Source organism: Coregonus clupeaformis, chromosome 17, assembly GCF_020615455.1.
Source record: "Coregonus clupeaformis isolate EN_2021a chromosome 17, ASM2061545v1, whole genome shotgun sequence".
NCBI lineage: Eukaryota > Metazoa > Chordata > Actinopteri > Salmoniformes > Salmonidae > Coregonus > Coregonus clupeaformis.
This window is the reverse complement of record NC_059208.1, coordinates 43922033-43994121: the sequence shown is the minus strand read 5'-3', so window position 1 is coordinate 43994121 and position 72089 is coordinate 43922033. Positions and strand designations below refer to the sequence as shown.

Here is a 72089-nt window from a genome sequence, read left to right as displayed (position 1 = left end):
CAAATACTACAACACTGTGTTGAGTATTTATTTCCTAGGTGATCACTGTGCACTCGGTGAAGAACATGGAGGAGCAGTTCTTTAAAACATGAACATTCAGAAGCAAACATCTTATAGCCTATAGCTCAGGTTATTGTCTGTAGCCTAGGAGTAAGTGATAACCTAGATCTGGGTGATGATTTCGTATAACATAATACTGTATTAACAGGTTGGGTTATTGACTGGATTATTTGATTGCGTATTGTTTGTGTAAATGGAGAGTTTGTTTGTCACGCCCTGACTCAGGGGACGGTTATTTGTTGAGTCAGGGTGTGTATATTTCGTGTTGTGTTTATTTCTATGTTTAGTTTCTAGATCGTTTAGATCTATGTTGGCCAGGGTGGTTCCCAATCAGAGGCAGCTGTAGCTCGTTGTCTCTGATTGGGGACCATACTTAGGCAGCCTTTTGGCACCAGTCAGTTGTGGGATCTTGTTCCGTGTGAGGTATGTTATTTTGTCTACCTTGGACTTCACGTTTCGTTTGTTGTTTTGTCGTGTGTTCAGTACGTAAATAAATATGAATACATATCACGCTGCGCCTTGGTCCTTCTCGTTAATGAACGATCGTGACATTGTTATGTTATGGAGAAAGCACTGTACTCATGTCAATGCCAGAGAGTTATTAAATTGAAAACTTTCAGCTGAAGTAATAATTTCAACTCTTCACAATGCAAGGCAAGGAAGTCAAGTGTGTTTAGGCACAATACATTTGTGTATGTTGAATTGTTTGAATTGACTCATGAACTGACTACACATTCCAAGGGTAAGACTCATTGAGAAATGACTAGCAGATCAGAAACTTGTACTGTAAAGTGTATCAATACCATGTATTCGAAATATAGTCTATTTGGATGTGGGTGCCGAGATTACTGCAACTTTTCACAAATACAAAAATAGCTACTTTGAAGTGTAGAGAGACATTTATGTAAAAGTAGGCAAAAGTAATTGTGTCTCACATGAACAATTACATGAAAAGGATGTTTAAGCAAGAATAATCTTTATTGCAAAAAGCATTTTAGGACAGCTTTACAGATTCCATGCTATACTATTAGAAAATATAAAATATTTCATTTAAATATTATGTAATAATCCATACATTAGAAGTTAAATACACATTTTCCAAAATCCAAAAAGTGTGCCTTAAATAAATATTTCTTAAATATTTAAATCTTTCTTAAAATGCAACAAAATCACAAAACATGCACAACAGCAACATTATGTGTGTGTGTGTTTGAAGGCGTAACCATTGACTGCAACAGAGGTAGGTAGAAACATGATACATTTAAGTAAAACAATCAATGAAACAATAGGTCTAGACCAGGAGTCCCCAGTTTCATTCAGCCGTGGGCTGATTTGTTCTTGAGCGGATGGTCGGGGGGGAACATACATATAAATAATGGAATAAAGGTATACCCAAACGCGCTTCAGCCCAGTTTAAATGAAAAAGCTGGTTAGTCCCGTCAATAAATCTATCAGATTTACAACATAGTGCTCCTTTTTCTTTTATTCTTCTGGATAGTTACCAGTTGAAGTATCCTGGGGGAAGGAATGTTTTTTGGATAGTTATAAATAATTTGTACACTGCAAATTGACCACAAGAATCCCAAACAGATATAGTATTTGACAAAAACAGAATAATTTCAAACCTTGATTACATTGGGATATGATCACATATGCCTATATTTATGCATAGGAATACTTGGGAACATACACTACATGACCAAAAGTATGTGGACACCTGCTCGTTGAAGATCTCATTCCAAAATCATGGGCATTAATATGGAGTTGGTCCCCCCTTTGCTGCTATAACAGCCTCCACTCTTCTGGGAAGTCTTTCCACTAGATGTTGGAACATTGCTGCGGGGACTTGTTTCCATTCAGCCACAAGAGCATTAGTGAGGTCGGCACTGATGTTGGGCGATTATGCCTGGCTCGCAGTCGGCGTTCCAATTCATTCCAAAGGTGTTCGATGGGGTTGAGGTCAGGGCTCTGTGCAGGCCAGTCAAGTTCTTCCACACCGATCTCGACAAACCATTTCTGCATGGACCTCGCTTTGTGCACGGAGGCATTTTCATGCTGAAAAAGGAATGGGCCTTCCCCAAACTGTTACCACAATGTTGGAAGCACAGAATCGTCTAGAATGTCATTGTATGCTGTAGCGTTAAGATTTCCCTTCACTGGAACTAAGGGGCCTAGCCCGAACCATAAAAAACAGCCCCAGACCATTATTCTTCCTCCACCAAACTTTACAGTTAGCACTATTCATTTGGGCTAATTGGAACTCCTGGCATCCGCCAAAGCCAGATTTGTCCGTCGGACTGCCAGATGGTGAAGAGTGATTCATCACTCCAGAGAACACGTTTCCACTGCTCCAGAGTCCAATTGCGGCGAGCTTTACACCACTCCAGCCGACGCTTGGCATTGCGCATGGTGATCTTAGGCTTGTGTGCGGCTGCTCGGCCATGGAAACCCATTTCATGAAGCTCCCGATGAACAGTTCTTGTGCTGACGTTGCTTCCAGAGGCAGTTTGGAACTCAGAAGCGAGTGTTGCAACCAAGGACAGACAATTATTATGCGCTACGCGCTTCAGCACTCGGCGGTCCCGTTCTGTGAGCTTGTGTGGGCTACCACTTCGTGGCTGAGCCGTTGTTGCTCCTAGACGTTTCCACTTCACAATAACAGCACTTACAGTTGTCCAGGGCAGCTATAGCAGGGCAGACATTTGACGAACTGACTTGTTGGAAAGGTGGCATCCTATGACTGTGCCACGTTGAAAGTCACTGAGCTCATTCTACCGCCAATGTTTGTCTACGGAGATTGCATGGCTGTGTGCTCGATTTTATACACCTGTCAGCAACGGGTGTGGCTGAAATCCACTAATTTGAAGGGGTGTCCACATACTTTTGTTTATTTATGTCCAACGAAAATTATATAGGCCTATAAAAACACACACACACACACATACATATATACATGCATACATACATACATATATAGATTTATGATTATTATTATAATAATTGTAAAAAATATATTACTTTTTTTGCTCAGAAGACTTTGGGGGCCAAATAAAATCACGGCCGCATATTGCGGAACCCTGGTCTAGACTGTATAGCCCACATACCCTATAGTGGTCCTCTTTAGCTCAGCTGGTAGAGCACTGCGCTTGTAACGCCAAGGTAGTGGGTTCGATCCCCGGGACCATCCATACGTAAAAATGTATGCACGCATGACTGTAAGTCGCTTTGGATAAAAGCATCTGCTAAATCGCATATTATACACTGCTCAAAAAAATAAAGGGAACACTTAAACAACACAATGTAACTCCAAGTCAATCACACTTCTGTGAAATCAAAGTGTCCACTTAGGAAGCAACACTGATTGACAATAAATGTCACATGCTGTTGTGCAAATGGAATACACAACAGGTGGAAATTATAGGCAATTAGCAAGACACCCCCAATAAAGGAGTGGTTCTGCAGGTGGTGACCACAGACCACTTCTCAGTTCCTATGCTTCCTGGCTGATGTTTTGGTCACTTTTGAATGCTGGCGGTGCTTTCACTCTAGTGGTAGCATGAGACGGAGTCTACAACCCACACAAGTGGCTCAGGTAGTGCAGCTCATCCAGGATGGCACATCAATGCGAGCTGTGGCAAGAAGGTTTGCTGTGTCTGTCAACGTAGTGTCCAGAGCCCTGGGTTCCTCCTAATGCAAGACAATGCTAGACCTCACGTGGCTGGAGTGTGTCAGCAGTTCCTGCAAGAGGAAGGCATTGATGCTATGGACTGGCCCGCCCGTTCCCCAGACCTGAATCCAATTGAGCACATCTGGGACATCATGTCTCGCTCCATCACCAACGCCACGTTGCACCACAGACTGTCCAGGAGTTGGCGGATGCTTTAGTCCAGGTCTGGGAGGAGCTCCCTCAGGAGACCATCCGCCACCTCATCAGGAGCATGCCCAGGTGTTGTAGGGAGGTCATACAGGCACGTGGAGGCCACACACACTACTGAGCCTCATTTTGACTTGTTTTAAGGACATTACATCAAAGTTGGATCAGCCTGTAGTGTGGTTTTCCACTTTAATTTTGAGTGTGACTCCAAATCCAGACCTCCATGGGTTGATAAATTTGATTTCCATTGATCATTTTTGTGTGATTTTGTTGTCAGCACATTCAACTATGTAAAGAAAAAAGTATTTAATAAGATTATTTCATTCATTCAGATCTAGGATGTGTTATTTTAGTGTTCCCTTTATTTTTTTGAGCTGTGTATTATTATATTATTATATGAAACATTTAAAATGGACACCTGTTGAACTGAATTACGTTTTGCTGTCAAGATATGTTATTCAGAAGATGGGGATGAGAGGCTACTTTAACCCATTTTAGGTTACTTCAACTAACCGCTCACAGAGTTTGGATTGTTGGTCTATATATTCCAGTTTACGCTGTAGTTTGTCTCCTGCATTGCGTGCCCCTATCTTCCTCAACATCTCCGGAAGTTTCCTAACTTGGTCTTTCCCTGCACCTTGGTCCCAACTGTTCATAAAGTCGTTAAGACCCCTCCTAGAAAGCTTCATGACTGTTCCTCTGAGCATTTTCTTGCCTCCCTCTTGTGGCAGCCTCATTACTAACCGACGCATTCTATTGATGCCCATTTTCTGGTAAAGTGGAATTAAGAACGCAGGAAGGATTTCATGCAGATATTCAGCTCCATCTGAAAAAAAACAAAACATGGATGAGAAACTTAAACTCAGTTGAGGCCACAAATGATTAGTCGTTCATTATAAATATTGTTATTCAAAATATGTTTTACCACGAGTTTTGAGGTCATCGCATGAGGTGCACAGTGTATTGTGCCAGCTCTGGCCTTTAAGCACCACGCGCAGTCCACCAGCTTGGCAGTTTGAGTGGGCAACACAGGTTGCTTTTGCAGAGGAAACATCAGAATAGAATCCGGGCTGACACTGCACACATTCTGTATCTTGTTGTGGTGTACCTGAGGAAATGTTTTGATGTGTGTGCCACAATATTTATCTCAAAATTATTTTTAACAAATTCATTGAGGATCAATCCATTTAAGATTTGATTTGGATATGGGATTTGATACATGCTAAACGGGGGGGATTGATTTGCATGAGAAATTGATCAAAAATTGCTAATTGTTTGCAGTGGCTAGTTTAACAAAACCAAAGTGTGTATTGCAGTCACTACTTGTCCATAGACTGCTATCATGCTAATGAAACATATCTACATATACATGTATACAGTGCATTCGGAAAGTATTCAGACCCCTTGACCTTTTCCACATTTTGTTATGTTACAGCCTTATTCTAAAATGGATTAAATAAAACATTTTCCTCATCAATCTACACACAATACCCCATGATGACAAAGTGAAAACAGGTTTTTAGAAATGTTTGCAAATGTATTAAAAATAAACAACAGAAATATCTTATTTACATAAGTATTCAGACCCTTTGCTATGCGACTCGAAATTGAGCTAAGGTGCGTCATGTTTCTATTGATCATCTTTGAGATTTCTACAACTTAATTGGAGTCCACCTGTGGTAAATTCAATTGATTGGACATGATTTGGAAAGGCACACACCTGTCTATATAGGGTCCCATAGATCTGGGGAAGGGTACCAAAACATTTCTGCAGCATTGAAGGTCCCCAAGAACACAGTGGCCTCCATCATTCTTAAATGGAAGAAGTTTGGAACCACCAAGACCATGAGAAACAAGATTATCTGGTCTGATGAAACCAAGATTGAACTCTTTGGCCTGAATGCCAAACCTGGTACCATCCCTACGGTGAAGCGTGGTGGTGGCAGCATCATGCTGTGGGGATGTTTTTCAGTGGCAGGGACTGGGAGACTAGTCAGGGTCGAGGGAAAGATGAACGGAGCAAAGTACAGAGAGATCCTTAATGAAAACCTGCTCCAGAGCTCTCAGGACCTCAGACTGGGGCGAAGGTTCACCTTCCAACAGGACAACAACCCGAAGCAGGAGTGGCTTCGGGACAAGTCTCTGAATGTCCTTGAGTGGCCCAGCCAGAGCCCGGACTTTAACACGTTCAAACATCTCTGGAGAGACCTGAAAACAGCTGCGCAGTGACACTCCCCATCCAACCTGACAGAGCTTGAGAGGATCTGCAGAGAAGAATGGGATAAACTCCCCAAATACAGGTGTGCCAAGCTTGTAGCGTCATCCCCAAGAAGACTCGAGGCTGTAATCGCTGCCAAAGGTGCTATAACAAAGTACTGAGTAAAGGGTCTGAATACTTATGTAAATGTGATATTTCAGTTCTTTATATAAAATATATATATATATATATATATATATATATAAAAACCGGTTTTTGCTTTGTCATTATGGGGTGTTGTGTGTAGATTGATGAGGGAAAAAAACTATGTAATCAATTTTACAATAAGGCTGTAAAGTAACAAAATGTGGAAAAGGTCAAGGGATCTGAATACTTTCCGAATGCACTGTAAAATCATTGAACTATCCCTTTAATTCGCATTAATACGCTGATTTGGTATTGATGCCAAATGGCATTTTCCCCTTTAACAGTCCAAACCAAGACAAACAGTTAGGATATACTGAGACATCTGAACATTCAATGTATGCGTATGGAACTATCGACTGTAAACTATGATGATAATAAAGTGTTTTGATCATAATAGACTTAAGTGGAAATAGTCATTTCGCGTAGGCCTATTATTTTTTTCCGTGCGTATAACTGCCTCTATTTTAGCCATACCTGTAGTATTCGCTCCATACCCGTGGGGACATTCTTTATGTTTGATGCATGCGTCGTATCTCTTGTTGAAGTAGTAACCCTCCTTGCACTCGCACTCGCGGTTGTTGGATGGAGAACACTCCTGCTTGACGACCTGCTTCTCAGCGCACATGCTGCAGCGCAGGCACTTGGAGATGTGGTTCCAAAATTCGGTGTATGCCCCGTTGGGACATTTAGCACAGTCGCTCTTTCGGGTGGCACTGCAGGGCGCGCGGAGGTATGTTCCAGGTGGACAGCGATCACACACTAACGAACGACCGGAGTACGGATCATCTTTTTTGAAAGTTTGGGCGTGAAGTGCCATACTGGAATCAGCACTGACTAGCATCACCATAAAAAAGAGCTGTAGAGATAGAACAGACAGGTTGTCATTGCATTTGTTTATAAAGCATTCCGTTCACAAATGTATAAGTCATATTCAGTTAATTGCAATGAACTAAAAACACCGTTTTCATTTCAATAAAGCATATGTTTCCACATACCATCATTGTGTAGTCTAATCCACCTCTCCTTGGATTCAAATGGATGCTTTCTTTCTTTGGTCCAGAAACTACACCGGCTATTTAAGCGCGCGTCTACAAGCGTAATGAGCGTCACTGCGGTTGGTTTTAACATAGCCTATTTACTTGTCAATTAAACGTGTTGACGTGGATATGAGTAACCCATTTTAGGCTTCTATTCAATCTGTAAAGCTGAAGCATTACAGATTCCGCGAAGGAAATGTAAAGGTAATTTCCTATTGAGACGACATATACAGTGTTTACCGTGAATGCAACCTCCACTAAAGCAGGAACATTACCATTACATTTAAATCACGCTGTAAAGCTGAACTTGAATAGAGTCCCTATTCTACTAAATGAACAATAAATAGTCTATCTGGTAATTTTACATTCATTTTATGCAGAGGTCGTCTCATATTTACTTACTGTTTGAAATGCACGAGATGGTAGGTAGGCTATTCATGTAATCATGCATTAATTGCACTGATAGGAAAGACTGGTTCTGGTTCTTGGTAGTCTATTCATAGGTGGAAATCTCACTATAAGATACCAGGAACTCTTAGGAAAGGAAATATCAAAGAACATATTAACTAGCTTCCTGAACTTCTCACCATTCATGTTTGCTATTAGCCTAGAAACCGGTTTGGGAAGGTTACTTTATATATATATGCCATTTAGCAGACGCTTTTATCCAAAGCGACTTACAGTTTATAAATGTAATCCGTTAGTTACTAGTTACCTGTCCAAAACTGTCATCAGTAATGTAACTTTTGGATTACCCAAACTCAGTAACACAATCTGATTACTTTCAGTTACTTTTGGATTACTTTACCCTTAAGAAGCATTAGAAGAAGACAAAATGGATCCATCAAACGCATTTGCTGTATCATCATAGTGGTCTCTGACTTGTTCTCAGACTTGCTCAGGTGGAACAAACTAGATGTAACTGATTACATTTAATCCGTTACTTACCAAACCTGCAAGACATACATTAGAAGAAAAAAAAATTCACCCATATGCAAAACTTCTACCTTTGAATATGTCAATGTGTAAATGTCAACATGAAAGTTCCATGTGGATGTCTTCCTCAGCTGACCCTTGACAGGAAGTGTTTCACAGCTCTCTGGTCCATCTGGGTGACGTAACTGATGTTGCCCAGGCTGCTATACTTGGGCTGCATCCTCTCACAGTGGGCTACACCTGCAGACAGCAGAAAAAGGTCAACACTATGCAGCAGTTGTACATACTTATACATTGGACCCAAAGTTTTTCATGAGACTCACCTGAGCTGTGGGATTTCTTCCTTTGCAAAACTCATGGGTTGTTGGACACTGACTAGCTTACGGGTTACCATTGTAATTCAGCTCTGACAATGATCTTTACTTTAATTGGTGTTTGGGGGTCATTTTAATTAACATGTTCTGCAATGCAGAACAACAAGCTATCATTGCATTGCCTGTTTGTGCAGGGTGAGTCTTCCATTTCAAAGGCAACAGTTAAAAAGTTAGATCACACTAATCCATCAACAACACAAATATACAAAGTGTTTAATTGGGTGTTTGATTGTGACAAAGCAATACAAATACCATGGCAATGCCTCACCATTTGAAGTTCCAAACAGTACGACTGTGATAAGTGCCTTTATTGGCATTTTCCATAAAACACTTTTAAACAATCTTTTGCTAGTATTTATTTTAAAAAGTGCTGATGTAAATGGAAACAATTATTTGCTCATTAATGTGGCATGGGAGAATGAACAAATCATTCCTGAAGTATGCCCAACAGACTTTCCTGTTGCAAAAACACACTTGTGTACGCAACTATATTTGAATCCATTGGTGACTCAAGAGAAGACCACTTCAGGTACTTAACCGTTATTTGATTACACCCACATGTGCATTGCCCTAATTTAGATGACAAACTGATTAAGAAGCATGTAAAATGAGGTTTACATGAAACCTGGAAGGTGCTTGAAGGTTTATGAGGAACCTTCTTAAGCACGGCTGGTGAAAATACCATTTGTTTTATTGCAGATGTTCCCCCAGCTGATCCTCAACTTGTAAACACAGAAGAGTCCTCAAATTGTAAACATTTGTACAACATTGAGAACCCGGGTTAAGCTGTAAGTATAAAGTATGCTATACTGTAAGAGCATGCATATTACATTTACATTACATTTTAGTCATTTAGCAGACATATCTGTTACACAAGTCAGTGCAGCCATATTGGCTGTTTACCATAGTATTGTATAAGAACCAACTGTCCTGTGAAACCAGGGTCATGTTCAGTTGAGAAAAATAATTTTACAAAAAGTAGTACTTACTGAAAAATAGAACAAAGCTTTTCGCTTTCCGTTGCAAAACATTTTGTCAAGCTTTGCCCTTCTAAACACAACCCTGGTGAATGGATTCCATAGCCAATCGTCCCAGCAGCAGAGAGCGAAGGATGGCCTGATTGCACAATGAGAGATCTGCGCACAAGTCAGCAGATAAATTGAGCAAAGGTGTGTGTTCTGGGCCCCATCCAATTTGTTGCCATTTATATACACCTTCATCTCCACCTCCATAATTTCCATCAGTTGCGTCATTACGATCAGCTTCGATCATCCACTTTTAGCCTCAGGATATAAATTGAGGTATTACATACATAAATGGTTACTGCATTTGAATGACAGTGAAAAAAGGGCCTTCCAATGTCCACTCAAAATCAAAAGGATAAGTCAATTACAATACACATACCTACCATACGTTCTTTCTGTGTAATGCAGAGGTTATTGACTATGTGATGTCCCTAGGTTGATCAAACTAATCAAACTGATCAACCTACTCTTTGACTGTCCTTTTAACTTCAAAATATGACTAACATAGTCCAAGACTGAAGTCAGAAAGAGGATAGAGGAATGTTTGGTGTGGCAACTTCCACAGTGGTGTACTACTTAAGTATTTTTTGGGATATCTGTACTTTACTATTTATATTTTTGACAACTTTTACTTTTACTTCACTACATTCTTAAAGAAAATAATATACTTTTTACTCCATACATTTTCCCTGACACCCAGAAGTACTCGTTACGTTTTGAATGCTTAACAGGACAATGCTTAACAGGACAGGAAAATGGTACAATTCACTCACTTATCAAGAGAACATCCCTGGTCATCCCTACTACCTCTGATCTGGCGGACTCACTAAACACAAATGCTTTGTTTGTAAATGATGTCTGGAGTGTTGGAATGTGCCACTGGCTATCCGTAAATACATTTTAAAAAACAAGAAAATCGTGCTGCCATCTGGTTTGCTTAATATAAGGAATTTGAAATAATTTATACTTTTACTTTTGATTCTTAAGTATATTTAAAACCAATTTTTTTGGGACTTTTACTCAAGTAGTATTTTACTGGGTGACTTCCAATTTACTTCAGTCATTTTCTACTAAATTATGAATATTGGGTACTTTTTCCATCACTTTAACTTCCCCATTTTAGGTAAGCAGCATACCATAGTATTTGGTCATTGGATTTCAAGTACAGGCTGAGTCACATCCCCACAATGTATTTTCTCAAATTATTCACTTTCACTCAACTCAGTTTACCCATGTTGTAATGGTCTTGTTCATAGCTGTTGACCCAAATATGTGTCACTTGACAGCATATTTACTGAAATGTCATGAATGCCTTGAAGAGATTGTTACGATTGTGGTAGGCCTACTTCCTTTTTCTGTGTGATTTGAATAACATTCAATATAGTTACTTTAGTTGTGTATATAACACACAAAATGATACACCCAGAGGGAACAAATGACGATGCCCTGACTAACTTAGATAACCAAAAGTATACATGACTACACCTGGATAAACAACTGATTTATGTGACTATGACTTGAATCATGTATTCAATTCCATGATGTTTGAGAGTTAGGTCTGTCTGGATGATACAACCCAATTATTTTCTAATGACTTTAGTCAGGATGTTCTCCATCAGAGGAACTAAGGAAATACCTACACATGATGTTTAGAGTATGAGCTAATGTACTCTGGATAATGTTGTTACGTATTTACCTGTCTGCCACCATAGACGAGGCAGGAGGCAGTCTGAAGTGGGGCTTTTGCCCTTTCGCCTACACAGTACATTCTGGTTGGTGGTCCCGTGACGGACAGTTATCTGGCCCAATCTGGTACAATTTTGGTGGGGAAGACAGGGCTTTGCTGCTGAAGCAACACTGGAGAAATAGCGCTCTGTACACTCTTCCCACACTGTCACTTAGCGATGTTCCTGTATGTAAGAATTGCTAATTATTACAAGGAATGGTACAGAACTTTGTATACAAGCATGGCATATTTGCCTGGATATTGGGTATTGTGATTTTTTCTTGTTTTGTAAAGAGAGCACAGTCAACCTTTAGTAATAACTGCACCTCCTCCACAGGTCAGTTCACTCCTGACTTTCTATTTACGGAGTACAACTCTATCTCCACCTGCTGGTTGTGTCTATCGACATGTAATACTGTTAGCTTCTGTCCCTGAACAAATTGGATCGCCACGTGTACACTTTAGAATGATGGAGGATGACCGAAGGACTTTGCGAAATAATAAATTCAGATAATCTTTTGCTGTCAAGACACCTAATTTATGGATTTACCTGTTGCATAATCAATTGACTGACTTTGTATTTTGTCCATCACTCATCCTTGAGACATTAATTGAGAAACTCCCAAGAAATCTGTTGCAAAGTTCTCAAGAATATAAAGAAACGGTCATAAGAACTGGCGACACACAGTTGAGTGAGACGATGAGAAGCTGTGAGGGAGGGGGCGAAGAGAGTGAGGTCACATGGACAAAGGTCAGGGTCAAAGGTAACATGAGGCTCACGACACAAACATCGCCTAATCAGTGTATACATGCATGCAGACACAGGAGTTTCAGAAGCCTCACTATAACAGAACTGCATGCTATTCTTTGTCTTTTCTCTAAACAATGTTACTGTTTATAAACTGGGTTGTTCGAGCCCAGAATGCTGGTTGGCTGAAAGATGATATACAGTGGGGAGAACAAGGTTTTCCTACTTACAAAGCATGTAGAGGTCTGTAATTTGTATCATAGGTACACTTCAACTATGAGAGACGGAATCTAAAACAAATATCCAGAAAATCACATTGTATGATTTTTAAGGAATTAATTTTCATTTTATTGCATGACATAAGTATTTGATCACCTACCAACCAGTAAGAAAATAGCTTTTTGGTCTAAACTCCACTCGCCGTGTTTGGAGGAAGAAGAAGGATGAGTACAACCCCAAGAACACCATCCCAACCGGGAAGCATGGAGGTGGAAACATCATTCTTTGGGGATGCTTTTCTGCAAAGGGGACAGGACGACTACACCGTATTGAGGGGAGGATGGATGGGGCCATGTATCGCGAGATCTTGGCCAACAACCTCCTTCCCTCAGTAAGAGCATTGAAGATGGGTCGTGGTTGGGTCTTCCAGCATGACAACGACCCGAAACACACAGCCAAGGCAACTAAGGAGTGGCTCCGTAAGAAGCATCTCAAGGTCCTGGAGTGGCCTAGCCAGTCTCCAGACCTGAACCCAATAGAACATCTTTGGAGGGAGCTGAAAGTCCGTATTGCCCAGCGACAGCCCCGAAACCTGAAGGATCTGGAGAAGGTCTGTATGGAGCAGTGTGCCAAAATCCCTGCTGCAGTGTGTGCAAAATCGGTCAAGACCTACAGGAAACGTATGATCTCTGTAATTGCAAACAAAGGTTTCTGTACCAAATATTAAGTTCTGCTTTTCTGATGTATCAAATACTTATGTCATGCAATAAAATGCAAATGAATTACTTAAAAATCATACAATGTGATTTTCTGGATTTTTGTTTTAGATTCCGTCTCTCACAGTTGAAGTGTACCTATGATAAAAAATGACAGACCTCTACATGCGTAGGAAAACCTGCAAAATTGGCAGTGTATCAAATACTTGTTCTCCCCACTGTACCACGGGTATGACAATTTTTAGTTTTAGTTTTTTACTGTTCTAATTACATTGGTAACCAGTTTATAATAGCAATAAGGCACCTCAGGGGTTTGTGGCATCTGGCGAATATACCATGGCAAATGGCTGTATCCAGACACCTCCTCGGGCCTTATTGCTTAAGTATACTGAACAAAAATATAAAAGCAATATGGAAAGTGTTGGTCCCATGTTTCATAAGCTGAAATGAAAGATCCCAGAAATTGTCCATACGCACAAGTAGCTTATTTCTCTCAAATTTTGTGCACAAATTTGTTTACATCCCTGTTAGGGAGCATTTCTCCTTTGCCAAGATAATCCATCCACTTGACAGGTGTGGCATATCAAGAAGGTGATTAAACAGCATGAACATTACACAGGTGCACCTTGTGCTGTGGACAATAAAAGGCCACTCTAAAATGTGAAGTTTAGTCACACAACACAATGTCACAGATGTCTCAAGTTTTGAGGGAGCGTGCAATTGGCATGCTGACTGCAGGAATGTCCACTAGAATGTTAATTTCTCTACCACAAACTTGAGAGAATTTGGCAGTACGTCCAACCGGCCTCACAACCACAGACCACGTGTAACCACGCCAGCCCAGGACCTCCACATCTGGCTTCTTAATTTGCGGGATCGTCTGAGACCAGCCACCCGGACAGCTGATGAAACTGTGGGTTTGCACAACCGGATAATTTCTTTACAAACTGTCAGAAAACATCTCAGGGAAGCTAATCTGCGTGCTCGTCGTCCTCACCAGGGTCTTGACCTGACTGCAGTTCAGCGTCGTAACCGACTTCAGTGGGCAAATGCTCACCTTCGATGGCCACTGGCACGCTGGAGAAGTGTGCTCTTCACGGATGAATCCCGGATTCAACTGTACCGGGCAGATATATGGTGTCGTGTGACCGAGCGGTTTGCTGATGTCGACGTTGTGAACAGAGTCCCCTGTAGTAGATTGGCATATTATATAGTTAATTGACCCCACCTTGTGGTACCACTGTGTAGTGTCATTTGTAACTGGACATTTCTTATATGCAGTGAATTGGATTTTGACATTGGTAAGGGTGAACACGGTCACACGGTCGACCGAGCAGGTTGTTGGGATGTGGGTTGATCAGAGCTCCTGTATCAATCGTTGATAAACAAACAATCAAACTTTACTCAGTGTGGCGGCGGTTCGGCACAGCTGTGCTGTGACTGGGTCAGAGATGGTAGGAGATAGTGATGGAGAAGAAAGTTAAGCAAATATGGAGCATAGTGGTACAAATAAAGGGGGGAATAGGAAAGAGAAAAATAAAGTGGGAGAGAAAGGGAGGAGGAGGAGGAAAGCAGTCCCATGGTGGACGGAGGAGTGTGGGGCAATGGTGAGGAGTAGGAACAGGGCATTTAGAGTACTGAAAATAACGTATAAGCAGGACCAGGCCCTGGTGAGGAGAACTATCCGTCAGGCAGGAGGACATGTTGGCGTCGGTTCTGTGATATCATTGGAAGGGCAACACCTGTGGGACGTGGGTTGATCTGCGCTCCTGTATCAATCGTTGATAAACAAACACGGCTGTGCTGTGACTGGGTCAGAGATGGTAGGAGATAGGGATGGAGAAGAAAGTGAAGCAAGTATGGAGCATAGCGGTACAAATAAAGGGGGGAATAGGAAAGAGAAAAATTTAAGCGGGAGAGAAAGGGAGAAGGGGTTGGAGAGAAAGGGAGGAGGGTTTTGAAGGGGAGCGAGTGGTCTATGGAGGCAGAGAGGAGGCAGTAAAGGAAGTTTGAGGACAGCAACATAGTTTCCAACGCTAGTGGCAGTTCGGAGGTAGAGAGTGCCGAGGAAGTGCAAGATAAGTCGCGGTGGGAGCATGGAGGTGAGGAAGACATTAAAGTGATTCTGAAGTTTAGGGAGTTGGGGCGATGAGTCCGATAAGGTTGACGGCTGTGATAAAAGAGTTGATTGGGGAAGTTGTCATTGCTAAAGTGTTAAGAGATGGGAGCTTGTTGGTGTTCAGTAAGGACATTGCGCAGAGAGAAAAAGCTCTGAGTGAAGCAAATAGGGAAGTGTAAGGTGGCGTCGAACAGCTGGACTGATCAAGCAGGGAAGCAGTGGATTAAAGGGGTGATAACAGGAGTGCCTAAAGAAGTAAGCGACAACTTGAGAGGAGGTGTACTAGTGAATGTTCAAAGATTGCAAGCAACAAGGGGTGGAGCCTTTAAGATGTTATAACTGCCAGAGGTTTGGGATGTGGCAACAGCCTGTAAAGAGAACAAGAGGTGTGCCAGGTGTGGAGGGTAGCATGAGTATGGGAAGTGTGGGGATTGTGTACAACCAAAGTGCTGCAGCTGTGGGGGTGCTCATACTGTGGCATATGGTGGGTGTGGGGCAATGAAGCAGGCAGTGGAGGTGCAACAAGTGAGAGTGGAGAGAAGGTTGTCATATGCTGAGGCAGTGAGGGTGGTCCAGGGAGATACAGGTTCAAGGGAGAGATGGGTAGGAGCATCTAGACCGGGGATTACGGGGCAGGTGGGCGGCGATATGGCATACATAAATAAGATTAAGCTGGTGACGTTCAAAGCAGGAGCTATCAATTGCACTGCTAAAGAAGAGTCTAAAACATAGAGGATTCAGCTAATAGTGAAAGCGGCTGGGAGACATCTGAGTATGACAGGGTTGACATGGGAAGAGGTTCGAGATTACCTCAATCAGCCGAGGGTGGAGTCATGTATTACTGGATCTTAGTTATGGTGGTAGTACTACAATGGAATGCTCGAAGCCTGTTGGCTAATGGGCAGGATTTCAAGCAGTTCATTGTGGATATGCCAGCTAAGCCTCGTGATTTGTCTGCAGGAAATATGGCTCAAACCAACTGTGGAGTTTATCATACAGGGATATGTAGTGGTTCGTAGGGACAGAGATGTAGGGGGAGGGGGTGGGGGGTTGTGCCATCTTCATAAAGCAAGGACTTCCTTACAGGATGCTAGGCAAAAGTATTGAACAGGAATATGTGGAGGTGTGGCTGAGAGGAGGGGTGCTAGTGGTAGTGAACTACTTTAATTCTTACCAGATATTGGACCTGGAAGTGCTGGAGAGGGTGGAGGGCCAGGATAGAAGTAAGGTAATGTGGTATGAGGATTTTAATGGCCACAACATGCTCTGGGGGGGAAACGGATGGATGGAAATGGCCAAGTGATGGAAAATCTGATAGAAATTAAAGATCTGGTGTGCCTGAATGATGGCCGAGGGACCAGGATTGATGTAGCCACAGGGAAATAGTCTGCCTTAGACCTCACTCTGGTATCTAGTGCGATGGCAGGAATCTGTGAGTGGGAGGTATGGGAGGAGTCAACAGTAGGGAGTGATCATTACCCCATAGTATGCACAGTAGGCCGGAGGGAGGAGGAGGTATCAGTGGATGGAGTAGGCAGGTGGGGGTTTGGAAGGGCAAAGTGGGATCAGTTTCAGGAGCTGAGTGAGCAGGTGATGGCTCGGGTGGATATGAGAGGGGATGTGGATAGTATAAATAACTGGGTGAGAACAGCGTTAGGGGGGGCAGCTACTAAAGCTATACCTAAGAGTTCAGGGAGGAGGAGGAAAGCAGTCCCATGGTGGACAGAGGAGTGTGGGTCAATGATGAGGAGTAGGAACAGGGCATTTAGAGTACTGAAAAGGACGCATAACTTCCAACATCTGAGTCAGTATAAGCAGGACCAGGCCCTGGTGAGGAGAACTATTCGTCAGGCAAAGAGGACATGTTGGTGTCGGTTCTGTGACACCATTGGAAGGGCAACACCTGTGGGAGAAGTGTGGGGGATGATTAAGAGGATGAGTGGGGTCAGAAGGGAGTGGGATTTTCCAGTGTTGACGAGTGGGGAGGATGTGGCAGTAACAGATGAGGAGAAGGCAGAGATGATGGCCAAAGCATTTGTCCAAGTGCATAGCTCGGCACATTTGTCAGAGGAGGGGCAGAGGGGAAGAGAGAGAACAAGAGAGGAGCATCCTGGAGTGCTGGATAGGAGGGAGGATGTAAATTATGCATTGAATGCACCATTTACCATGGCAGAGGTGAAAAGGGCAATAGGTAAGGCTGGGTTAACTTCACCTGGGAAAGATGAGTCTATGTTATGTTGGCCCATCTTAGTGATGAGGCACTGGATAATGTATTGGTGTTGTACAACAAAGTGTGGGAGGAGGGGAAACTACCAGGCAGCTTGAAGGAGGCAGTTGTGGTACCAATCCGGAAGCCAGTAAAGGACCCAACAAGGCCAACAAGCTATCGGCCAATAGCTTTAACATCACATGTATGTAAGATTATGGAACGTATGATTATGGAAAGGCTAATTTACATCCTGGAGAGCTGGGGGCTAGTATCGCCACATCAGAGTGGGTTCAGGAAGGGAAGGGGAACTATGGACCCAGTGCTCTGCTTAGAAGCAGAGGTCAGGAAGGCTCAGGTGAACATAGAGACTGTTGTAGCTGTCTTTTTTGATGTGGAGAAGGCGTATGATATGATGTGGAAGGAGGGGTTGTTAATCAAGCTTGATATTATGGGGGTAGGAGGAAGAATGTACAACTGGATAAAGAATTTCCTGTTTGGAAGGTCTATCCAGGTGAGGGTGGGGAAGTCTCTATCAAGCAGCTACCTGGTGGATAACGGTACACCACAGGGGAGCGTGATTAGTCCTCTGTTGTTCTCAATTGTGATCAATGATGTTTACTCTCAGGTACGACCGGACATTGGGAGGTCGTTATTTGCAGATGATGGGGCCTTATGGAAGAGGGGACGAAATGTGCCATACATAGTCAGGAAGGTACAGGAAACAATTGATGAGGTAGAGCGGTGGGCATTAATGTGGGGATTCAGGTTCTCTGTAGAGAAAACTCTGTGTTATTTACCAGGAGGAAGGTGGGAGATTAGGTATGCTTGAGGTTATATGGGAGAAACTTGGAGAGGGTGGGGGCCTTCAGGTTCCTTTGGGTATACTTTGACACTAGACTGAACTGGGCAGAACACCTTGGGAGAGTGGTGGGAAAGTGTAAGAAGGTGCTAAATGTGATGCGCTGTCTGACGGGGAAGGAGTGGTGGGCTGGGCGTTCCTCATTGAGGACCATGTATGTTGCATTGATCCGATCTGTAATAGACTATGGAAGTATAGCATATGGTTCAGCAGCCCGGACCTCATTGGAAAGGCTAGATGTCATACAGCGGCAAGGACTCAGAATATGTACAGTTGAAGTCGGAAGTTTACATACACCTTAACCAACTACATTTAAACTCAGTTTTTCACAATTCCTGACATTTAATCCTAGTAAAAACTCCCTGTCTTAGGTCAGTTAGGATCACCACTTTATTTTACGGATGTGAAATGTCAGAATAATAGTAGAGAGAATGATTTATTTCAGCTTTTATTTATTTCATCACATTCCTAGTGGGTCAGAAGTTTACATTCACTCAATTAGTATTTGGAATCATTGCCTTTAAATTGTTTAACTTGCGTCAAACGTTTCGGGTAGCCTTCCACAAGCCCCCACAATAAGTTGGGTGAATTCTGGCCCATTCCTCCTGACAGAACTGCCGTAACTGAGTCAGGTTTGTAGGCCTCCTTCCTCGCACACGCTTTTTCAGTTCTGCCCACAAATGTTCTATAGGAGTGAGGTCAGGGCTTTGTGATGGCCACTCCAATACCTTGACTTTGTTGTCCTTAAGCCATTTTGCCACAACTTTGGAAGTATGCTTGGGGTCATTGTCCATTTGGAAGACCCATTTGCGAACAAGCTTTAACTTCCTGACCGATTGTCTTGAGATGTTGCTTCAATATATCCACATAATTTTCCTTCCTCATGATGCCATCTATTTTGTGAAATGCACCAGTCCCTCCTGCAGTAAAGCACCCCCACAGCATGATGCTGCCACCCCCGTTGGGATGGTGTTCTTCGGCTTGCAAGTACCCCCTTTTTCCTCCAAACATAACGATGGTCATTATGGCCAAACAGTTCTATTTTTGTTTAATCAGACCAGAGGACATTTCTCCAAAAAGTACGATCTTTGTCCCCATGTGCAGTTGCAAACTGTAGTCTGTCTTTTTTATGGCGGTTTTGGAGCAGTGGCTTCTTCCTTGCTGAGCGGCCTTTCTGGTTATGTCGATATCGGACTCATTTTACTGTGGATATAGATACTTTTGTACCTATTTTCTCCAGCATCTTCACAAGGTCCTTTGCTGTTGTTCTGGATTGATTTGCACTTTTCGCACCAAAGTACGTTTATCTCTAGGAGACAGAATGCGTCTCCTTCCTGAGCAGTATGACGGCTGCGTGGTTCCACAGTGTTTATACTTGCGTACTATTGTTTGTACAGATGAACGTGGTACCTTCAGGTGTTTGGAAATTGCTCCCAAGGATGAACCAGACTTGTGGAGGTCTACCATTTTTTTTCTGGTGTACAGTGAATCACTCTCTCATCTACCCCTTGAGAAAAGCAGTATGCAGCTCTCTACCTTCTCTGGTGAGAATATACCCTTACTAGGGCAAGTGACTGTTGATGCAAAATACAAAGAGCAGAGAGCCATGCTACCCCTCGTAATAGTGAAGGGCGATCAACCAGCACTCCTAGGCCATAACTGGTTGAATACAATCAAACTAAACTGGGCCAACATGTTTGCAGTCAGAACTTTAGGAGATGCTATTGATGCTGATGTGGAGGCCGTGCTCCACCAGCACCATCAGAGAATTTAAAGGAAGCATCAAGACTAGGCCAGATGCCAAGCCTATCTTCCAAAAATTCAGACCTGTGCCCTATGCGCTTAAAGAAGCAGTGGACAAAGACCTAGAGAGATTGGAAGGCATTGGCATTATATCAAAAACAGAGAGAAGTGAATGGGCTGCACCAATTGTGGTGGTGCCAAAGGTGGATAAGTCAATACAGATCTGTAGGGACTACAAAATTACTGTTAACCAGAGTGTGGAAGATTAAACATACTCACTGCCCAACACAGAGGACATGTTTGCAACACTGGCTGAGGCACATTAGCCTTATCACATTCTTATCAACAACTAGAGCTGGATAAAGACTGTGAACCCACACGTGGGCTATATGTCTACCACCGTCTATCATATGGTGTCTCCAGTGCCCCGTCCATCTTCCAAGCAGTAATGGACCAAATCCTGCAGGGTCTTGACCATGTGACATGCTTTCTAGACGACATCCTTAAAACGGCAAGTTCAAGAGAGGACCGCCTAAACAGACTGGATGAAGTCCTGAGTCGTCTGGAAAAATATGATGTTAGGGTGAAACGGGCCATGTGCAAGTTCATGAGAGACAAAGTGGAGTACGTAGGACATCTGATTGACAGAGAAGGGCTGCACCCCACTGAAGAGAAAGTGACAGCCGTTGTCAATGCCCCAAGTCCCATAAACGTCACCGAACTCTGTTAATTCCTATAACATTTGAACTAATACATCTGTCTACCCTGTTACAACCCTTACAACCCTGTTAAAAAAGGAGGTTCCCTGGAAATGCGAAGCAGCGTTCCACAACGCAAAGAGACAATTGTTGCTGAGCACAGCAGTTGTACACTATGACACAAAGAAGCAGGTGAGGCTAGATGGCCACGCGTCTCCTTATGGACTTGGCGCAGTCATATCACATATCATGGAAAATGGAGAGGAAAAGCCAATAGCATTTGCGTCACGTACATTGACGGAAGCAGAGAGCAAGTACGCCCAGATTGAGAAAGAAGCTCTGGCTTTCATATTTGGAGTAAAAAAAATTATCCACAAATACCTTTATGGACGAAAGTTCATACTCACTACAGACCACAAACCACTCTTGGTAATCCTGGGTCCCAAGTCAGCCATCCCTAACTTAGCAGCATTGAGAATGCAGCGGTGGGCACTGATCCTGATGGCATACACCTATGAGATTGAATACCGAAAATCAGAGGACCATGCAAACGCAGACGCACTTTCCCGGTTAGCGAGAGCCAATGAAGATAAAACAACAGAAGAGGGTAACGTCTTCCACATCTCTTTCATGGATGAGTTGCCTGTGCAGGCGAGCGATATTGCACAGAGCACACGCAAAGACCCAACTCTAAGCAGAGAGCGAGAGTTCATTTTAAATGGATGGCCAAACTACATAGAGGATGAAGGTCTAAGACCATTCTTCAACCGAAGGACCGAGCTGTCTGAAGAACATGGATGTGTATTATGGGGACTGAGAGTCATCATTCCCTCAGCACACTGAGAAAGACTGACCGATCTGCATCAAGGACACCCGGGCATTTGTCGTATGAAGGCTTTTGCAAGAAGCTATGTGTGGTGGCCCAACCTAGACAGTGACATCGAAAAAAACAGTACAAAACTGTGGTCAAGCATTGTATGGCAGCGAATACACATTGACTTTGCTGAGATAGACAAACAGTACTTTTTAGAACTCATCGACAGCCATTCAAAATGGTTGGAGGTAATCCCGATGTCTGCCACGACCTCAGCCAAAACCATAGAAGTTCTGCGGAATCTCTTTGCTTCTCATGGACTGCCAGAGGAAATAGTCTGATAACGGACCACAGTTTACATCCATGGAGTACAAAACATTCCTGAGGAGCAACGGTATCAAACAAACGCTTGTACCAGCGTACCACTCTGCTTCCAATGAAGTTGTTCTGGGAGAAGAGTCTCAGAAAACTGACACTACAACATCGACTGGCAAACTTCTTATTGATGTACAGAAGCACACCACACACTGTGACAGGCTGCAAACCAGTGGAACTCTTCCTAAAACGTCAGCTACGGACCAGATTCAGCCTACTCAAGCCTGATCTTGACAGAACCGTGGAAGACGAACAACAAAAACAAAATACTTATCACAACAGAGCCTGACAGAAGAAGACTCTGTTGGTGTCAGAAACGTCTGTGACGGGAAAGAAAAGTGGATCAGAGCAACAGTGCTCAAGCGCCTTTGACAAGTTACTTACCTGATTCATGATGGTCTGAGACGCACACATCAACCATCTGTTGCTTTCAAAGGAAAATGTCCTGGATTTCAAAGATAATCAAGGTGAAGACCTGAAGACAGACTTTTTGCAGTTCCAACCACAAGCAGAGCCTCAGCCGGAGCTAAACCCACCATGGAGTTCTTACGTGTAACAACTCACTCACAAAGGACGCATGCAACAGAGAAAACTGTAAATACATTCCAACCGTCACCCCGGGTCAGTGACAACCCTGCTATGTCTGTGGAAAGGGCCACAGCTTCTCCAGTGCAGGAACTCTTTAGGCACAGATATCCAGAGTGAGTGCGCATATCTCCAAAAAGGCTGAACCTGTGACAATACAATGACTTAGTACACAAGCCTTAGGACAAGGAGCAGAATAATCCCCTACACTTGTTGTTGCAAGGCCAGAGAAGTCTACCTCTGCCTTGTTTACCAGAAAATATTTTAAAACAAAAGAGTTCCTTATTGTTATTTTTTGTTGTTGCTGGGATATGTATATATATATATATATATATATAGTACCAGTCAAATGTTTGGACACACCTACACATTTTTTTTCTTTATTTTTACTATTTTCTACATTGTAGAATAGTAGTGAAGACATCAAAACTATGAAATAACACATATGGAATCATGTAGTAATATAAAATATATTTTATATTTGAGATTCTTCAATTAGTTACCCTTTGCCTTGATGACAGCTTTGCACACTCTTGGCATTCTCTTAACCAGCTTCATGAGGTAGTCACCTGGAAGGCCTTTCAAATAACAGGTGTGCCTTCTTAAAAGTTAATTTGTGGAATTTCTTTCCTTCTTAATGCGTTTGAGCCCATCAGTTGTGTTGTGACAAAGTAGGGGGGTATACAGAAGATAGTATGGATGATTTTCAAGTACATATGTTGTAGAATTAAAAACCTATATGCCTTAAAATGTTTATGGATTGAGAACCAGAAGGGTTAATACAGAGCAGAGACATTTATGTGTTTTTCATAAACTCCCTGCAGCTAGTCTGGGTATGTCAATGACATGTGATGGAGATACAACTCCTCGTGGTGGCTGTGTGGAGATTGGAGTAACAATGGAACTAGTGTTATCATTTCTTTGTGCTTATGACCTTATGACCTGACACATGGCCACATGCACATAATCTCAAGGGCCAGGGAGGATGATAAATGATACATGTTTAAATGTATGTGGTTGAGAATGGGTTATGGATGACATGTTTAAATCATGTTTAACTATTAATGGATATGTTTTATAATGTGTTATGAAATGATAATGGTGAAACAGAATGAACATGATTGATACTTTGTACTCCAGATGCATGCCTGGATAGTGAATATAGTCAATACAGAGTGTGATTGTTCTTTAACGTATGTACATAATTTTTTGAGTCATGCCACTAATAAGATACAGAGGCCCCACTTAGAGAAGCGCAAGTAGCCCTCGTGAGTAGCCAACATGTGATACTGAAAGATGCTATTCATTCACATAGGGAGGAACTATCAGCTGTATCAGTGTGGCTATGCATGTGTCTGTATAAAAAGGAGCACTCCGGTTCAGGACAAGCAGTTGTTGCTCCATGGAGCAAGCTCGGCTTTGTTATGCAAATAATAAAAGTCTAAATTCACAAGTTCCAGTCTCTTGAGAAATATTTTTAAGTTGACTACTCTTTGAGTCAAATATTTCTACGACAATAGCCCTATTTGGTAAAAGACCAAGTCCATATTATGGCAAGAACAGCTCAAATAAGCAAAGAGAAACGACAGTCCAGCATTACTTTAAGACATGAAGGTCAGTCAATACGGAACATATCAAGAACTTTGAAAGGTTATTCAAGTGCAGTCGCAAAAACCATCAAGCACTATGATGAAACTGGCTCTCATGAGGACCGCGACAGGAATGGAAGACCCAGAGTTACCTCTGCTGCAGAGGATAAGTTAATTAGAGTTACCAGCCTCAGAAATTGCAGCCCAAATAAATGCTTCACAGTTCAAGTAACAGACACATCTCAACATCAACTGTTCAGAGGGGACTGTGTGAATCAGGCCTTCGTGGTCGAATTGCTGCAAAGAAACCACTACTAAAGGACACCAATAAGAAGAAGAGACCTGCTTGGGCCAAGAAACACGAGCAATGGACATTAGACCGGTGGGAATGTGTCCTTTGGTCTGGAGTCCAAATTGGAGATTTTTGGTTCCAACCGCCGTGTCTTTGTGAGACGCGGTGTGCGTTAACGGATGATCTCCGCATGTGTATCTCCGCATGTCCAATCGTTTTTCCACCATTCATTTTCCCATAGGGGATTTTAGAAACACTTAAAATAAGGTCTGTGTTTTGTGTAGGCTTACCCTGGTGTGACGTTTTGATAACCGTGTAAATCTCTCTAGGACAAGGTGACTTTTATCAATATATTCGCCTGTATTTACCCGCAAATGAAATGCTAATTAGCTGCCAATGTGGCTATCATAAAGAACTACAAAGACCATAGTGATCTGGACGAGACTCTCTGGATTAACTATCTAATGTTAGCTAAATGTAGTAATGAATTGGTTACATTTCTTTAAATTGACAATTCTGTGAACTGTCATGTGCAAGTTTTAAATTGACACACTAATTGTTTAGCAAAAGGTTTCAGCTAGAGATGATGTGCAGGAGCTTGCAGGGATTTGTAGTCTTGCATGATGTCTACTTTGAATCAATTAGCATTTTATAATATGAGAATAAATAAAGCCTAAATATATTGATAAAAGTCACCTTGTCCGAGAGAGATTTACATAGTTATCAAAATGTCATGCCAGGGTAAGCCTACACAAAGCACAGCCCTTACTTGAAGTGTTTCTAAAATGAATGGTGGAAAAACGATTGGAAGCATTTCCCTGTTTGAACGCTAGGTTTTATGGGTATTATGACACCTCCACTGTGGGGCTCTGTAAGAAGGTTTTTTGAGAGCTAACCATCAAGTAGCCTAGAGTAGTGTTTCCCAAATCCAGTCCTTCCTTGAGTACCCCCAACAGCACACAGTTTTATTGTAGCCCCAGACAAGCACACCTGATTAAACTTGTCAACTAATAATTGTTTTGCTCTGGGCTACAAAATAAATGTGTGCTGTTGGGGGTACTTGGGAACCGGAGTAGGGAAACGCTTGCCTTGAGGGTGCTAAAAGTGCATGTTGTTTTCCTCAGAGGTTGTCACTAGCTATGTTTCCATTAACTTGTCCAGTGATTCTTTTTTTGGAATAGAATAGCTGCAACAACTGCCTGCTATGGTGCGTTTCCATTAAAATGTATTGTTTTGATAAAGACCCATGACACCGGAAAGGTAAAGAGCTGCTGTTAAACATACATCTGAATCATGTCCAAAAACAGCTTCAGTATTCTCATAGACGTACAGTACCAGTCAAAAGTTTGGACATCTTCTGGATCATCCAAATTCACTCTAGCAAACTTCAGACGGGCCTGGACATGTACTGGCTTAAGCAGGGGGACACATCTGGCACTGCAGGATTTGAGTCCCTGGCGGCGTAGTGTGTTACTGATGGTAGGCTTTGTTACTTTGGTCCCAGCTCTCTGCAGGTCATTCACTAGGTCCCCCCGTGTGGTTCTGGGATTTTTGCTCACCATTCTTGTGATCATTTTGACCCCACGGGGTGAGATCTTGCATGGAGCCCCAGATCAAGGGAGATTATCAGTGGTCTTGTATGTCTTCCATTTCCTAATAATTGCTCCCACAGTTGATTTCTTCAAACCAAGCTGCTTACCTATTGCAGATTCAGTCTTCCCAGCCTGGTGCAGGTCTACAATTTTGTTTCTGGTGTCCTTTGACAGCTCTTTGGTCTTGGCCATTGTGGAGTTTGGAGTGTGACTGTTTGAGGTTGTGGACAGGTGTCTTTTATACTGATAACAAGTTCAAACAGATGCCATTAATACAGGTAACGAGTGGAGGACAGAGGAGCATCTTAAAGAAGAAGTTACAGGTCTGTGAGAGCCAGAAATCTTGCTTGTTTGTAGGTGAACAAATACTTATTTTCCACCATAATTTGCAAATAAATTCATAAAAAATCCTACAATGTGATTTTCTGGATTTTTTCTCTCTCAATTTGTCTGTCATAGTTGACGTGTACATATGATGAAAATTACAGGCCTCTCATCTTTTTAAGTGGGAGAACTTGCACAATTGGTGGCTGACTAAATACTTTTTATCCCCACTGTATGGAATCATGTAGTAACCAAAGAAGTGTTAAACAAATCAAAATATATTTTATATTTGAGATTCTTCAAAAAAGCCACCCTTTGCCTTGATGACAGCTTTGCGCACACTTCTTTTTAATAGCTGATGTTTTTTTGTGTGAAAAGCTATGCATTATTAACATTTATATCTTATTTTCTCTTCTCTTACTAAGGTTTCCCATGTCTCGTAAAATATGATTTTCATGGTAAAATTCTGAACATTGATTTAAGAAACTCCATTGGTGAATTTGTGGATTTGTTAATATAGAAACATATTTGTACCATGACAACATTGTCTTGAAATACCACAAACATACACTGACTGTTTACATAAACACTTTCCAGTTCAATTACATAAAATACATCATGCATATTATTATACAATGGAATATGTTCTCTATCAGATCAACCTTTTACATCATGACGAATGTGGGCCTTCTCTTCCAGTGTTCCCTTCAGGTATGAAAAACATACAGCACAATTTGAAGAGGAGAAAAAAAAACTACAAAAAAATAAAAGGAGAGTTCTTGTGCTGATATTCTCAGAAGACCGTTGTTGCTTTGTGGCCATCTGGTGCAGCTCATTCAATTGCCCACAGAGACGCACTGAATTAGCAAAGTGTGTGTGTGTGTGTGCATGCGTGTCCCAACCCTGGCCCTGGAGAGTTTCCCAGATCTTAGGTCCAACTGATGTGAATCAGAGAGCCAGTCAGACATCAAAGAATTCCTGGAACATAATGGAACTTTAAACCCGAATAATAACACAAGCAACCATGAGAATAACATTCAACCACAATATATGGGTTACTAATGCAACCTTGGTTCTATGTGATTGAGGAGATCTCACCCTGTGGTGATTCACCCTTTCGAGCGGTGATTGGCTGGATTCCCCATACAGCATATGTTTTCTTTCATAAAAGAATGTCAGCCCTCATTGCCGTGTAAGCGAAAGACGCACATACAGTATCTATTCCAAAGAAAGCCAACCCTGTGTTTATTCAAAAATACTGTGCGTATGGAACATTTCTGGGACCAACAATTTCGTTCAGTATAATTATCAAGATGAATGGAAATCACTCTGGTAATTGTCATCTAAAGGATATGGAAATGTATTGGAAGTTATTTTCTCCCTCAAACATTTTCCAAATAAATAACTGACTTTCAGTAGAATCATTGTCTGTTTCTTCTGAACTGAACTGAACTAAAATGATATTTGCCCCAATTGTTGTACCAGGTGCACAATAGAACACCTGCTGTGTAACAGCACCTGCAGAGTAGCATTGAATTCTAGTATGTATGATGGAAATGTAGCCTATAGGCTTTTCAAATACTCCTGCTAATGTTGGGTTGGGTTTATTTAGAATTTATCTTCACACACTTATATTGATGTCTAATGTATTGATGTCACAAACCTGATACTTAATAACCATAGCTGTTCTACACCAAATGAGATTCGGAAAGACGCAATATTTTTTATTATGTGGTCCCATATGTAACTTTCAGTTCAACATCCTCTTCCCCAGATCAAGCTATGGTTCCACAAGCTCCATACTATCTCTCTCTCTCTCTCACACACACACACAGACACACCTCTACCTTGACAATGGTCTACGAATCACATCCAAATAAATCATCTCATGGCTGGAGTTGGAAGATTAAGGGGTGGTTTCCCGGACAGAGTTTAATTTAAATCAAGACTAGGCTAATTCCACTTAAATTAATCCATTTTTTTTTTAATGCTTTCTGAGACATTGCTTAACTTCAGATTAATTAATTACTAAGACTAAGGTAAGTATGGACTAACCAGTTAATCTTTCTGAAGCCTAATTAGATTAACGATGTGCACAAAACTGGGATGGGACACCAATACATAAGACTTGTGTGGAATTGGACTAAGTCACATAAACCAAACAATGGACGTAGGTAAAAGAAAACGTTCAAAACATTTCAGTGACTTTGAAAAAACCCTCTTCCATCAAATTGTGTCAAACCACCCAATTATCAAGAACAAACAGCATGATTCATCAACAGAAAACAAGAAAAAGAATGCCTGGACTACCATTTGTAATTCATTCAACTGCACACATCTCACGTCACACTCCTCTTTGCAGATCTTCTCCAAGTCATTAAGGTATCGAGGCTGACGTTTGGCAACTCGAACCTTCAGCTCCCTCCACAGATTTTCTATGAGATTAAGGTCTGGAGACTGGCTAGGCCACTCCAGGACCTTAATGTGCTTCTTCTTGAGCCACTCCTTTGTTGCCTTGGCCGTGTGTTTGGGGTCATTGTCATGCTGGAATACCCATCCACGGCCCATTTTCAATGCCCTGGCTGAGGGAAGGAGGTTCTCACCCAAGATTTGACAGTACATGGCCCCGTCCATCGTCCCTTTGATGCGGTGAAGTTGTCCTGTCCCCTTAGCAGAAAAACACCCCCAAAGCATAATGTTTCCACCTCCATGTTTGACGGTGGGGATGGTGTTCTTGGGGTCATAGGCAGCATTCCTCCTCCTCCAAACATGGCGAGTTGAGTTGATGCCAAAAAGCTCCATTTTGGTCTCATCTGATCACAACACTTTCACCCAGTTCTCCTCTGAATCATTCAGATGTTCATTGGCATGTATATGTGCTTTCTTGAGCAGGGGGACATTGCGGGCGCTGCAGGATTTCAGTCCTTCACGGCGTAGTGTGTTACCAATTGTTTTCTTGATGACTATGGTCCCAGCTGCCTTGAGGATCATTGACAAGATCCTCCAGTGTAGTTCTGGGCTGATTCCTCACCGTTCTCATGATCATTGCAACTCCTCGAGGTGAGATCTTGCAAGGAGCCCCAGGCCGAGGGAGATTGACAGTTATTTTGTGTTTCTTCCATTTGAGAATAATCACACCAACTGTTGTCACCTTCTCACCAAGCTGCTTGCCGATGGCCTTGTAGCCCATTCCAGCCTTGTGTAGGTCTACAATCTTGTCCCTGACATCCTTGGAGAGCTCTTTGGTCTTGGCCATGGTGGAGAGTTTGGAATCTGACATTTTTGACATGCGTTTTTCTGGATTTTGTTGTTGCTATTCTGTCTCTCACTGTTCAAATAAACCTACCATTAAAATTATAGACTGATCATTTCTTTGTCAGTGGGCAAACGTACAAAATCAGCAGGGGATCAAATACCTTTTTCCCTCACTGTAAAAACATATCAGAAACATCCCACGGAGCACCATTAAATCCATTATTAAAAAATTGAAAGAATTTGGCACCACAACAAACCTGCCAAGAGAGGGCCGCCCACCAAAACTCACGGACCAGGCAAGGAGGGCATTAATCAGAGAGGCAACAAAGAGACCAAAGATAACCCTGAAGGAGCTGCAAAGCTCCACAGCAGAGATTGGAGTATCTGTCCATAGGACCACTTTAAGCCGTACACTCCACAGAGCTGGGCTTTATGGAAGAGTGGCCAGAAAAAAGCCATTGCTTAAAGAAAAAATAAGCAAACACATTTGGTGTTTGCCAAAAGGCATGTGGGAGACTCCCCAAACATATGGAAGAAGGTACTCTGGTCAGATGAGACTAAAATTGAGCTTTTTGGCCATCAAGGAAAACGCTATGTCTGGCGCAAACCCAACACCTCTCATCACCCCGAGAACACTATCCCCACAGTGAAACATGGTGGTGACAGCATCATGCTGTGGGGATGTTTTTCATCGGCAGGGACTGGGAAACTGGTCAGAATTGAAGGAATGATGGATGGCGCTAAATACAAGGAAATTCTTGAGGGGAAACCTGTTTCAGTCTTCCAGAGATTTGAGACTGGGATGGAGGTTCACCTTCCAGCAGGACAATGACCCTAAGCATACTGCTAAAGCAACACTCGAGTGGTTTAAGGGGAAACATTTAAATGTCTTGGAATGGCCTAGTCAAAGCCCAGACCTCAATCCAATTGAGAATTTGTGGTATGACTTAAAGATTGCTGTACACCAGCGGAACCCATCCAACTTGAAGGAGCTGGAGCAGTTTTGCCTTGAAGAATGCGCAAAAATCCCAGTGGCTAGATGTGCCAAGCTTATAGAGACATACCCCAAGAGACTTGCAGCTGTAATTGCTGCAAAAGGTGGCTCTACAAGGTATTGACTTTGAGGGGGTGAATAGTTATGCACGCTCAAGTTTTCTGTTTTTTTGTCTTATTTCTTGTTTGTTTCACAAACAAAATATATTTTGCATCTTCAAAGTGGTAGGCATGTTGTGTAAATCAAATGATACAAACCCACAAAAAATCAATTTTAATTCCAGGTTGTAAGGCAACAAAATAGGAAAAATGCCAAGGGGGGTGAATACTTTCGCAAGCCACTGTAACTCTACCTTGTAGTTTGCTTGGGCAGCAGCATCAGGGAACTTTATGTAATTGTCTTTCAGTTCACATATAGCATTGCAGACTTTGTAGACTATTCTGTATACAGTCGGTTAACTTACACCACAGAAATCTACTATTCACAATATTGGAAGGAAATTCTCCTGACAGACCCCTTTCCACGGTAATTGAGTCATTAAAAACCCATGACTATGAATGGTGATAAATGGATACAATACATTGCTCAGCCTTTTACATGGGCATAAAGTACATTGGGACAATTTATTTTCTGGAAATGAGATGTCAGGAATAAAAAGTCAAATCTATATTTTGCCATCATATCCTCCTTTGTAATGTTCATCAGAATTAGAATAGTCAATATGTTACACTGCACTTACAATACCCAATCATCCACTCAATGCTATTGCACAGTTTTTTACACACCAGACTGACTGGGACATAAGGCCAAATGCTCATTACTTGGAAGAACCATAACTGTTCATAAAGACATTTTGCACTATTACATATAAATCATGCTGCATTATTAACATGTTCAACAGAGGAAGAAGTCAACATGTATTCTACAGTATTGCTGTCTCTATGCCAGCAGATAACAGTAATGCCATGTGAGGGTTTGGCTGGGTGGAAATATTGCATTATACATGATCATTGAGCTGATATGTTTCCTGTAATTTTCAAACAGGTCTTTCTGTGGAAGTCAGAAGATTAGGGGATAATTTCTGCACAGGAATTTAAAGGTGGAAAATACTTCTGTGGTGATTGTGCTCTACAGAAGCATTCTACATTTTCATGACATTTGCATACCTCCCTGCATTGATTTGAATCATGAAATATTTATTAACAAGTGGATAAATACCCACACTAGACCAACTTAATAAAATTGCAGCTTTTATAATGATCAAATACCTCTACCAATACATGTATATTTCAAAAGATAATTCATTTCAAGGCCTTCTGTGAATGACAGCAGTTGGGCGAGTCTTTACTTTTAGAAGTTCTGGGATAGGCCTGGTGCTGCCTTGATAGAAATCCAATCCTGTGAGCCACTCTACATCTCTGACACGTGATTGGTGGAACCACAGGTGGTCTTCAACCCATAGAGATGCCGTGTCACCATTCTATGGAAGTATAAAAACAAGCGAATCAGTGTCACAGACCGTAATTATCACTACTTACGTGTTGACACAACAAGACAGAGGTACAGAAAAAAACAATGTGATCAAGGTGCGAACCAGGGGTTTTCCACCAAAACATCGTGATAGTTGCCAGGTGTTGGGAAAGAGCCATGCAAAAGATGACTGTCTTCAAAACACATGAAATTACAGGTGTTTTCTCAACGTTATAACACTTTTTTGCATTTCCCAACGTGTTTGTCAGTGGTAGGAAAAAGAGAAAATAGGATACTTTTGGTCATAAAGTCAGACTCGTCTAAAATGGAGTTTGGAACTTCAGTGCGTCACAACGAGTAAATGAAGGTTGGGTTTGGATTACAATTATGTCAACAAACCATGCCCCCTTTTGCCAAGCTCGAAGGCAGGCTAGCTAACGTTAGCTAGCAAGGCAGGCTAGCTAACTTTTTAGCTAATGTTAGCTTGGCTAGCTAGCTAGCTAGATAACTAGCTAGTTACCTCATTACAAATTAGTTAGGTCGTAGCTTATACAAGTGTATTGTCTAGATACTGGTTATGTATTATTATAATTTGATAATGCTAGTGAGGTAGGCTAGCTAGCTACAGCTAGCTAACATTAGCCTACTAGTCAGATTTGCAAGTTAGTTTGTAGCTCATATAAGTGTATTCTGTATTGTCTAGGGCTAAATTAAATAATGGATGCAACTATGGTGGTAGCTAACTCATGTCTGAGTCTGACTAATACAGTGAAGTAGGAGCAACAAACCGTAACAGCTCCACCGGCCTAAACTCTAATGCAATCTGGACTACACACTAAACACAATCCACATCAAGGTGCGAACCAGGGGTTTCCCACCAATAATGATAGTTGCCAGGTGTTTGGAAAGGGTCATGCAAAAGGTGTCTTCAAAACACATGAAATTATAGGTGTTTTCTCAACGTTAAAATACTTTCTTTTTTTTGCATTTCCCTATGTGTTTGTCAGTGGTAGGAGAAAGAGAGTACAGAATGTACATCATTCCAGAACTTTCTGTACTTGCAATTCAAGTACTTAGACCTGTCCAGTTTTTCTTGTTTTTTTGTTATTATTTTTACAAAAAAGTGTCCAGTGCTTTGGAGGTGATATGGTTGCCTTACATTACAGCTCTCTGAGTTGTCCGCTTTGTGTGGCATCAAGAAGGAAATGGTCTGTAGCTCATTGTTACAGCTGCTCACTGGTTGTGAGTCCTTACAGCTCGTGAGTACTGCAAAGTAATGGGTTGGGATTGGAATCTGTGTACCTGTTACAAACCTTAATGAAAACAAGAAATAAAACACTGGTTAAGACAACTATCTGGCATCGCTGCAATCCTCTGTGCCCCACTGATAGCGCTCTGCTACACTACGTGTTTCATGATTGCCTTTTGTGAGATTTATAAACTTTGCTTCCGCTCTGCTCCATGGCATGTTCCCCATGTTAGAACACACAATTGGCCCTGTTTTGTATAATAGAGAAGAGCTCACATACTGTTGTATCTGGTCTTGAGAATCAAACTGTCCATCGTAGTTGTAGTCAAATGCTGGGCCTGTCACCACATTAATGCCATTATATTGACTGGCATATTTTTTCAGCAATGTAGTCTGGAAGTAATCCCATATCTCTATGAAAATAAAGAGATGCGCATTAATAAAGATTTGATCTATTTTAATTTTTCTATTTATCATGAGCTGGAGCTACTTATATGACATTGTGTGGTGTTGACTGTGTTTGTTGTGTCTGTTTTGTTTGTTGATGTTCTTATTTTATGTTGTGTGAAAAACTAAATACAAATTTAATCACAAAATAAAAAAAGTACATAATAATAATAATAATTTTAAATAAATAAAGATTTCATCATACAACATGTAGGAGACGTGAGGGAGTGAGTAAGGGAGAGAAGTAGAGAGACGAGCTGAATTAGAGTACAGTGAGTGAACAAGAGAGGAAAAAATGGGTTAAAAGGAATCAAGAGAGAGCTGTCTCAGACTGTGAAGAGTGTACGTACTCTTGAACTCAGGATACATGGGTACAACATTGCTCATCAACAGGCCATCATACTCCTCCTCTGCTGTCTTGTTGAGATCTGGACGTCACATAAGAAATAACACAAACAACGAGATACTTCAATAAGACTAACTTCTTCATTATTTCGACAGCAGGATGCCTGGGGGGAGAATTACATTATTATTTTAGTGAGGAGGCAACTAGATTAGCGACAGTTTCCTTTTGACGTACATTCTACTATTACATCACATACAGCACATCTCTCTGGTTATGAGTGTCCGCTAATTAAATGACATATACAAACAAAGTTAGAAAAACAAAAGCAAAGTTATGGGGATGGGAGTTAGACTCTTTTGTTGTTTCAGCCTTATTCTGTTTGCTTAAGACTAGTGTCTTTGGCAGTATAGATGTAAAATCATCCCACGTACTGGGAGGGTAGAGGAAACCATGGGTAATGTTCCCAGCTGGAGCATACTGGTCACATCTGGGACTTTTATCAGCCGGGATGCGAACATCAGCCCTCAGACAGTCTGGTGTGACTCCTGGCAAAGGGTCCATGTTTTCCTACAGAGGGTGACAAAGAGATGGAAATCATATTTATGATTCATGACAAAACTCCTTCTTGCATTCCTCACATCCACTCTCCACATCCTTTTCAAAACATCCAAGGGAAGCAAGGGGAACATTGAAGAAGACAATACCTAAAGAGCAACCCTGGATCTTCTCCAATGCATTTTGACAAGGATGACCCCTGTACTTTATTTGTCAATTTACATTCCAACCTTCCTTTAGTTGTCATTCAATCAAAGTTAGCTTCTGTGGATGATCTGAGAGGCATTGTTTAAACTCATCATAGCTTATGTTTGACTAAATAATAGATCATGTGAAGACTTGTGGATATGAAAGTGTCATGACATTCACATATCAAAGTTATACTTAACCAAGAGTTCAAATGAATGAGTCTAACAAATTATACTTGATCAGTCACTGATTTGTAAAAATGATGGCCTTTAGATGAAGTGACATGGAACTCTTACAGGTTTGTCCACAGTGAATGAGTTCCACACTGGCATGAGTTTTTTTTTGCTATAGCCGTTGACAAAGCCCTGATGATACAGTAAGCAGTAGTCATCGCTGGGTTGCAGCATTTTTGGTCTTCCAAACAACGTGTGCTTCTGCTCAACAGCGTTCACTGAAAGTGAGTAGACAGACAAATGTCAGATAAAGATGCACTATGCAGAAATCACACAAAAATTCTAATCGTTTCAGTTTATGTAACAAAACAATCATTGTACCATATAAACAGCAGTGAATTTCCCATAACCATACATATTGTATTATTGTATGTTTGAAGCTTGTGTACAAAGCCTAAAGTAAAAGATGCAAAAACAAAACTTAAGCATGGGAAGATTAGAAATAGTGCACATAGAACATATCTAACGCTTCTTAGACTTGCTTTCAATGAGAAGGACAGATCTATAACTCAAAATTCAATGTGAATTAGGTTGGGTTGGCCAAAAAGTTACATATTGCAGCTATAAATGTTTTTTAGTTTTATATTGCACAAGACTGCTAAGATACAGCATAATATAGGCTGTACATATCAACACATTCATTTTGTTTGACTTGAACAATTTGTTTTGGAGGAGCAGTAAGCTATTGTTGGCACTATGTAAGGGATAATCAACAAGGGGATCTATGCATTCTATGGAAAATTATAAACATGTGGAAGGTGTGTTCCACGACGCACTAGCAGAGTGGAACTTACCTTCCACGGAGTTGCATTATTTTCCAAAGAGTGCATAGAGTCCCATGTTCGTTATCCCTTGCTATCAAGTTCACTAGATAGCTGTAGTAGTTGCCTTGGTAACCAAGCAAACAGACTTGCTAGTTTAGCTAGCCAAACCATCAGTCCTAGCTTGCTATTTTTGAAATTCGAAATCAGCCATGCCAATAATGTTTCAATTTGACTTTTGATTTCAAAAGCAGCTCAAACATTGAACATGCAAGATTGAATTATATCCATTGAATTCTACCAGTGCTGATATACTGTGCGTACAGGGAATTATACAATGGGGTGGTTCTAATCCTGAATGCTGATTGGTTAAAACCACACTCCAGCCAGTGTCTATTCCACAAGTTACCACCGGCTAAATCTATGAGGTTAAAATGCCTATTTACTCTGTTACATCTGACTGCGCAATCCACTGTCTCATCAGCCCAGCCAAGCAATTTATAAATTGATCTCCACTATAAAAAGCATCTAGACATTACCTCACATTTCTTTTAGACTAACATTTAGTTTTCAACAGCGGAGATTTGTATATACCTTGCTGTCTGTCTCTCCGACATTTGCAACATTGTTTCAATATTCAAATTCGATCTCCAGCTGTCCCATAGTAATGAACAAGTCGGGACAAGACTGACAGGCAGGCAGCGTTTCTCAGCCAGTCAAAATCATGAATCAACTGGCATCATTTTTATGGCTATATACATAAAAATGTCTATTGAAAAAAGGTCACATTAAATTAAGTGCAGCTAGTTTTCAGTCTTTCCAGCTTCAGTTTGAAGTGATTGTGTTAGCTGTGTTGTTGGCTAGCTCTTCTGAACAACAGTGTCCTGACGAGTGAGCACATTTTCTATGCCAGGCAAAATCGCGACTCATTAGCTCATTGTTATAAATGTATCCAAATAAATGTCACTAGAAAACAGCTTAAACAAATGCAGCTACTTTGCTGTTATTCTGGCTGCTTTTACTTTTTTTTACCCCATTTTTGTCATATCCAATTGGTAGTTACAATCTTGTCCCATCGTTGCATCTCCCGTACGGACTTGGGAGAGGCGAAGGTCGAGAGCCGTGTGTCCTCCGACACACAACCCCGCCAAGCCGCACTGCTTCTTGACACAATGCATGCTTAACCCGGAAGCCACCGCACCAATGGCGACTGTGTCAGCGTGCATGCGCCCGGCCCGCCACAGGAGTCGCTAGAGCGCGATGCCACAGGTGTCGCTAGAGCGCGATGGGTCAAGGACAACCCGGCCGGACAAACCCTCCCCTAACCCGGACGACGCTGGGCCAATAGTGCATCACCTCATGGGTCTCCCGGTCGCGGCCGGCTGCGACACAGCCCAGTATCGAACCCGGATATGTAGTAACGCAGCCTTAGACCACTGCGCCACTCGGGAGGCCCCTGGCTGCACTTTTTGACTTGACTTTAAGTTAGCCGTAGTTGGCTAGCTAGCAAGCAAGGGATAAGAACGTTACCAGCCAGTATGGCAATGGAACATTTAGAATGAATGACTGGGACTCGTCCATTGATACAGAACAAAAAGACTGAACGACTGGGTCGCGTTTCTGGCAACCGAACCGATAGAACGAACGAGCAGCCAGCTTGGGTAACAACCCTAGATTTGTGTCGGGACTATATCTTGTGGAAGGATAAATTAATCAAAATAACGTTTTTAATGAAAATATGTCAATCATTATTTGAATATGTTGGTAACCCATTGTATAAAAGTGATAATGCCCTCGAAGACGGTGTTTGGAGGATATATTGGCACGGGCCTAACAACACCCGTGCCAATATATCCTCCAAACACCGGCTTCTCGGGCATTAACACTTAAATAATGCACACTCTAGAATGCCCTTCAAGGCAATCAGGAACGGGTATTCAACAATGCCATAGATGCGGTAAAGGAGTCAATGGGATGCAATCGCATTGACGAGATTGGCACACATTCAACAAATCTGATCTAACAAAGTGGATATTCTTTAAATTCGTCATGATTGATGTATTGTATGTGGTTCCTTAAGTTGATTTTGATATATTTGGCTGTTTTCGCTGCATAACATGTAGAAGTTGTCCCTTTTCAGGTTAAGAAGTGACTGCTAAATGCTAAATTCCATTTGTATAAGCTGGTTAACATAACTAGCATACAGAAATCGGTGGTGGTAGTCAAAATCATTTTGAACTGTAATGCAGTTGATCGGTAACAATGACATGAACATGTGCTGGGGTTGACATCCATGCAACGCGGAGTGCCTGTATACAGCTATTAGCCGTGGTATATTGGCCATAATGTAAAACTTAAATTAATAGCCCAGGCGTTTATTTGCTAAAAACACTGGACACAACAGGCGCTATTTGAGCCAGGTGTCTATTTCCTTAATGCTCTCAGCTTTTGCTCATTTGCATAGTTAATTGTTTAATTCCAGCGTTCACATCCAGCATTTTAATCAATTTCTTCATTTCCTGCACTAACGTCTTATCATTTACACACTGTGTCACGTTTCTTTTGTCTTAGTATGGCTCTATAAAAAAACAAAAAATCCTTGACAGAATAACTATTTTCCTATTTGACTGTTCATTTACGGCAGGTCTTACTTTCACCACTAGAGGGCGATCTGACGATTTCTTGGGGTCTGTACTCCTGAAGTTGTTGACTACTTTTGTGCTTGCCTGTTAGCTAGCAGTGTTCAGCTGTTAGCAGTCAATGGCTAGCAGTTTCTTACTGGCTATAAAAACGGATTATTGCCATAGTTTTTTCGAGTCATTACTGAATTATTTATTTAACAAATCAAACATTAAATCTTGTAAACAATTCATGGTAATTCATAGTAACCTCGTAAACAATTCAATTAGACAGGGCGTTTATTTGAAACAGGCGTTTATTTGCTGAAATGTGTGCCCTTGCCCGGTTATTAAAAGGGACAGGTGACTATTTGAGACTGCGATTAATTGAAGTTTTACGGTATACCACAAACCCCTGAGGTGCCTTATTGCTATTGTAAACTGGTTACCGATGTAATTAAAACAGTAAAAAATATTTTTTGTTCAGACCCGTGCTATACCACGGCTTTCAGCCAATCAGCATTCAGGGCTCAAACCAACCGGTTTATAATTACGTATTCTTGCTAAACTCAATGTACGATCTGGTATCATAATTGATTGTTAATCATGACAATATTCCGACAATAATCTGTCCACAATGTCTCTCACATAATCTTTACCTTCAGCAGCTGTCAGATTCAGACGACCATTTGGATTAGTTCCACCCTGGAAAGAAACAAGATATGATGCTGTTACAGATAAGACTCTGACAATGTTGATACTTTAATTAATTGATTCTTTAATTAATATCAACAACATTGGAGACAGAGACATTCTATGGTTGGGGTAATTAATATGTGCTTAATATACTGTACTGTATTATACCAGCTTCTTATCACTATAGTATTAAGAGGTGTATACTGTAACTTCAAAGCAGCGGTGTAGGCATGGGTGGGCCACCCACTAGGGAGCCAGGCCGACCCACTCAGATTGAGTTTCTGTAGGCCCACCCACCAACAAATGTATGGTTATGCCACTGCTTCAAAGTCTATTCAAGGACAAAATATCAATAACAGATAATTTTCTGTGACAGTTAATGTGTGGACAACACCACCAGAGTTGAGACAGTACATGTTCCACCACCCAACAGTGGGTCAACAGGAGGCCTACCAAGTGAAACTCTACCACCTGGTCTTATCATGGGAGAAGAAAACCCTGTGCTGTATCTAATCCTAAAGGCTCCTTCACTTGATACGTGCAAGGGGGTTGCCATGAAGTCAGGCCCTGCAGCCAGTGAAAGTTCAACCTTTTTCAGTTGTTCTGACAAACATTTTTGCTTATAAATCGATCTGTGGACAACGTAGATCGAAATGGTTTGCATTGAGAGATAGCCCTGTTTCCCACGGACACAGCAGTATACAGTAGTAGGATGTGAAATCTGAAACCACTTGAAGCTGGGCTGTCCCTCCTACCATTTCATTCGCTCTTCTGACTGTCCATCAACTCCTGGCTAAACCCTACTTCACAGCCAGTGACAAAGCACGTGTCAGCAATCCTTACATCGTAGCGCAGCAGGAGCTATAGCACATTCAGAGATTGATTTATAGTCATTAATCTAAAATAATTTAGAACAAAAGACACTTTCTGGTTGTCATAGATGGACAAGATTAATATTAGATGAAAGGCGAGTTCCTAACAACTTCAAGAAGCCAAGCTATAGAGCTCTGTGTGATAGAAATATGTATTTTACAGTTATAGGGAAGGTGAAATCTTATAGTTATTGGTTTTATAATTTGATTATACTATATTTGGAAAGCATATAAGTCATTTCAAGCCTTATTCATACAGTTTTATTGAATAGGAAATACGTCATATAACATATTTCATATTTTCATATTTGTATCAAATTTGTACTGTGTACTTGCGCTTGTCAGCAATTTATAAAACATTTGACCAGAAAGGTGAGATTTTAACCTTTCTTGGCGTATGCAGCATTAGTAAATATTGTTTATGGTCCTCTAATGATAAATCATTACTGTTGGGGATTACATAGATTACATTTTATATGAACATGCCTTGTCGTATTGAGGCTGTTCTGAGGGCAAAAGGGGGTGCATCTCTATATTAGGAAGGTGTTCCTAATGTTTTCTATATTCAATGTAAGCAAGGGGTACTACCAGGGAGGGGCATGTGCAGGTCAGGGCATCTACGGGTTCAAGGATCACCAGAGGGCACTGCCCAGGGGTTGTCTGCTCTGCGGGGTGTATGGGAATGTGCCGGGGAGTCCTCAGGAGATGGTTCATACTGCCGTGGCTTCCATTGTTCTGGGATGGGGAGATCCCCAACACATCTGAAAGGGTTTCACATGGACAATTTTACAATGCACATACTATACATGTTTGAGATCAAATCAAATTAAAGCTTATTTGTCGTTTGTACCGGATACAACAGGTGTAAAACAGTCCAGCGAAATGCTTCCTTACAAGCTCTTTCTCAACAATGCAGTGTTCAAATACTAGGAGTTCTATTTTCGGCTGGCGCTAAAGCGGCGCAAGTGTCAAATTTTGACATGTAAGAACTGTAGCTCTGGCATTTTCCACCCCTTGCGCCAGGATCAACAATTTTCCTGTCTTACATCAGCTCGCTTGTGCTGAGGTGGGAGGGTTGGCAATATTTGAAGTGTGTCCTTAAAAACTAGCGCAAAAGTGACAATTTCATTTAGCACAAATAGGGAGATTTAAGACTCACCAAAAGCTATACTTGGCAGTAACAAGGTTGGTTATGGCATGGATTTTGACAGCGGAAGTGTAGTCTATTCAGTCGTGATGCATAGTGCCCAAATGCCAATGGAACAAGAGAGATGTGCTTTTTTGTGCGGTGAACCTCCTATTTAGAAACCCCCAAAACTAATGTATTGTAATGACCCAGCTGGGTCATAAAGTAAAAGAGAGACGGGCACCAGGTGTACAGGCAGAACACAGGTTTATTCCTGAATGGGCTATTGTTCAGGCCACAGGCCACGCCGCTAAACCTCGAACATACACAAATATAACATGTCAAATCAAGGGTCCCGAACAGAAGAGAGGGAGATGAGACCGTAACCCCTATTTAAGCATTCCAAAACCCCGCGGGATTACCCATCATACCCCCCCAACCTTTCCATCTGTCCTGGCATATTTAACCCCTGCTAGCACCCATGAGAACGATAACACACCCATGAACACAGAACACAATACAGGGTCGTTACATAGCCCCCCCCTTTCTAAACCCTAGCCCCTAGGGTTACAAAACAAAATCCTTAAAACGACCCGGAGGTCGCATCAGTCTCTTGTGCCTCCCCTTGACTCTCACTGGTGGACCCCCAGAACACTAATCTGCCCCAATGTCATTTCCAGCGCCCTCCGAAGAGGCAGCCCCCGTCCCAGGCTCAGCTTGCACTAGAGTCTCCTCGCTAGACTGTCCCCGTGTGCTCACATCAGAGTCCTCACTTCCATTCCCTACCGTTTTCCTCCCTCTGTAGGGCACCAATCGGTCCCGGTGGACCACCACCTTCCTGCTCCGTGGGGGAACCTCCACCCGGTACGTCACCTCCCCCACTCTCTCTATCACCAGGCACGGCCCCACCCAGGCACTGTCCAGCTTTGGGCACCGCCCTTCTTGCGCGTGGGGTTGTGAAGCCACACGCGTTCTCCCGCTCCAAAGTGCCTCCCCCTAGCGCGTGAGTCATAGTGGCGCTTTTGGCGCATCCCTGCGTTCTCGAGTTGCTCTCTTGCGAAGGTGTGAGCCGCTTCTAACCGGTTCTGCAGACGACGAACATAGTTCGGGCCAGGCAAAACCCCGTCGTCGTTATCAGGAGGGTGGCCAAACGTCAGTTCGGCTGGGGTGCGCAACTCACGACCTAACATTAGTAGCGCTGGGGAGCACGCAGTCGATTCTTGAACAGCCGACCTACATGCCATAAGAATAAACGGTAAGTGGGTGTCCCAATCTCTCTGGTGTTTTGAGGTAACGATAGCCAGCTGTTGTGCTAATGTTCTGTTAAATCTTTCCACCAGCCCATCACTCTGGGGGTGAAGCGGAGTAGTGCGCGTCTTCTCCGCGCCTAACCGTCTACACAACTCTGAGAACACCCGTGACTCAAAGTTTCTCCATTGGTCGCTGTGTATAGACTGTGGCACCCCAAACTGACTGATTATTCCCCCTACCAATGCATCAGCTACTGTTTCTGCCTCCTGGTCTGGGAGAGCGTAAGCCTCTGGCCACTTGGTGAAGTAGTCCATAGCAGTTAGAATCCACCTGTTACCGCTGTCTGTGGTTGGAAACGGTCCAACTATGTCTACCCCCAGTCTCTCCATGGGCTCCCCTACTGGGAATTGTTGTAGGAGGGCGTGTGACTGACCTGGAGGTCCTTTCTTAGCAGCACACTCATCGCACTGCCTGCAAAAGTCCTCCACATCCCTCCTGTGCCTGGCCCAATAGAAGCCTTTACGTACGCGCTTTAACGTTTTGGAGACCCCAAAATGCCCTGCGCCTACTCCCCCGTGAAGCTGCTGTAACACGCTCCCTTGCAGCCTTTTGGGAACCACTACCTGCCACGTCATTTCTCCAGTAGCTGGCTTTTTCCACCCCCTCTGGAGCACTCCCTCAGCCACTCTAAGGACTGAGAATTTAGCCCAGAGTCCTTTGGTGACTGGTGATAGAGGGGCTACTTCCCCCCATGGCGGTCGTCTTCTCTCTTCCACCCACCCCAGCACAGGACGCAGCTCTGCGTCCTCCTCCTGGCGACGCCTCCACTCCCCGACGTCCACAGCCTCCAGCTCCCGGCACTCTGTCACCCTCAGCTGACTCACCGTGGCGGTGACTCCCTCCTCCATGCACAGTTCCCTCTCTCGCTCCACCCGTTTGGCGCAGTACCCACAGCCGTCCTCAGCACACGGGCGGCGGGACAAGGAGTCTGCATTGCTGTGGCGAAGGCCGGCCCTGTGCTCCACCTGGAAGTCGTAGGGTTGCAGCTCCTCCAACCAGCGGGCGATCTGACCCTCTGGCTCCTTGAAGGAGAGAAGCCACTGCAGGGTGGAGTGATCCGTCCGCACCACAAACGGCAGGCCCCCCAGGTAGTACTTGAAATGGCGTACTGCTGCCACGACAGCCAAAAGCTCCCTCCTTGTCACGCAGTAGCGTTTTTCAGCCTTATCAAAAGTTCTGCTGTAATAAGCTACTACGTGCTCCCCGTCAGAACCACGCTGAGCCAGCACGGCCCCCCAAGCCCTCATTGCTTGCGTCGGTGTCCAGGATAAACGGACGGTTCGGGTCTGGTGAGGACAGGACAGGGGCCTCCACCAGGGCACGTTTGAGGGCCTCAAACGCCCGCTGGTGCTCTTCGGTCCACTGAAAAACAGTGTCCTTCTTGAGAAGGTGGTTCAAAGGAGCTGCTATCCCCGCAAACCCTTTCACAAACCTACGATAGTAGGATGCCAGACCCAGGAAGCTCTTAACCTCTTTTTTTTCCCCTTGGAATTGGCCACCCCCTCACAGCCTCCACTTTGTCTGGCATCGTGCTGATACCCTCACCACCCAGCTGATGACCCAGGAACGCTAACTCCCTTTGCATGAAATGGCACTTTTCCGGGTGTAATTTTAGCCCCGCCCCGAGATCCTCTCCAGCACTCGCCTAAGTGCCCCCAGTGCCCCCTCAAACGACGTGCCGTGTACCAATATGTCGTCTAGGTACACGACACACTCGTCTCTCGGAACCCCCGCCAGCACTCTGTCCATGAGCCTCTCAAAGGTGGCAGGAGCATTACAAAGCCCGAAGCACAGCACCTTGAACTGCCAATGGCCCCTATCCGTGGAGAAGGCCGTTTTCACGTGCCCCAGGCGAGAGGGGCACCTGCCAGTAGCCACTGCGCAGATCAAGGGAAGAGAACCACGAGGACCCTATGACGTGGTCTAGCGACTCATCGATCCTCGGTATGGGGTAAGAGTCTTTAGTGGTGACAGAATTTAGGCCCCTGTAGTCCGCACAAAACCTAAGTTTACCCCCCTTTCTTAGGCACCATGACGACCGGCGCAGACCATGGGCTATCTGATGGCTCAATGAAATCAGCCCGCAACATGTCAGCAATAGCTGTGGCTGCTGCTTCCTCTTGGCAAGGGGAATGCGACGGGGCCGAATTTTAATGGGTTGGTTGTCCCCAGTGTCGATGTCGTGCTGAACCAGGTGCGTTTGCCCTACCTCATCTTCCCCCCAAGCGAAGCTATCTTTAAAGTCAAACAGCAGCTGCTTTAACTGTCTCTGTTGTCTCTCGTCCAGACCTTGACAGTTTTTCAGCCACACAGCCTCAACGGCGTCGATAACTTCCTCCTTCCCCCCGTCGGGCTGATGGGGTGAAGGAGCCAGTGTGTTTTGGGCTACTGGGATGCCTGTGCTTGCACCATTATGGGGAGTGAAGGTCGTTGCCGCCGGAGACAGCTGCTGGGATGGCACAACGACCAAGGGAGCAGCCGGGACGACCAGTGGAGTTTCGGCAAGCTTGGAGGAAGACGGAGGGACAGCCCTGCCCCCTGCTGGCCCTCCAGAAGGCGACATTCCCACTGTGGGCCCCCCCGACAGCCTCAAAGTGCCCGAAGCTAAGTCCAACTGAGCCCCACAGTTTTTCAAAAAGTCCATTCCCAGTATACAGGGGTCCTGTACCGCTGCTACCCACACCGGACACCCCACAGTTCTCCCCCCCACAGTCAAAGACAACCGACACTTCCCTAACATGGGGGCTAGCTCCCCCGTGACAGTCCGTAGCTGGACAAGGGTCGGCTCCACCCGCACCCCAACAGGTAGTATGTCTGGTCTCACTAGGGTTACTGTAGAGCCCGTGTCGACCAGGGCCAAACATTCCACCCCCTCTACCTTGACGATGACATTGCAGAAGTCCCCAATGGTGGTACGTCCCACCACAACTACCGGACTAGGAAACACGGTGGCAGCTACACCCTGGGGAAGCAGGTCCCCACCCTCTTGCCTGCGCTGCTGGGTACCTCTTCTGCTTACTGTAGGTTCGGGGGCGGAGGGGTGGGCCCGCGCTGCCCCCTGCGCGAGAACCCGCTGTCGTTTCCCTGTTGACTGGAGAATCTGCCACCCTCCCGCTGAATGTGGCCAGGCTGGCCACAACCCCAGCAGACAATGGAAGTTGAGCTGACACTGCGATGTTGTCTGGAGCCCCTCTCAATGACAAGCGAAGCGGTCTTGACTAACCCGCCCAACTCGTCGACCCACTCTGGTTTGGTGACCCCCCGGCACCCCGTCCGCCGCTGCTCTCACCTCTGGTTGACTGGCAACCTCCACTCTCACTCCCTCACCCCAGATCAGCTCCCCTCTTCCTGGCTATCTCCACTGCAGCCCGCAGAGATGCTGGGTCCGACATCTGAACATGCTTACCCAGTTCGGTGGGGGGAGAGCGCTCTAATAAAACTGTCCCGTGCCAGCTCGTCTTGCACCCCAATCGGCATAGTTGCATAAGCCCGCCTGGTCAGGCTCAGAATATCACTTGCCAACGCCTTTAATGATTCCCCCTGAAGTCTCTTTTTGTTATTCAGTTCAATCCGCAGCATGTTGGGCTGTGCATCGCTGCCGAAACGGCCCCCCAATGCCTCCACTAGCGCACCGTAGTCGCCCCTCTCGTCCGGGGCTAGCGTTAGCAGGCATTCCGACGCCTCCTCTGCCAGGCTCAGGGCAAGCTGTAACCCTTTCGTCTCGTCAGACCACCTCCCGGCTCTAGCCAACAACTCGAATTGAGTGAAAAATCTTCCCATTTACCTTGTCCATTGAACTTTGGAAGTTTAGCCGCTACCGTGGCTAATGGCAATAGGGCGCTGCCATCTCTGTTTACATAAGGAGGCCCAGCCATTTCCGCACGCGGTGACGTCGATATCTCCGTCGCCGTGACGTCTGTTCTGGTCGAGCGGTTTGAAGGAAAACCCGCCCGTTCTGCCATCTTGCTGACTGACAATTTAACTTCCGCCATGTGGCTCTCCAGCTCTTCTACAGCCGTCATCGCCTGACCCTCCCGACCGGGTACACCCGAGCCCACAACGGACACTTTGTCCGACTCTTCCCTTAACTTTCCGCCTCGCCCCGATCATCATGACCGTAGATGCGAGTCACGCTAAAGCTAACCACGGCCTATACTGAAACAGCTAACTCGCCTAATCTCGATCTATCCCGTCGTTCGAAAGCACTTCTGACACCAATGTAATGACCCAGCTGGGTCATAAAGTAAAAGAGAGACGGGCACCAGGTGTACAGGCAGAACACAGGTTTATTCCTGAATGGGCTATTGTTCAGGCCACAGCCCACGCCGCTAAACCTCGAACATACACAAATATAACATGTCAAATCAAGGGTCCCGAACAGAAGAGAGGGAGATGAGACCGTAACCCCTATTTAAGCATTCCAAAACCCCGCGGGATTACCCATCATACCCCCCCAACCTTTCCATCTGTCCTGGCATATTTAACCCCTGCTAGCACCCATGAGAACGATAACACACCCATGAACACAGAACACAATACAGGGTCGTTACAGTATTTTTTTTACCATTTTGTTTCATTTGATTAAAAACCAAGCATATCCTCAATGAAGATTTTTTTTTTTTATCCTGCCCAATGCATTCACTAAGTAGCCAAGACTATCAATAAAGGGTTGGCTCATGAGACCGTTTTGAAATAAATCTTTATCACCAAAGGTTTATTAAAAAGATCAAGGGAGCAGTAAAACAGTAAGCAGACATCCCCTTTTGTATATATGTATTGTACATTATTTTAGCCAGCTCCTGTTATTATTTTGAATGTGTATAAAACCCCCTCCATGTAGAATACATGTCGATATGCCCATCATGGAACGAGAGATGAGATAATGCCCTTGTATTTAGAAACATTTAAGTTATTTTCCTGTAACATTAGCTTGTTTTCCATTTCATTCGATTAAAAACTAAACCCTCAGTAGGCTACTCTTACCCTACTATAACGAAAACTGGTTCAACAGCAATGCGTCAAGTCTCTTCCTTATCCTGGCCATGCATTAGCCAAGGAGCCTATCCATAAAAGGTTTCTAAGTGGTCTTCTCAAGAGGCTTTTGCTGTCATCCTTTTGCATTATTCACAATTAATATAGGCCTACCGGCATACTCCATTTCACTTGTATCTGTCCCCATTTACAAAGAGCGCCTCTTGTCCGGTTAGTGGGGTTACCAAAGATGCGCTCCTCCAAACCTATTCAAAATATTCAGTCCTATAATGCAATATCAATGGGGGTTAGGCTTATATCTTGCTTATTGCGAACGAGCCTCACATATAGTGTTACAGGAGGGGGTCGCAATTCCGGAGCGACCCACTAGGTGTCATCCTCCGACAACCTTAGGCACCTCCTCACTCACAGTCTGGACTAATCATCATCCTATTGGTGTCACCTGTGTCTATCTGTTCACCTCACTTCCCTGTGTTCCCTTACTCAGTTTTCTCTGCTAGTTTCTCTATGTCCAGCAGTACTACTCAGTGTCTGATCGGAGACCTATGTACAGGTACTTGAGAAGCGTTCTCCCTGTTTCGTTATTTGTTTCAGTCTTAGGTAGTATTTCGTATTTTGTCTGTCAGCCGGTTTTTGGAGACTTATTTGCTCCGCCTTTCTTTTATCGTGACAAGGCCGTTATTTTGTATTTTGGCTTCGGGACCACCAGTAAAGATCCTTGTTTCACCATCTCTGCATACTGCCTACTGTATATCCTGCACCACACCTGGGTCACACCTCACCCCAACCCTTACAATATAGCCTAAAATACATTTTAAGGGGAGCCTAGTATTTTTTTTTTCAGGACAAATGCGATGCGTAAAGACATGTAGAGGCCTATAGGTGAAACAATTACAACAATGTTGACTGCCAACACTCCAAACATATTTATCAAAACTGGATGTATATTGTTGTTGCTATTATTAATTACTGTAGCCTATGCTATTTCATAAACGGATTAGGACGAGAATATTCCGTGCCCCCCAGCCGAATTGGAGTTGATAACAACAAAAGACCATCAATAACATACACAACTTGAGACAACCGCATGCAGTATTAAGCCATGGAACACGTTGATTGGCCAGTGAATGGTCAAGCCCCCGCCCCACTTACAACTTATTTATTAATCAAAACCCAACCCTTTTACAACAAATTCTGCCACTTAATGATGGAATGACATAAACAATTTATTGGATAACACAGACAACTGACCCTGTAATGTACTGCTATATTTACTGCTACTTACCACACATGAGATTGTAGAGCTCAATGTTGGAGAATGGTTCTATTTCGGTTTTATAATGAAACTTGGGTCCATAGCTTAAGAACATGGCCTAAGGAGAATAAAGAGGGTCTTAGTCATACATTTTCCATCTCCTAAATACAAAAATATCAATATACACTGAGTGTAGAAATTATTAGGAACACCTTCCTACTATTGAGTTGCACCCCCTTTTGCACTCAGAACAGCCTTGTAGTGGCATGGACTCTACAAGGTGTCGAAAGCGTTCCATAGAGATGCTGGCCCGTGTTGACTACGAAGCTTCCCACAGTTGTGTCAAGTTGGCTGGATGTTCTTTGGGTGGTGAACCATTCTTGATACACAGAGGAAACTGCTGAGCGTGAAAAAACAGCAGCATTGCAGTTCTTGACACAAACCGGTGTGCCTGGCACCTACTACCATATCCTGTTCAAAGGTACTTTCATATTTTGTCTTGCACATTCACCCCCTGAATGGCCCACAAACACAATCCATGACTCAATTGTATCAATGCTTAAAAATGCTTCTTTAACCCGTCTCCTCCCCTTCAGCTACACTGACTGAAGTGGATTTAACAAGGGACATCAATAAGAGATCATAGATTTCACCTGGATTCACCTGGTCAGTCTATGTAATGGAATGAGCAGATGTTCTTAATGTTTTGTACACTCAGTGCAAAGATGTGTGTATATACACTACCAGTCAAAAGTTTGGACACACCTACTCATTCATATTTTTACAGTTTTTTACATTGAAGAATAATAGTGAAGACATCAAAACTATGAAATAACACATATGGAATCATGTAGTAACCAAAAAAGTGTTAAACAAATCAAAATATATTTTATATTTGAGATTCTTCAAATAGCCACCCTTTGCCTTGATGACAGCTTTGCACACTCTTGGCATTCTCTCAACCAGCTGGAATGCATTTCAATTAACAGGTGTGCATCTTAAAAGTTAATGTGTGGAATTTCTTTCCTTCTTAAAGCTTTTGAGACAATCAGTTGTGTTGTGACAAGGTATACAGAAGATAGCCCTATTTGGTAAAAGACCAAGTCCATATTATGGCAAGAACAGCTCAAATAAGCAAAGATAAATTACAGTCCATCATTACTTTAAGACATGTAGGTCAGTCAATACAGAAAATGTAAAGAACTTTGAAAGTTCAAGTGCATTGGCAAAAACCATCACCGCTGTGATGAAACTGGCTCTCATGAGGACCGCCACAGGAATGGAAGACCCAGAGTTACCTCTGCTGAGAGGATAAGTTCATTAGAGTTACCAGCCTCAGAAATTGCAGCCCAAATAAATGCTTCACAGAGTTCAAGTCACAGACACATCTCAACATCAACTGTTCAGAGGGGACTATGTGAATCAGGCCTTCATGGTCAAATTGCTGCAAAGAAACCACTACTAAAGGACACCAATAAGAAAAAGAGACCTGCTTAGGCCAAGAAACACGAGCAATGGACATTAGACTGCTGGAAATTTGTCCTTTGGTCTGGAGTCCAAATTTGTGATTTTTGTGAGACGTGGTGAGGGTGAACAGATGATCTCCGCATGTGTAGTTCGCACCGTAAAGCATGGAAGAGGAGGTGTTATGGTGTGGGGGTGCTTTGCTGGTGACAAAGAATTCAAGGCACACTTAACCAGCATGGCTACCACAGCATTCTGCAGCGATATGCCATCCCATCTGGTTTAGGCTTTGTTTTTCAACAGGACATTGACCCAACAAACCTCCAGGCTGTGTAAGGGCTATTTTACCAAGAAGGAGAGTGATGGAGTGCTGCATCAGAGGACCTGGCCTCCACAATCCCCCAACTGTCACACCCTGGCTCTGGGACTCTATATGTTGAGCCAGGGTGTGTTCATTCTATGTGTTTATTTCTATGTTGGTAATTCTGGTGTGTTTATTTCTATGTTGGCTAGAGTGACTCCCAATCAGAGGCAACGAGTGTCAGCTGTCGTTGGTTGTCTCTGATTGGGAGCCATATTTATACTGTCTATTTTCCCTTTGTGTTTGTGGGTTCTTGTTCCGTGTTCGGTCATTGTTACCGTGGACTTCACGAGTCGTTTCTTGTTTTGTTGATTGTGTCTATTATCACTAAAGATAATAAAGTTAAACATGTTCGTTCATCACGCTGCGCCTTGGTCTGTTCAATACGACGATCGTGACAGAAGAACCCACCATGCAACGACCAAGCAGCGTGTCCAGGGGCAGCTCTTGGGCTGGACATGGGAGGAAGCGCCGGGAGAAGAGACGGTGGAGGCGCGCCGTAGAGAGGAGCAGCGGCGCCAAACGGGTCAACGTCGGACAGGCGAGAGGCAACCCCAGAAAATTTTTAGGGGGGGGCACACGGCATGGACGACAGGGCTGACGGAGGCAAAAAAGGGGCGGATTCAGAAGGCCACCAGGTTACGGATACACCGCCCTGTACGTCCTGTGCGGATGCCTCACACAGAGTGTGTGAGGGTAGGCATTCAGCCAGGACGGGTTGTGGCCGCTCTTCACTCCAGGTCTCCTATCCGTCTCCACAGCCCGGTTCGGCCTGTCCCTGCTCCACGCACCAAGCCTACGGTGTGCGTCCCAGCCCGGTCCGGCCTGTCCCTGCTCCACGCACCAAGCCTACGGTGTGCGTCGCCAGCCCAGTCCGGCCAGTCCCTGCTCCACGCACCAAGCCTACGGTGTGCGTCGCCAGCCCGGTCCGGCCTGTCCCTGCTCCACGCACCAAGCCTACGGTGTGCGTCGACAGCCCAGCCCGGCCTGTCCCTGCTCCACGCACCAAGCCTACGGTGTGCGTCGCCAGCCCAGTCCGGCCTGTCCCTGCTCCACGCACCAAGTCTACGGTGCGCGTCGCCAGCCCGGCCCGGCCTGTTCCTGCCACTCGCACCAAGTATACGGTGCGCGTCGCCAGCCCGGCCCGGCCTGTTCCTGCCACTCGCACCAAGTCTACGGTGCGCGTCGCCAGCCCGGCCCGGCCTGTTCCTGCCACTCGCACCAAGTCTACGGTGCGCGTCGCCAGCCCGGCCCGGCCTGTTCCTGCCACTCGCACCAAGTCTACGGTGCGCGTCGCCAGCCCGGCCCGGCCTGTTCCTGCCACTCGCACCAAGTCTCCGGTGCACGTCGCCAGCCCGGCCCGGCCTGTTCCTGCCACTCGCACCAAGTATACGGTGCGCGTCGCCAGCCCGGCCCGGCCTGTTCCTGCCACTCTCACCAAGTCTACGGTGCGCGTCGCCAGCCCGGCCCGGCCTGTTCCTGCCACTCGCACTAAGCCAGGGGTGCGAGACGTCAGCCTGGTAAGGCCCGTTCCTCCTCCACGCACCAAGCCAGGGGTACGAGTCGTCAGCCTGGTAAGGCCCGTTCCTCCTCCACACACTAAGCTAGGGGTGCGAGTCGTCAGCCTGGTAAGGCCCGTTCCTCCTCCACGCACCAAGCCAGGGGTGCGCGTCGTCAGCCTGGTAAGGCCCGTTCCTCCTCCACGCACCAAGCCAGGGGTGCGCGTCGTCAGTCCAGCACAACCCGTGCCTGGGTCACCGGTGCCTGGTAAGGTACCGGTCAACTGCTCCACTATTGAGCTGAAGCTAACCGCTCCTGCTAAGTCCAGTTCAGCTCCAGCCGGCGGGGCCAGACTGGACCAGGGGCGCTATGGGGGGTGTATTGGAGGGTGGTGGTCAAGGCCGGAGCCAGAACCGCCGCCGAGGAGGTATGCCCGCCCAGCCCTCCCCTGTTTTGTTCGAGTTGAGGCGCGGTCGCAGTCCGCGCCTTTAGGGGGGGGTACTGTCACACCCTGGCTCTGGGACTCTATATGTTGAGCCAGGGTGTGTTCATTCTATGTGTTTATTTCTATGTTGGTAATTCTGGTGTGTTTATTTCTATGTTGGCTAGAGTGACTCCCAATCAGAGGCAACGAGTGTCAGCTGTCGTTGGTTGTCTCTGATTGGGAGCCATATTTATACTGTCTATTTTCCCTTTGTGTTTGTGGGTTCTTGTTCCGTGTTCGGTCATTGTTACCGTGGACTTCACGAGTCGTTTCTTGTTTTGTTGATTGTGTCTATTATCACTAAAGATAATAAAGTTAAACATGTTCGTTCATCACGCTGCGCCTTGGTCTGTTCAATACGACGATCGTGACACCAACCTCAACCCAATTGAGATGGTTTGGGATGAATCGGACGGCAGAGTGAAGGAAAAGCAGCCAATAAGTGCTCAGCATATGTGGGAACTTCTTCAAGACTGTTGGAAAAGCTTTCCAGGTGAAGCTGGTTGAGAGAATGACAAGAGTGTGCAAAGCTGTCATCAAGGCAAAGGGTGGCTATTTGAAGAATCTCATATATAAAATATATTTCGATTTGTTTAACACTTTTTTGGTTACTACATGATTCCATATGTGTTATTTCATATTTTTGATGTCTTCACTATTATTCTACAATGTAGAAATTAGTAAAAATAAAGAAAAACCCTTGAATGAGTAGGTGTGTCCAAACTTATGACTGGTACTGTATATCAATGATTTATATACTGAACAAAAATATAAACGCAACATGTAAAGTGTTGGTCCCATGTTTCATGAGCTTAAATAAAAGATCCCAGAAATGTTCCATGTGCACAAAAAGCTTATTTCTCTCAAATGTTTTGCAAAAATTGTTTTTCCATCACAGTTAGTGAGCATTTCTCCTTTACCAAAATAATCCATCCACCTGACAGGTGTGTCACATTAATAAGCTGGTTTAAACAGCATGATCATTACACAGGTGCACCTTGTGCTGGGGACAATAAAAGGCCACTCTAAAATGTGCACACCAGAGCTGTTGCCAGAGAATTTAAAGTTAATTTCTCTACCATAAGCCGCCTCCAACGTCGTTTTAGATAATTTGGCAGTACATCCAACCAGCCTCACAACTGCCGACCACGTGTAACTACGCCAGCCCAGGACCTCCACATCTAGCTTCTTCCCCTACAGGATTGTTCGAGACCAGCCACTCGAACAGCTGATGAAACGGAGGAGTATTTCTGTCTGTGATAAAGCCCTTTTATGGGGAAAAACTCATTCTGATTGGCTGGGCCTGGCTCCCTAATGGGTGGGACTGGCTTCCAAGTGGGTTGGCCTATGCCCTCCTAGGCCCACCCACCCATGGCTGCGCCCCTGCCTAGTCATGTGAAATCTATAGATTAGGGCCTAATGAATTTATTTCAATTGACTGCTTTCCTTATATGATCTGTAACTCAGTAAAATCGTTGAAATTGTTGCATGTTGCGTTTATATTTTTGTTCAGCATATTTTTTTAACCAATCAAGTTAAGTTTGTACTCATTCGCTAACTGATTTATTTGAGTAAATGGAAAGCGAAGCTTGATTTAAGATCAAACATATGCTTATCTCCTTCCAACTCACATGCATACCGGCATCATCATTGTCATACCCATGAGCTCCACCTGCACAGAAGGTCAAAGACCCTGGGTATCTATAACATAACACAGAAATATGTAAGAAGCCAACATTTTGCTACATCATGCCCTACTAAAATCCACACCAGGGTTATGTTTATAAAGTAGGGTGGAGTTTCTTAAATCGGTACCTCTCCAACAGCCATCCTGGATTGACTATCACGCTGACGTCCTCAATGCGTCTACTGTTTGCGTAGTGGAACCGCTTGGGCAGATGGTTTTTCAGGTAAGGCTTGACCTTCTGATCGTTCTTCTTGCACTGGAATCCCAATAAAACAACAGGGAATATTTTTTTTATCAATCAGTAGGTTTCTATAACAGATACAGTATTAGGGACAAAACAATATTTTCAGATTGGCTCTTTGTCCAGACTAAACATTATGGGACTGAATACAAACCCCTTGTGAACATCTTCAGTTTGCCTCAACATTAGATTATTCCTCAATTTGAGAATTTCCAGTCAATATGGTGGTCACGGCTAGTTTAAATCAAGGTGAACGATCCATCGTAGCTTCTTACTCACCGTCATGTTGGCTACAAGTCCGGCCGAGTCCACTGTCAAAGGAAACAACAGGAATAAGTCATTTTTATTGCGATTACAAAGAAAGGGTACATTTTCTATATGTTTGTTCTTACACTCACAGGGTTGGTTTTTGTCATTGGATCTAATTCTTCCAAAAGGTCCCTCGTAGACATACAGATCACGAACATTTTCCACCTGGAGTAGATCCTGGAGGACTTCCTTCCTGTCACAACTTGTGTCCTCCATACCTGTTGTTGTAGCTCAATAAAGTTTTTGCTGAAGTTTCCACACAAACTTCTTTGTATAACATTGAAATATAAGCCACAACACTAATACAACAATGCTTACTATTTTTTCATGTTTGTAGTCTAATTCTATATTATTCTAAATGCATTACATTTTTAGATATACTAGGTCTATGGAAAATAGGTCAATTTGCTGTCCAGATGTCAGATTTGTGGAGGTAAAGGGTCATGAATGTATTTGATTCCTTTGATTTATTAGCCTCCTACCATGGTCAGCTACGATGATGATGTTGAGACACTGATGCAGATTCAGCTGTTTGAGTCCGTTCATCAGTTGACCAATGACCTTGTCCACTCCTGTGAGAGCCTCGATCAACTGAAATACAGTGAGAAACTTGTGAGACTGTTATATCTATTACTGTAGTCTTCAATGACTTCATTGATCAAGGCTAATGGCACCCTCAACATAATCAAACCTTGATTATTGTTAAGTACCAGTCTATTTACAAAAGGTAAACACACTTCGACGTTTGTTTAATTGTGATTTATGCGTGATTACATAAAAACAAATGTTGAGTTCTATAAATAAAAAAATCGATGTAATTTTCTCTTGGGGTTACTACGTAAATGTCATTAGATCATAACTTTGCATCATGATGATTTAACAATATGTTTGCATTTATAAGGCAACTGATTTGAAGGGGCCTTTTCAATGGAGAGTAAAAGTATACCCAACATAATTGTCAACGGCACCATTCGTTCACATGTGATCAAGACATTGAACTTTCACCTTTTGGTGAGCACTTTAATTTGGCATTCAGCATAGAATGTAAGCCATGTGTGTTGTATACAGCATGTTATGTGTTGTATTAATGAGAGTTGTGTCAGGGGTTGATTGTGGTGCTATAAAAGCATGTTAAAAGCAGTTACGAGAACAAAAACAAAGGGTCGTTTCGAAACATGCCTGACCTAAACACAAGAAGTGAGCCTTTTTGGATTACATTACATAACAACAAAGCAGTACATCATGACCTTTTTCTGTTTTGTCCTTGATGGGAATCGAACAACACCTTTGAGGCTGCAGCCATAATGCTTGACTGAAATAGGTGCCAGTACTCATTTTGTGTGCCGGTACTGTTTATATTTAGGTGCAGGAACTCTGCAGTAGTTTTAATTCTAATATTCTGTAAGAGGTGCAGGAGCTCAAGCAGTAGAACATTTGAGGTGCCGGTACTCAGCTCCGGTGAGCTCCTGCCTAAGTTAAGCACTGGTTATTTTATTAATAAAGATTTATGGACCATTCTATCAAAGTACTTCAGAGCGTCTGAAGTGTATCTTATCAATGCGAGAGCTTGGGACTATAAGGTTCTATCAGAAAAAAGATTATTCTGAGATAAAAGGTTATGAGTTCCGAACCCTCATTGGTTTGAATAGTGTCAGCAATTTTTATATTGTATTCTTTTGAACTTAACAACATGAATTGGGTCATTTAGTGTACTTTATAGGTAGAGAACATTGAACAGTACAAGGCTTTTTCAATAACAACATTTTTACAAAAATTCAGATATAACTTTTTTGTCCCAAGCTCTCGAATGGTAGATAAAACTATTGTTTCAGATACAGTATAAGCTTAACAATCCTGAACCTGCAGGTTGTTGCACCAGAGGTATTTCAATAGTCTGCAGTCACTTCCTCACCTCTTAATAATATGCCATTTAGCAGACGCTTTTATCCAAAGTGACTTACAGTCATGTGCGCATACATTTTTACATATGGGTGGTCCCGGGGATCGAACCCACTACCCTGGCGTTACAAGCGCCATGCTCTACCAATTGAGCTACAGAGGACCACAGAGGACCTCCTTCCCTTAATATGCACTGATCTGAGAACACAGGGCAGCAGAAAGCAATATGGTGGACAGAAACCTGTTGTTTGCCTTCACCTGTCAAGGTATTTCAGTTAATTGCATATGAAGTGACTTCAGACTAATAAGATGCATCCTGGTTGTTTTCCTATTGACCTTACCCCTCCACTGACAGGACCAAAGCTGTGCCCCGACTTGTCCGGCTCCTCGAGGTACAATGTGAAGAAATCTGGCCTGCAGGGACAACAATTGTTATACACCATGACATTATACACAATGCACTTTAGGCTTGAAGGCCTCTGATAAAGGCTTGCTAGTAGCTGGGATGCCTTAAATGGGGATTTACCTCTCATTATCTGGCAACTGTAGCCACTTCAGGAGCGTGAAGACCCTCTCCTCAAAAGGTATTTTGCTGAAATTAAATAAAAGACATGACGATATAAAAGGACAGCTCTTATCATCCAAGGGCAATAAAGCGGCCTATTCATTATTGAGAAACAATATAATTTATTCCTGACTATATTACCCGTCGTAGTCTACGTTGATGTCTGGGAAACTGCCATTGATTTTGACATCTGAGCCAGGCCAGAAATAGGTTCCTGCTCTCAGTCCTTGGTAACTGGCAGTGTGCCAAATCTACAATGACAAGGTTATGAGCAATAATATTTTTGAATCATTGTTCTGCTCAATACTGAGAGAAGCATTCTGTTGAGCAGAGAGTTGTGTTATTTTGTGAACTACAGTAACACAGGTAAATGCACTAGACACAATACAAAAATATATATTGACGTCTGGCTGACTTGATCAACGCTATGGTCAAAAGTTGGCAGTAGGCCCTGAATCTGACTGTGGGAAACCAAATAAAAGTATAGTCATCTAGCTTATCTAGCTCTCTAAAGGTCTCAATGTGAACAGCAAAGCAGAAAGCAGGGGGTGGGGCTCACAGGCTGACCGAGGTACCATCTGGGGTTGGACTTCTCGTCATTTGACAGACTGAAGGAAGCGTCAAACACAGGGTCATACATGTTGTTGTCAACCAGCCCGTGGGACTCGGAGTACATGCCCTGAAGATGACACAGCGGAAATTTTGTGAAGAAGAAGTCAAAATTGATGACACAGTTTTGGTAATGTCACAAACTGCTGTATATATTTTTTTATTATATATTTTATGTACTGTATAATAAATATCCCCTTTTTGGCTGATATACAATTCTGTGGTCTTTAAAAAATAATACCTGGCATAGTGCATTACAATGGTGTTGTGTGTGAGGATATGTATGAGGCTAACCGTGGCAATGGTGTAGTGATTAGGGAAGGTCTTGCTGGGGAACACAGGCTGCATGTAAGGTGCAGAGGTGCCACAGGTTCCTGTTAGAGGGATAAGGATATTGAAAAAGATTAGCCCTCATGTGCAAGCCCATTGGTATGGTTAAGGCAGTTTAATAGGGATGATGGTACAAACTGATCCCATCTAATAAAGAGATGATGGGACTCACTCAGTTTGTCTAGGACGGGGATGAGGGAACTCCATGTTTGTTGATACTCTGCTCTCAAGCCGTCCAGTGAGATGAGGAGCAGTGGCTGCAGTTTAAAGCTAAGGGTAAAAATATAGATTTTAGAAACATTTAGAAAATATGTAGAATTTTACATTTTACATTTAGTTTAGTAATTCAGGCAGATATTGAATCATTTTCAAATAATCTTGGTATTCTTGTTTATAAAAATTTGTGCATTCCTTTATGCACTAAAACGTACTTCGCTGGACATTTAGGGCTCGCCAAATCCACACAGTCATCTGCCACCCATTCTGTCTCTCCTTCATTTATGGGAAAACATGAGAAAATTGAAGAAGAAAAAACACTTAAAGTGTTCCTCCAAATCTGTCTCAATGCAAACATTTGAGCTATTGAAGTTATTGGATGCACAAAACATGGATACATTGTAATGTGTACATTGACGTGTACATTTCATAAAGTTATTCTCACCTTGACAGACATGTTTGAAGTTGGTGCAACAGTCACCAGCACCCAGGCAGTCGTCGGAGCAGTGGCACCTGCTCTCCGTCAACCTCTTTTCTCCACAGCGCAGGTTGGTGCACTCCCATTGTTGAGCTGTTGGATAAAACCATTAGAAGGGGTGAAGCTAGCTAAACCATAATAAGCTGACATTTGAACACGGTTCCAATGTGTGCACCCCAAATACATTCATGAAGGATTCTTTCACTGTTCTGCCGCAATTCTGTCATCAAAGTTCGGTGTTTACTTAGTTGAATAAACTCGTAGAATTGAACCCTATCGGTCATAATATGCTATCATAAAAAATTATATAACATGACATAACACCCAGTGACAGTCAGTGCTGTTTATGATGAGGGAGGACGTTTATTTTTTCATGAGAATGGCCTTATTTCTATTACAGCATATTGGATGACTGTCATTCATATTCCATTCACCCAGTTCAATGTAACATCGATAGGTTTAGGCTACTACTTGATACTTGAACTTTCCCTATAATATCATGAGGTTGCTACAACCTAGCCTATGAATTAAAGTTTACAACGTAGGTGAAAAATTTGAGGTGACAGACAGTGAAACATGGACAGACAGTGACACATTCAATACCGCCTTGCACACTCTTGCCTGCATCTAGCTGATATAGGGTGTAATCGTTAGTCCAACAGTTGCAAACGAGAGTTTCTATTGGACAAATTCAGGTATGTTTATCCCTGTTTATTTCAGTTTGCTTCCGTTTAAGAAACGTTTTTCAACAGAATCGGCGGAATGAATACACCCCTGATCACGTGTAAACACAGTTAACTTTCATAGCAGCCACGTTGTATTCCTTCTCGCATCTATTCGCTCTCCTCTTCTCACCTTTTCCCTCCGTTTGTGGACTTCAATGCACAACACATCAGCTGTATGTGACCAGGCAAAAAAAACTTTCCAAGCCAAACCATATCATAACCGCTACACACAGCCTACATCGTTGTCACCATATTAGCTAACGTAACGTCATAGTCAACATAGCTAATATAGCTAACGCGTTAATAAACCCGCTACAATCATGCAGTAATGTTACAGTGTATAGTCAGTGGCAATAAGTTAGCAAAGGCTTACCTTGACTTGGAAGAGTACCAATGTTGTGTTGGATAGTCATAGCCAGCTAGCTAACATAGCTTCCCTCTGTTTGAGCAGGGTGTTTGAGTAGGCTACACTAGCTAGCTGCATTTGCTAGCTAAGTAAGTGCAACTGAAAGTGAAAAAAATTAGGAAATCTCTATCTCTTTCTTGCTTCTCCTTCATTTTTGAATAAATTTAATTTGTTAATAACTGTTCAACTATTGTCTTTCTCTCTCGTTGAGTCAACTACTCACCACATTTTATGCACTGCAGTGCTAGCTAGCTGTAGCTTATGCTTTCAGTAGTAGATTCATTCTCTGATCCTTTGATTGGGTGGACAACATGTCAGTTCATGCTACAAGAGCTCTGATAGGTTGGAGGACGTCCTCTGGAAGTTGTCATAATTACTGTGTAAGTCTATGGAAGCGGGTGAGAACCATGAGCCTCCTAGGTTTTGTATTGAAGTCAATGTATCCAGAGGAGGACGGAAGCTAGCTGTGATGAGTGTGATAGAAGGAGTCAGGTGCAGGAGGGTAAATCACTGAATACAGAGTTTATTCCGTCGTACACAAATGCGCTGGATAGCGACACACAAAAACAGGCACAGGGGAAACTATCTACCCTGGCAATACACGGTACGGGATACACCAACAATATACAGGCACAGGGGAAATATCTACCCCGGCAATACAAAGGGAGAGTAGCTCCACCGAGCTACACTACTCTCACAAATAACAATCACCCACAAGGACAAGGGGGGCAGAGGGAACACTTATACACAGACTAATGAGGGGATAAGAACCAGGTGTGTGTAATTGACAAGACAAGACAAATGGAATGATGATATATGGAGCGGCAGTGGCTAGTAAGCCGGTGACGACGAACGCCGAAGCCTGCCCGAACAAGGAGGGGAGGCAGCCTCGGTGGAAGTCGTGACACTAGCTGTCCTCCGGCTACACCATGGTGCTGCCCTACAGAGTGCTGTTGAGGCTACTGTAGACCTTCATTGCAAAACAGTGTGTTTTAATCAATTATTTGGTGACGTGAATATATTTAGTTGAGTTTTATCTAAAAAGGATAAAAAGGCCATTCAGTGGGTGATGTAGGGCAGAGGTTCCCAAAACTTTTCACTCGGGGTCCCCGTTCCAGAATTTTGCAGGTTTAAAGCTTATTCCATGCAATTCTACACATTCTGTCATGAGGTGCAAAGAAAATGTTGCAATTTTAAAGCACATTTTCTTGCAATTCTATACATTTACCCATTTCTAATGTGTATTCATGTGATATTTGAGTGACAAAAAAATTACAACAACATCTATGGGCTAAATAAAAAAATGTTAGCTGACATGGACCAGTTGTTCGGGACATTTCTGAGAAGATATAAATAGCTCTCTAAGGTATGCAATGACTAACATGACAAGAGGAATTGAGAATGCACTACGCAATTTCGAAATTGCACCTTGTGCATTCTACTATTACTGACGACCCCTCGTGCACCCCCTCCCCCCAAGGAGGCGCGCCCAATAGTTTGGGAACCACTGATAGGTACAGTAAACATGGCTCACTTGGTTGGAGACAGATGTCCTGAAAGTCATAGCAACAGTTATTGTTGGTGACACACTGAGTATCACAGCGACAGCCTGGTGTCTCATCGTCGAAGGGCTCGTAGCATCTGTTCTTGCAGGAGGTACTGGGAACCACTGGAACAAATGAAGCTACACTGAGCACTTCCAGTGGATTTCACAGGTGCAGTTTATACAGTAGAACAGGGGTCACCAACTCACGGCTCGCGGGCCAATTCCGGCCCACGAGCCAATTTGATTTGGCACACCAAGGTAGTCTTCGTTTTGTTGTTTTTTATTGTTGAAGTGGTGACATCAAATATCACATATCATTGTAATTATACATATTGTGGTCGTGTAAGTGATTTTTTTTACAGAAACTGCCCCAATAAGAAATAGTGTACCTTTGTTTCGACAGTCCTCTAGTTGTAAACCAAGCCCCAGTCCGAGCCCTAGGATGATGGTGACCATGGAGATCGCCAAAGCACCTATCTACACACACAGACACACACAATCGCACACATGCGTGTACGTGCGCGCACACACACACACACACACACATGCACACACACACACACAAACACACACACACAGTATCAGTACAAGTATCAACCACAAAGACACTAGTTGTACTATTTTCTATTACAAAACTTTTTTGAAAAAAGGGCATCCCATTTACTGTGGTATACCAAGACGGTAACACTTTACAATAAGTTTCCATTTGTAAAGGGTTTATAAAGGGTTTGTAATTACGATACTAACGGTTATTTAATCATTTGTAAATGTATTATAAACCATAAATAAATGGGTTATAACAAATTGGTCAAAATAGTAGTGAGCCACTATTTACCTCCAGCTATTAACCATTTAAAAATGCACTTACAAATGCATATAATATTGAACCCTTATGTATCATCATGCAACCTTATTTTCAATGGTTGCACAGTTAAACTATAGTCATTTTTTCACTTTTGGTGTGATGCATTGTTGCTCTGTCCCAGGAACAGAAATGGTTGGTTTTCAGACGAATGGTCAACTCCCATGATGTATCTTTCCCCGCGTTTGAAACCCTGATGATGCATTGGTACACTTATTTAAGGCCTCATCTGAAGAGGCCTCATCTGAAGATCCCAAGCCATATTATTGGTTCGCTGGTATCTGAAAAATGTCCCCTACTTTGTGAGATCTGCCCATCTGTGAAACGTGCTTGAAATAAAGATGACCTGGAACGTGTCCAGAATGTTGTGTTGACACTGACATCATGTGACAGTGTGTAATAAAGAATCATGATGGACGTGATGGAAGTGTGCAAAGTCCAGATAGAAGAGATTGCGCGAAAGAGACAGAGAGAAAATGTTGATAGAGGAGAAAAGGTAAATTCTCTATGCAATTTGTTTAACTTTAGAATACAGAAATTCTGCTGGATGACACCTATTCCACCTCAAGAGACTGAAAAGATTTTGCATGGGTCCTCAGATCCTCAAAAAGTTGTACAGCTGCACCATCGAGAGCATCCTGACTGGTTGCATCACCGCCTGGTATGGCAACTGCTCGGCCTCCGACCGCAAGGCACTACAGAGGGTAGTGTGTACGGCCCAGTACATCACTGGGGCCAAGCTTCCTGCCATCCAGGACCTCTATACCAGCCGGTGTCAGAGGAAGGCCCTACAAATCCCATGGAATCTGTTTTTTGTCAATATAGCCACGCAGCACACTGAACATCCCCTGTGCTGTTTCATGCTCAGGAATTGTGAAACAGAACAATATGTCTTCGTGAGTAGCATCCCCCGACATGTAGCGAACAAAAGTCAATGAATGGTCATCTCGGCCCTCACAGCTAACGTCCATTTGGAGAGCATAAGGTGGGGAGTTTTTGAGTTGTTCATTCAGTTTCCTCCTAATTGCTAGCTATAGCATCAATTCTTAGTTTCACAGTGTTATCTGGCAAAGGTATTGATGGGAGTTTCTGTGCCTCTGCGTCCCCACACATTGTTTTCATCATATCAATTGCAGCCGGTAATATCAAAGTCCCCTCAATAGTGTGTGGTTTCATAGCGTAGCAGGCTTAGCCATTCACTGTGGGAATGGTTCAAGAACAATGGTCAAGTGTGGCCTTTTCCCACGATTTAAGGGTGCTCTCTGGTTGAATTTTTACTTTTAGATTTAATTAATTGTCATTTAGATTTTTAAGGTTAACCACATTACAATGATTTAGAGAGACAAAGACTATTTTATAATATTATTAATAAAAAAAATATATACTGTATATTTTACCAGGATTTTCCCATGACCCTATTTTCATATCAGGCGACCCCACATCGGGTAGTGACCCCTAGTTTGGGAACCGCTATAGTAGAGTAATGTAGCTACCGTACTGTCAATGCTAAATTGTCATAAATTCCTCTTCTCTCCCACACATTCCCATAAGGTCTCAGACTCCAGGATGGGAAAATACTTAACAAGAAAGAAACGGATGAAGACACAGAAGGGGACCACGAGACCCTATGTTGTATTTTCAATAGTTAATCTGTTGTCAATTTCTATTCTGATTTTTATTGTTAAAAAGGCTAGAAAAAGACACCCCTGTTTATCTGAATTAGCTAGGCTACTCACTATAGGCTAGAGATTTGAGTCACTGCAATTAAAATTGTTCTTACTATGTATTGCATGTTTGAGGAGACTACTCTATATACTGTTATAAATACATTTACATTTTAGTCATTTAGCAGACGCTCTTATCCAGAGCGACTTACAGTTAGTGAATACATATATTTTTTTTTTATACTGGCCCCCCGTGGGAATCGAACCCACAACCCTGGCATTGCAAACGCCATGCTCTATCAACTGAGCTACATCCCTGCCGGCCATTCCCTCCCCTACCCTGGACGACGCTGGGCCAATTGTGCGCCGCCCATGAGTCTCCTGGTCGCGGCCGGCTGCAACAGAGCCTGGATTTGAACCAGGATCTCTAGTGGCACAGTTAGCACTGCGATGCAGTGCCTTAGACCACTGCGCCACTCAGGAGTAAATGTTTGTAACTTAACATTAATAAATGGCCAGAAGTTTTCCACTTTCTTTGAAGGTTATAGATCTGTCATTCTCATTGAAAGCAAATCTAAGAAGTGGTAGATCTGTTTTATGTCTGCTATTTCAATGCTTCCTGTTCTTACGTTTCATTTTTCCGTCTTTTACTTTCGGTTTTATACATCAGCTTCGAACAGCTGAAAATACAATATTTTTGGTTATGGAAAATATATTTCACAGCGGTTTAGATGGTGCAATGGTTCTCTACAAAATGACTGCTTGTTTTGTTACATAAACTGAAATTAGGCAAACTATTAAAATTTTAGCAATCAGGAAATGACGGAGCAATTCTGCATATTGCACCTTTAAATGTATATTTTCAGCAGTTATACATGTTGATAACTCATTTGTTAATGGTCAGTGGATAGCCACTTTAAACTAAGTTATCATTTTAGCAGTTATAAACGTTGATAACTCAGTTATAAATGTTTACAGGTCTGTCATTTTAAAAAAATGATATCTTTTGCAGTTATAAATGTTGATAACTCAGTTATAAATGTTTATAGGTTATAGTCTGTCACTTTAAAATAAGGTATACTTTTAGCAGTTATTCATATGGGTAAATCATTTATAGATGATTTGAGAGTTCAGGCAGAGGCTAGACATACTTATAGGCAGTATTGGGTACTCATCACGATATACATGAGAGAAGATTCAACACTTTGTTAAACATGTTCAGTCAATGAACGGTGGGTATGAAGACCCACCATTTCACACCACAGTGTTCACCATACTTGGACTATCACAGAGAAGTGGTGTGTGTTGATATAATCTGGTAATCTGTTAAGGGGTAATGATGATTGAATAATGTCCTGGATGTAAATTTGGCCAGGGCATCAGGGTTTCAAAGGTCGGTCAAGACACATCATAAAAACCAACCTCTTCTGTTCCTGGGACAGAGCAACAATGCATCACACCCAAAAGTGAGAAAATAACTATTGTTCAACTGTGCAGCCATTGAAAATAAGGTTGCATGATGATACATAAAGGTTAATCTTATTAGAAGAGGACTGGCCACCCCTCATAGCCTGGTTCCTCTCTAGGTTTCTTCCTAGGTTTTGGCCTTTCTAGGGAGTTTTTCCTAGCCACCGTGCTTCTACACCTGCATTACTAGCTGTTTGGGGTTTTAGGCTGGGTTTCTGTAAAGCACTTCGAGATATTAGCTGATGTGAGAAGGGCTATATAAAATAAAATTGATTGATTGATTGATTGATAAGCATTTATAAGTGCATTTATAAATGGTTAATAACTGGAGGTAAATATTGTTATAGCACTATTTTGGCCAATGCGATATAACCGTTTATTAATGGTTTATAAGGCATTTACAAATTATTAAATAACCGTTATAACCCCTTTATAAACCCTTTACAAATGGAACCTTATTGTAAAGTGTTACCAAAAAAACTGTAGGGTAACTGTGGAAAACATATCATAAAAAATTAGCAAAGCACACAAATACACTGGGCAGGTGGAGTGGGCGATACACAATAGGCACACATCTGTAATGGTAAAGCTACCAGTCCAACTGAACAAACCAACTTTCCCAAACAATGACCCTTCATATGCCTTACATGAGTATGCTTTTGACTGTCATGAGCATTTTTTTGTAGTGCATTTCATGAGTAGTATAAGTATTATTACAAGAGTAGTTTCTTTGTATGCATTATGAAGTACAATTACACCCCTTTCCCATAAATCCAATCAATCTTATGCATTTCCTATCTCGGTAACACTTAAGCTAATTAAAGCCTGCTGGTATGTTTTATAACTTGTTATTAAGCATTTATGAGCCTTTGTAATGTCTTACAATAACGATTATAATATGTTATGTCTATGTATCAACATTTCAAATGGCTGGTATTTAGTTAGGATTGCCATGAAATGATTATGAGACAAAAGTCTTACAATACATTATGACTGCGTCATGATACATCATTTATTACCTGCAGGCTTTAAGTTTAGTGTTACCCATATCTCATTATACATCATTTCCATTAGTGAAACATTCAAAAGAAGCTGGATGTTGGATGCACTTACAACAATAGTCTTCCTTCCCTGCAACACCTTGCTTATCCCCATACTTGAGAGCTGTCCAGTTCTAAACACAGTCAACACAGGGTTATACTACACACACAGAGAACCAGAGGAATCACCACAACAGTGAACTCTGGAACTCCATGAGTGTGGGAAAGTAACTTATTGTCAGAAGAGGGAACCTCATGTTTCTGCAACTGTAAAATGCAAGAGATCAATTGACAGCTTTGGGAACCTGTCCAGAACTCACCTGATATGAAGCATTACAGGAAAAGCTAATGATTTATAGGGAAGACTGGACAAACATTTTACAACTCTGATTTTACAACGTTCAAATCTGATTGCAGAGGGCTAAAAGGTTAGAGAGGCGAGCCAGCAACCGGAGGGTTGCGAGTTCGAATCCCGGGTCCAACAGGAAAAATCTGTCGAAAAGTGAGCTGGCAACAAGAGGGTTGCTGGTATCGAATCCTAGATGCCATTGCCTGCCGTTGTGCACTTGAGCAACACACTTAACCCCCCACAGCAGCTCCCCGCACCTCTGCAAAAGCCTATATACAGTTGAAGTCACAAACAGCTTCATACTTGCAGTGTAGAAAACATACAGTTGAAGTTTACGTACACTTAGGTTGGAGTCATTAAAACTCGTTTTTCAACCACTCCACAAATTTCTTGTTAACAAACTATAGTTTTGGAAAGTCGGTTAGGACATCTACTTTGTGCATGACACAAGTAATTTTTCCAACAATTGTTTACAGACAGATTATTTCACTTATAATTCACTGTATCACAATTCCAGTGGGTCAGAAGTTTACATACACTAAGTTGACTGTGCCTTTAAACAGCTTGGAAAATTCCAGAAAATGATGTCATGGCTTTAGAACCTTCTGATAGGCTAATTGACATCATTTGAGTCAATTGGAAATTTACCTGTGGATGTATTTCAAGGCCTACCTTCAAACTCAGTGCCTCTTTGCTTGATATCATGGGAAAATCAAAATAAATCAGCCAAGACCTCAGAAAAAATATTGTAGACCCCTTGGGAGCAATTTCCAAACGCCTGAAGGTACCACGTTCATCTGTACAAACAATAGTACGCAAGTATAAACACCATGGGACCACGTGGCCGTCATACCGCTCAGGAAGGACACGCATTCTGTCTCCTAGAGATGAACGTACTTTGCTGCGAAAAGTGCAAATCAATCCCAGAACAACAGCAAAGAACCTTGTGAAGATGCTGGAGGAAACAGGTACAAAAGTATCTACAGTAAAACAAGTCCTATATCGACATAACCTGAAAGGCCGCTCAGCAAGGAAGAAGCCACTGCTCCAAAACCGCCATAAAAAAGCCAGACTACGATTTGCAACTGCACATGGGGACAAAGATCGTACTTTTTGGAGAAATTTCCACTGGTCTGACGAAACTAAAATAGAACTGTTTGGCCATAATGACAATCGTTATGTTTGGAGGAAAAAGGTGGTAGCTTGCAAGCCGAAGAACACCATCCCAACCGTGAAGCATGGGGGTGGCAGCATCATGCTGTGGGGGTGCTTTGCTGCAGGAGGGACTGGTACACTTCACAAAATAGATGGCATCATGAGGAAGGAAAATGATGTGGATATATTGTAGCAACATCTCAAGACATCAGTCAGGAAGTTAAAGCTTGGTCGCAAATGGGTCTTCCAAGTGGACAATGACCCCAAGCATACTTCCAAAGTTGTGGCAAAATGGCTTAAGGACAACAAAGTCAAGGTATTGGAGTGACCATCACAAAGCCCTGACCTCAATCCTATAGAAAATGTGTGGGCAGAACTGAAAAAGCGTGTGCGAGCAAGGAGGCCTACAAACCTGACTCAGTTACACCAGCTCTGTCAGGAGGAATGGGCCAAAATTCACCCAACTTATTGTGGAAAGCTTGTGGAAGGATACCTGAAACGTTTGACCCAAGTTAAACAATTTAAAGGCAATGCTACCAAATACTAATTGAGTGTATGTAAACTTCTGACCCACTGGGAATGTAATGAAAGAAATAAAAGCTGAAATAAATCATTCTCTCTACTATTATTCTGACATTTCACATTCTTAAAATAAAGTGGTGATCCTAACTGACCTAAGACAGGGAATTTTTACTAGGATTAAATGTCAGGAATTGTGAAAAACTGAGTTTAAATGTATTTGGCTAAGGTATATGTAAACTTCCGACTTCAACTGTAAGTGTAAAGACTGAATCAACTTTTTTCCTTCAAAGCATAATCGAAACAGTAGCCCAATCCAGCAGTGATAACAAAACCGGACAAACATATTATATTGTTATTTTTTTTGTTCAATGTGTCTGAGTGCTATTTTTCATTAGTGGTATTTTTGTGACATGGTACTTCTGTGTCATGGATGTGTCCTTTAAAAGTCACTCCCTCTTCCACTATCTCCTGATCCGATTATATCCCTGACAGTTTGATAGCATTTTGTGGAAGACAATCCAGACATTATCGGACGGACCCAAGTGCTTTATGCAATAAATGAGAACCACTTTGACACCCGACGGGCTAGTCTATTACAACCCTTCGAGCGTCATCACTTATCTGTAACATCGATATCATCCACAAATTGATTTATGAACCAGGGTTTACCACAACTTACTGTCACCAAATACAAAGTCTAATGGCTCTATGAATGAAATGAACACTTCCACTGAAGGAGGGAATGAAGCTTCGTAAATTATCTGGAAAAACACTTTGCAAAGCCACTGTCATCTAAATCTGAAATAACAACCTCCCAGAGTTTAGTGCGTAGCTTGCACAATCATTCCTCATGGATAAACAGCCAAGTATAGCATAAGAAAACACACCTTTTAAATTTTGCATTTTGCTCTTACTCCAAATACTACAGCCAAGGTTAAATTATTGACAAGATGGTGCTCTCAAATTTCTCTATACATAACATACATTTTGATGTAATGGTTATTGAAGAAGAATTACGCAAATGCTCATCTACAACATTATAAGAATTTATTCTGATCAGAACCTTGCCACATGTTAATACAGTTTTTCTGAATTGCTAAAACACTAAACCCCTGTTATGATGAGTTTCTGGTATTGAGAAGTTCAAGATGCAAGAATTTACTTACAGTGAGGGAAAAAAGTATTTGATCCCCTGCTGATTTTGTACGTTTGCCCACTGTCACGAGAATGTTGTTATCTCAATGTTTGAAGTCAAACACTTCTTAAATCTTTGAATAATTCCCAAAGGTTGTAAATCTCTAGTTTAAATAAATTAAACAAAGACCCAATTCTGCAATGGTCAGCCTGTTTATTCATGAGAGCGCTCTGCAACAAAATGGTCGTACAATCTTTTTATACACACACGTTAGAGGAAATATCCCACCCCGCTTTAGGCGGCTGTATTTTTCCACTGTACACATCTTGTAAACTCACACCTGGGTTTAGCTCATGTGATTATCCTCTGCTCTCCTGACCATCAGGTCACACATACACACACACACACACACACACACACACACACACACACATTCTTATCATAGCCTACTCCTTGCTCGGGCAGGCTGCAATATCCTGCAAGCCTTTTTCACTCCCCTTCCCTGTGTGTTTTTGGAACCAGTCTCCTGTTATTGGTTTCAATCGTTTTGCACTTCTGCTTGCCTAATTACAAGACACAAATACTCTGTTGCTGGGCAAATATGCATCTTTGATTAACTCTCTAAGTTCTAGTCTACTAATAGTCACACATTATTAGTTGTCACGGTTTCGGCCGAGGCTGCTCCTCCTCCTTGTTCGGGCAGGCTTCGGCGGTCGTCGTCCTCGGAGTACTAGCTGCCACCGTTGTATGTTTTCGATGTTTGTTTGGTTTTGTCTTATTGGTACACCTGTTTCCGTTTAGTGTTTATTATGTGTCCTATAAGTTCTCGTTGTTTTAGTCTTGTGTTGTGTGTAATTGTTCACCGGTCAGAGGGTGCAGTGTTCGTTTCCTCCATTGTTTAGGAGATAGTTTCCGCACTTGTTGTGCGCGCTATTTTGGCGATTAGAGTTTTACGCGTTGTGTGCGTAATTTCGTTTTTGCCTTCCGGGCTCTTGTTGAGGCCCGTTTGTTTTTCCCGTGACTTAACTAAAGCCTGTTGGACGAAGCCTCTGTGTCCTGTGCCTGATTCCTGCACCACATCCACATTTCACACTGACAGAATTACACACCACATCGATGGAATCAGCAGGAGCAGCAGCAGCACCCGAGTCGTTCGAGGAGCGCGTCCGCGGACAGGACGACAGGATCAACCAACTCGGGACCGCCCTGCAGGGAGTTATAAATGCTCTGCACCGATGGGAGACCAGTGGGTTACCCACACCTCCACCTACTTCACCCCCACCATCGGCCAGTCCGCCCGTCCAAGCTCCGGAACCCAGTGGGATTCGGCTCTCGCTCCCGAGGGCGTATGATGGTACCGCTGCCGGGTGTCAGGGTTTCCTCCTGCAGGTAGAACTCTACCTAGCCACCGTACACCCGGCGCCCTCGGGACACAAGAGCGTTTCCGCCCTCATCTCCTGTCTCACCGGCAAGGCGTTGGAGTGGGCCAACGCCGAATGGAGGAGGATAGACGCCGCTACGATCACATACGCGGAGTTCTCCCGCCGCTTCAGGGCTGTGTTCGACCATCCACCTGAGGGGAAAGCGGCGGGGGAGCGTCTATTCTGCCTCCGGCAGGGGAAGAGGAGCGCCCAGGAGTTTGCCTTGGAGTTCCGGACTCTAGCGGCAGACGCAGTGTGGAATGAGCGGGCCCTCATCGACCACTTTCGGTGCAGCCTGCGGGAGGACGTCCGCCGTGAGCTGGCTTGCAGGGACACCAACCTCTCTTTTGACCAGTTGGTGGACATGGCCATACGCCTCGACACCCTGCTGGCCACCCGCGGACGTCCCGAGTGGGGGCCGTCCATTCCACCCTCCAACGCCTCCGAGCCGAGTCCTATGGAGCTCGGGGGTGCTGGCGCTAGAGAAAGGAGGAGAAGGAGTCCGAGAGGGGCCGTCCCCTGCACCAACTGTGGCCGTGGAGGACACACTGCGGCTAGGTGCTGGGGAGGGTCTCCAGGGGGAAGAGACAACAGGCCACGCACTGGGGAGGCCTTCCAGGTGAGTAGGCGCCCCACTTACCCAGAGCTCTCTCTGTTGTGCACCTAACCATACCTGTCAGTTTTCCACAGGTTGCACCTCGTTCCCAGCATAAGGCGCTAGTAGATTCAGGCGCAGCTGGGAATTTTGTTGATCGGAAGTTTTGTGTAGAACTAGGGATTCCTCTCCTTCCTGTCAATGTTCCCTTCCCTGTACATGCTCTAGATAGCCGCCCGTTGGGATCGGGGTTGATTAGGGAGGTCACAGCGCCACTTAGGATGAGGACGCAGGAGGGTCATGAGGAGACTATTCAGCTATATCTGATCGACTCTCATGCGTATCCGGTGGTGCTGGGGCTTCCCTGGTTGA

General features: G+C 43.2%; 2 protein-coding genes and 1 long non-coding RNA gene across 3 annotated transcripts; 1 reads left to right on the top strand and 2 right to left on the bottom strand.

The window, feature by feature from the left end:
• Positions 1-4357: 4357 nt before the first annotated feature.
• On the bottom strand, positions 4358-8705 carry LOC121585776 (tumor necrosis factor receptor superfamily member 11B-like). The gene is made up of 5 exons (XM_041902078.2): positions 8696-8705; positions 8448-8551; positions 6813-7194; positions 4860-5042; positions 4358-4760 (listed from the first exon to the last, which is right to left on the bottom strand). The coding sequence occupies exons 1-5, from the start codon at positions 8703-8705 to the stop codon at positions 4429-4431; spliced, it is 1011 nt and encodes a 336-aa protein (XP_041758012.2). The 3' UTR covers positions 4358-4428.
• Positions 8706-31171: 22466 nt separating this feature from the next.
• LOC121586494 (venom phosphodiesterase 1) lies at positions 31172-66735 on the bottom strand. Its single transcript, XM_041903213.2, has 25 exons — positions 66614-66735; positions 61897-61984; positions 61496-61630; positions 58798-58923; positions 58568-58628; positions 58309-58406; positions 58101-58180; positions 57757-57876; positions 57339-57448; positions 57159-57224; positions 56974-57046; positions 55216-55324; positions 54823-54951; positions 54704-54735; positions 54312-54439; positions 54128-54197; positions 48718-48805; positions 40592-40764; positions 39095-39140; positions 35120-35274; positions 34511-34646; positions 34084-34161; positions 33567-33699; positions 33197-33350; positions 31172-32047 (listed from the first exon to the last, which is right to left on the bottom strand). Exons 1-25 carry the CDS (start codon positions 66653-66655, stop codon positions 31874-31876), a joined length of 2604 nt encoding a protein of 867 aa, XP_041759147.2. The 5' UTR covers positions 66656-66735; the 3' UTR covers positions 31172-31873.
• LOC121586495 lies at positions 57862-64227 on the top strand. The gene is made up of 3 exons (XR_006003947.1): positions 57862-57936; positions 58806-58900; positions 63921-64227. It is a non-coding gene; the product is annotated as an uncharacterized LOC121586495 (long non-coding RNA).
• Positions 66736-72089: the final 5354 nt, after the last annotated feature.

Bases quoted from the DNA above. Each gene is read 5' to 3' on its own strand.
- LOC121585776 (XM_041902078.2), bottom strand. The intron at 7,195-8,447 runs GTCAGCTGAGGA...CTATCTCTACAG, and splicing joins TGAAACACTTCCTGTCAAGG to CTCTTTTTTATGGTGATGCT. The intron at 4,761-4,859 runs GTAAAACATATT...GTTTTTTTTCAG, and splicing joins CGATGACCTCAAAACTCGTG to ATGGAGCTGAATATCTGCAT.
- LOC121586494 (XM_041903213.2), bottom strand. From the start codon at position 66,655: ATGGGGATAAGCAAGGTGTTGCAGGGAAGGAAGACTATTGTT. The intron at 57,225-57,338 runs GTAATATAGTCA...ATTTAATTTCAG, and splicing joins ATCAACGTAGACTACGACGG to CAAAATACCTTTTGAGGAGA. The intron at 33,351-33,566 runs GTATGTGAGCTC...GTTTTCATTAAG, and splicing joins TCTCAAGACCAGATACAACA to GTTTGTAACAGGTACACAGA.